We start from the raw sequence: 72089 nt of genomic DNA, 5'->3' as shown, positions 1-72089 counted from the left end.
CTCAACTCCGGTCAAGGCTGGACCCCAGCAAAAACGGATCATCCTCTTTTTTGTTTTACCCCCCTCCCCAGCAGCGATCAGTTGCCAATAGCTACTCAGGGAGTTGTGGAACTCTACTTCCTTCTTCCATATTGAAATTTTATCTGGGTTATGGCCTTCATCTGTGCCCAGAGCTACAGAGAGAGCCGGCAAACAGAAGTCAAGACGTGTGGCCTGCCCACAGAGACCTGAGCACCCAGAGGAGACACAGGAGCTCTTTCCATCTTGAACCCAGTGATGAGCCCGCATACTCTCTCCATTGACTATCTGAGGAGAGACCTCCAGGAACTCTAAAGGTGCAGGGAAAGCTGTGCAGACTGGGAACGAACTGGTCTGATCTGAATCTGTGCCCAGGACCACTGACAGAGCCAGCACACTGCCCATAGAGAGCTGAACATCCAGAGCAGATGCTGGAGCACTCTCCCTTCTGAGCCCCTGGGTGAGCCCAAACTATCTCTCCATTCACTACCTGGGGAGAGACCTTCAGGAACTCTCAGGGCACAGGAATCATGGTACCACTTGGGTCTATACACTTTAGGCCTCTGTCTGCACCTAGAGCTAGAGCTGGTACATCGCCATCAGAACTCATAGCCTGCCCATATAGAGGTGAACCCAGGAGAGGTCTCCCTTCCGAGTGCACAGCCCACAGATGCATAGCAGAGACAAGCTACATTCAGAGACAAGATAAAATAATACCAAAGATAAGAAGATGGCACAAGAATCTAAGGAACAGAAACCAAGACAATCTGGCAACATCAGAACCCAGTTCCCCCAAACACACCAAGTGGTGTATATGCTAAAACAACAGAAAAGACAAGATTTGGACTAAAATCATGCCTTATGTTGATAGACGGCTTTGAGAAGCACATGAATAACTCCTTTAAAGAAATCCTAGAGAACAGGGATGAACAAGAAAATGCCATTAGAGAAACACAGGAAAACAGAAGCAAACAACTGAAGGAATTGAACAAAACTATAAAGGATATAAAAACAGAAATGGAAACAATAAAGAAAATACAAAGAGAGACAACCCTAGACCTAATAAGACCTAGGAAAGAGGTCAGAAGTCATAGGCACAAGTATCATCAACAGAATACAAGAGATGGAAGAGAGAATCTCAGGGGCAGAAGATAACGTAAAAATCATTAACACAAGAGTCAGAGAAAATGTAAAAATTGAAAGGCTCCTCACCAAAGACATCCAGGACTAAATGAGGAGACCAAACCTAAGGATAACAGGTGCAGAAGAGAGCAAAGACTCCCAACCAAAAGGCCCACTAATTATCTTCAACAACATTATAGAAGAAAAGTTCCCTAACCTAAGGAAAGAGATAACCATGAATATACAAGAAGCCACAGAACTCCAAATACATTGGACCAGAAAAAAATTCTTCTCGACACATAATAGTCAAAGTGCAAAATATTCAAAATAAAGAAAATATACTAAAAGCAGTAAAGGAAAAAGGACAAGTAACATATAAAGGCAGATTAGTAAGTCTTCTCTTTCTCCCATTTTGTTGCATATTCTCTGTATTTACATATTAGATATTATCCCCTTTCACCCAATCCCATTCCTGCGCCCCCCTCCCATTGCCTTCATGAAGGTGCTTCTTCTCCCAACCTCCATTTCCCTCCTAAATCTCTTGGTATTTCCCTACCCTGGGAAAACGAGCCTTTGCTGGAGCAAAGTCATCTCCTCTCATTGAAGCTGGAGAATTCTATCCTCTGCTGTATACGCACCTGGAGCCATGGGTCTCTCCATGCGAACACATTGGCTTACACCAGACTTTTCAACAGAAACTGAAAGCTATAAGATCCTAGAAAGGCATCATAACAACCCTAAGAGAATACAGTGCCACACCAGGTTACTATATCCAACAAGTCTATGTTACCATAGATGAAGATACTAAGATATTCCAGAACAAGACCAAGTTTACACAATATCTGTCCACAAAACCAGCCCTGCAAAGGATAATAGATGGAAAACTTTAACACAAGAAGGGAAACTACAACCTAGGAAAAATAAGAAAACAAACAAACAAAAAAAAAACAAAAAACAAAAAAGGCACACAAACATAATTCTACCTACCTTTAACAACAAAAATAACAGGGAATGACAATCACTATTCTTTAATATCTTTTAAAAATACTGGACTCAATTCCTCAATGAAAAGACATAGGCTATCTGACTGAATAGGTAAACATGATCCAGGATTTTTCTATACAGGAAACTCAGCTCAGCAAAAATGATAGAAAGTACCTCAGAGTAAAAGGCTGGGAAAAATTTTCCAAGAAAATGGTCTCAAAAAACAACCTGGAGTAGTCATCCTAATTTCAAATACAATAGGTTTTCAACAACGAGTTATCAAAAAAGATAAAGAAAAACACTTGTTACTCATCAAAAATCTATTAAGATGGACTCCTAATTCTGAACATCTATATTTCAAATACAAGGGCACCTATATTCATAAAAGAACCTTTGCTAAAGCTGAAAGCATATATTGCACCACACACAATAATAGGGTGAGACTTCAAAACCCCACTTTCATCAATGGACAGATTTTGTAAGAAGAAACTGAAGAGACACAACAAAACTAGCAGAGATTATGAATCAAATAGATTTAACAGACAGCTGTAGAATGTTTCACCCTAAAACAAAAGAATATTTCTTCTTTTCAGCACCTCACAGTAACTTTTTCCAAAGTTACCATATACTTGGTCACAAAAGAGGCCTGAACAGATACAAGAACATCGAAATAATCCCATACTTGCTATCAGATTACCATAAACTAAGGCTGGTCTTCAATAACAAAAAAAACAACAAAAAATCCACATACACATGGAAGCTGAAAAAGTTTGGACTCAATTATAGCTTGATAAAGGGGTAAATAAAGAAAGAAATCAAAGACTTTTTAGATTTAAAAAAAAACGAAGGCACAACTTACTCAAACTTATGGGATACAATGAAAGCAGTGCTAAAAGAAAAACTCATAGCTATGAGCACCTCCAAAAGTAAACATGAGAGAGTATACACTGGAAGCTTGATGGAACACGTGAAAGCTCTAGAACAAAAAGAAGCAGATACATCCATGAGGAGTAGAAGGCAGGAAATAATAAAAATTTGAGCTGAAATCAACCAAGTATAAACAAAAAGACTTATACAAAGAATCAAGAAAAGTAGGAGCTGGTTCTTTGAGAAAATCAGCAAGAGTAATAAACTCTTAGCCAGACTAACTAGAGGGCAAAGAGAGAGTATACAAATTAACAAAATCAGAAAGGAAAGGAGGCACGTAACAACAGAAACTGAAGAAATTTAATAAGTAATCAGATCCTACTCCAAAAGCCTCTACTCAACAAAACTGGAAAAACTAGAGGAAATGGAAATTTTTTTAGACAGATAACAGGCTGATTTAACCAAAGTTAAATCAGGATCAGATAAACCATCAAAACGGCCCCATAACCCCTGAAGAAATACAGGCAGTAATCAAAAGCCTCCAATCCAAAAACAGCTAAGGAACCAGATGGGTTTAGTGCAGAATTCTATCAGACCTTCATAGAAGACCTAATACCCAGTATTCTCCAAACTATTTCACAAAATAGAAACAGAATGAACACTACCCAACTCACTGTTTGAAGCCACAGTTGCACTCATTCCTAAACCACATAGAGACCCTACAAAGAATGAGAACTTCAGATAAAATTTCCTCAAGAATTTGCTGCAAAATCTCAACAAGTTCTTGCAAACTGAATTCAAGGACACAGCAAAATGATCATTCATTATGATCTAGTAGGCTTCATTCAATGAATGCAAGGATTGTTCATTATATAGAAATCTATCAATGTAATCCACTGTATAAACAAACTCGAAGAAAAGAACCATATGATCATCTCAATAGATTCTGAGAAAGCATTTCACAAAATTTAACACCCTTCATGTTAAAAGTCTTGGAAAGATCAGGAATTCAAGGCCCATACTTAAAGATAGTAAAAGCAATATACAGCAAACCAGTAGCAAACATCAATCTAAAAATCAGTGACTAGATTAGAATACCACTCTCAGCCTACCTATTCAATATAGTACTGGCAGTAATAAGCAGAGGAATAAGACAGCAAAAAGAGGTCAAAGACTCTTTTTAATTGAAAGAAATTAATTAATTTCATTAGTTGAAAAGAAAGACTCTATTTGTAGATAATATAATAGTATATGTAAGTGACAGTAAAATTACCCAGATAAGTTCTACAGCTGATAAACTTCAGCAAATAGCTGAATATAAAATTAGCTCAAACAAATCAGTAGTCTTTCTTTACTCAAATGATAAAAACACTGAGAAAGAAATTAGAGAATCAACACCCATCACAATAGTCACAAAGATTACAAAATACATTGGGGTGATCTGAACCAAGCAAGTGAGTATATCTGTATGACAAGAACTACATGTCTTTGAAGAAGGAAGTTGAAGGAGACCACAAGAGGTGGAAAGATCTCCCATGCTCATGGATTGGAAGGAACAACATAGTAAAACTGGCCATCTTGCCTAAGGCAATCTACAGATTCAATGAAATCCCCATCAAAATTCCAACTCAGTTCTTTATAGAGTTAGAAAGAGCAATTTGCAAATTCATTTGAAATAATAAAAAAAACCCAGGATAGCAAAAATTATTCTCAACAATAAATTTTGATTCCAGGGGAATCAAAATCCCTGAACTCAAGCTGTATTACAGATCAATTGTGATATAAACTGCACTGTTTGGTACAGAGACAGGCAGGTAGATCAATGGAATTAAATTGAAGACCCAGAAATGAATCCACATAGCTACAGTTACTTGATCTCTGACAAAAAAAGCTAAATGCATTCAATGGAAAAAGAACAGCCACTTCAACAAATGGTGCTGGTTCAACTGGCAGTCAGCATGCAGAAGAATCCTAATAGATTCTTTCTTATCTCCTTGAACAAATCTCAAGTCCAAGTGGATCAAAAACCCCCACATAAAACCAGTTACACTGGAACCAATAGAACAGGACCTGGGGAAGATCTTAAAACATATAGGCACATGGTTAATTTTCTTTAACAGAATACCAATGGCTCATGCTCTAAAATAAAGATTCGACAAATGGAACCTGATGAAGTTGCAAAGCTTCTGTATGTCCAAAAGGCATGGTGAAAAGGACAAAACAGCAACCAATAGATTGAGATAACATCTTTTTCAATCCTTCATCTGATAGTGGGCTAATTTCTAATATATACTAAAAAATCAAGAAGTTAGTCTCTAGAGAATCAAACAATCCTATTAAAAATAGGGTACTGAGCTAAGCAAAGATTTCTTAACTGAGAAATATCGAATGGCTGAGAAGCACCTAAAGAAATGCTCAATGTCCCTAGTCATCAGAGAATTGCCAATCAAAGCAACCCCAATATTCCACCTCACACCAGTCAGAATGGCTAAAATCAAAAATTCAGGTGGTACTGGCAAGGACATGGAGAAAGAGGAGCACTCCTTCACTGTTGGTGGGTTTCTAAGCTGGTACAACCTCTTTGAAAATTAGTCTGGAGGTTCTTCAAAAAGTTGGACATAGTACTACCTGAGGACCCAGCTTTATCTCTTCTGGGATTATAACCCCCCCAAAGGATTCAACATGTAACAAGGACACAAGTTTCACCATGTTCGTAGCAGCCTTATTTATAATAACCAAAAGCTGGAAAGTACACAGGTGTCCATCAGCAGAGGAATGGATATATTTTGGTACATTTGTTACATTATACAATAGAATGCTACTCAGATATTAAAAACAATGATTTCATGAAATTTCTAGGCAATTGATTGGAACTTGAAGCTACCATCCAGAGTGAGGTAACATGGTCATAAAAAAACATTCATGGTATGTATTCACTGATAAGCAGATACTAGCCCTAAAAGCTCTGAACACCCGAGAAACAACTCACAGAAATTCTTAAGCTCAAAGAGGAGGAAGGCCAGAAGGTGGATTCTTCACTCTTTTTTAGAAGGGAGAATAATACATTCATGAGAGAAAATAATGGGGCAAAATTGAGGAGCAGGGATTGGAGAAAAGATCATACAGAATCTACCTCACCTGGGGATCCACCAAATATGCAGGCACTAAACACAAGCAATGTTGCTGATTTCAAGTAGTCTTTACTGGCAGGAATGTGATATGGATGCCTCCTCAGAGGCTCTGCCTGATCCTTACTGATACAGCAGATGATGCTTGCAGATATCCATTGGACTGAAGATGGGAATCACAATGAAGGAGCTAGAGAAAGGACTGAAGGAGCTGAAAGAATCTGTAACCCCAATGGGAAGAACAAAATTATCAACTAACTAAACCCATTACAGATCCCAGGGACTGAAACACCAATCAATGAGTTCTTATGGAGAGAGCCATGGCTCCGGTGCATATGCAGCAGACGATAGCTTTCTCTGGCATCAATGGGAGGAAAGGCCTTTGGTCCAGCAAAGGCTCATTTTCCCAGTGTAGGAAAATGCCAATGCATTGAGGTGGGAACAGGTTGTTGGGAGAGGGAGCACCTTTATGGAGGCAATGGGAGGGTTAAAGGAATGAGATTTGTTGCAAGGGGATAACATCTGAAATATAAATGCAGAGAATGTCCTATTTAAAAAAAAACTATACTTCAAATGGATTTGAGACGTCAAAACCAGATGTTCTAATCTGATAGAAGAGAAAACCTAGAATATACTGTAATTAATCAATATAGAAATGCTTTTGAACTGAACTTCTATAGTGCAGGTATTAAGGACAGCAATTAATAAATGGAACCTCTTGAAGCTAAAAAGAAAAAGAAATTTTATCTGGCTTGCATTTGCTCACATCCTGTGCATGTTGTCACATATGGTATGAATTAATATACACAAGTGTCCAATTGTGTCCAGAAAATGCCGTTTCCTTCCATTTCTCCATTTTTTTCTTCTACATGCTTCTGGCTTTTACAATATTACATTGCCATAATTCTGGGAAATCTCATATACTTGGTAGGAAGGGTGTGATATAGATGTCTACTTTGAGCTAAGCACTCTTCAGTGTCTTTTTCTCTCTACTTTGGCAAGTTACAGGTCTTTGTTAAAGGCAATTTACTGAAAGAAAAGGACCCTCTGATGTGGGTTGACAAATTCTAATGAATCTATCTCTAGATCAAACAATAAGTCACTTAGACTAACTACAATATGACATTCATTTAAAAAACAGTAATCTTGACTGGATGCTCTGACTTTCGACTGGAGGTGGACTCTACAGTTTTCTTACTTTACTGCAGGGCATTTCATCTAAGTCCATTTATTTGAGTCCTGAGGACTCTGGTACACTCTCGAGGGTCCCCCCACTTCCTGCCTCCCAAGGTTGCCTGTTTCCATTGATTCTCTTGGCTCTCAAGGTTTTAGTCCTATTTTTCCCCAATACCCAATCACGTTACCCTCTTCCCCTCTTTGTTCCCTTTCTTACACTGGTACCTCCCTCCAACTCCTGTGATAGCCTCCTTCTCCCTCCCAAGTAGGATTGAGGCATCTTCATTTGGGCCATTCAGCTTGATGTCTTCTTGTGTTCTGTGCATTGTGTCCTCCTTATTCTGTATTTTTTGGCTAATATCCACTTATTAGTGAGCACATACCACACACATCATTTTGAGTCTGAGTTAACCCACACAGGATGATATTTTGTAGTTCCATTCATTTGTCTGCAAAACGTAGAATGTCCTCATTTTTTAGTAGCTGAGTATTATTGAATTGTGTAAATGAACCACAATTTCTGTATTCATTCTTCTGTTGTGGAACAACTGGGTTGTTTCCAGCTTCTGGCTATCACAAACTAGGCCACTATGAATATAGTGGAACATGTGGCCCTGTGGCAAGGTGTGGCCTCTTCGGGTATATTTCCGAGAGTCATAGATCTGTTTCTTCAGGTAATCTATTTACAATCTTCTGAGGAACCACCAAATTGATGTTCAGAGTTGTACCAGTTTTCAATCTCATCAACAATGGAGGAGTGCTCCTCTATCTCCACATCCTTACTAACATGAGCTGTCATCCGAGTCTGACCCAGATTTTTTTTCTGTCTGAAAGAACTACAGGGAACAGTTGTTCCAACATCAGCTGAAAGAGTCAAAAGCTTCTCTAAAAGAATTCTATATTGGTTTTTCATAGGTTTTTGTTGCATTTATTTTTGGAGATTTTTTACAGGTCAAATAATTTATTTAATTATTTTTTAAAAGAAAAAAAATTAAACATTTTTGCATAAATGTATACAAATACATTTTTGTCAGTGCTTGGCTTTTCTTTTTTCTTTTTTGTAAGGTTTGATACTCTGCATTAAGGTATTACTAGTTACAAAGAGCAAAAAGTACATGTAAAACAGAATGTAACCCGGAATTAGTCATTGATTTTTTGGTGTGTAAGGATTGAGAATAATGATTTTTTTGTTTTCTTTTGTTTTGTTTTGTTTTTTTTTTTTCTTGAACTTCACACAGTCTGTGAGTTGTTTCTGGGGCAGTCTAAGCCTCTGGGGTTAGCATCCCACTATCAGTGACTGCATATTATGTATGTTCTTTTGTGACTGGGTTATCTCACTCAGGATGATATTCTCTAGATGCAACCATTTTCTTAAGAATTTGGTTAAATCATTGTTTCTGATAGCTGAATAGTATTCCATTGTGTAAATGTACCACAATTTTTGTATCCGTTCATCTACTGCATGCCATCTGGGTTCTTTCCAGCTTCTGGCTATTATAAATAGAGCTTCAATGAACATTGTGGTGCATGTATCTTTGTTTTATATTGGAGTGTCTGAGTCATTTTTAATGTGATTTGAATTGCAAAACATTTATTGAGTATTTTTGCTTCAATGTTCATAAGAAAGATTGGTCTGAATTTCTCTATCTTTGGTAAGTTTTTGTGTAGTGTAATTGTGGATTAATAGAACAAATTGGGTAGTGTGTCTTTCTTTTTTTAAATAATTTATAGAGTATTTGTATTAGTTTTTCTTTGAAAGTTTTATAGAATTTCTCATTAATTAAATCTTGATCTTGGCATCTTTTTTAGTTGGGAGACTTTTCATGACTGCTTCTATTTCTTTAGGGGTGTGGGACAGTTTAGATGGTTCGTCTGATCATCAGTTAACTTTGGCATCTGGTATCTGTCTAGAAAGTTGTTTATTCCATTCAAATATTCCAGGGTATTTTTTTTTTTTGAGCATCATGTTTTGTATTAAGATCTGATGATTTTCTCAATTTCCTCAGTATCATTTATGTTTCCCCTTTTCTTCCTGATTTTGTTGATTTGAGTACTGTCTCTGTGCTCCCTGGTTAGTCTGGCTAAGGGTTTATCTATCTTTTTGATTTTCTCAAAGAATCAGTTTTTGGTTTTGTTGATATTTTTGTATAGTTCTTTTTGTTTCTACTTGTTTGATTTCAGCTCTGATTTTGGTTATTTCATTCCATCTACTTCTTTTGAGTGTATCTGCTTCTTTTTGTTTTAGAGATTTTAGTTGTGCTGTCAAACTGTTGGTACATGCTCTCTCGAGATTCCTTTTGAAGACACTCAGAGCAATGAGTTTTTCCTATTAGCACTGCATTCATTGAATCACATTCGTTTGGTATGTTGTGCCTTCATTTTCATTAAATTCTCAAAGTTCTTTGATTTCTGTCTTTATTTCTTTCGAGAGAGAGGTATTGAAGTCTCTTACTATTTGAGCTTTAGTAGAGGTTTTTTATGAATTTGGGTGCTCTTGTATTTGAAGCATAAATGTTTAGAATGGAGAATACTTGATAGATTTATCCTGTGAAGAGTAAAAAGTGTCCTTAATTTTTTTGGTAACTTTTGATTGAAAATCTATTTTATTTGATATTAGAATAACTAATCCTGCTTAATTCTTTAGACAATTTGCTTAGAAAGGCTTTTTTTTTCTATCCTTTTACTCTGAGGTAATGTCTTTCTTTGTTGCTCAGATGAGTTTCCTTTATGCAGCAAAATGCTGGGCCCTCTTTACATATCTGGTCTAACTGTCTATACCTTTTAATTGTGAAATTGAGTCCATTGAAGTTAGAAATATTAAAAATATTGATTGTTGCTTCCTGTTATTTTTGTTGTTAATGGTAGAAGTATGTTTGTGTGCTTTTATTCTTTTTGTTTTGTTGCAAGAAGATTATTTTTTTGATTTTCCTTGGGTGTAGTTTCCCATTTTGTGTTTGAGATTTCTATCTGTTATCCTTTGCAGTGCTGGATTTGTGGACAGAGTGTGTAAATAGGCCTTATCATGGAATATCTTGATTTCTGAATCTATAGGAAGTGAGATATACTAATCTGTTCTGGCCTTTGGGCTCTCTTAGGTTCTGTGTGAACTCTGACAAGGATCTTCTAGCTTTCATAGATTTCATTTTTTTTTTTTTTTTTTTTTTTTTTTTTTGGGAAATTTGGTGTAATTTTCATTGGTCTGCCTTTACATGTGACTTGTTCTGTTTTCCTTACTATTTTTAGTATACTTTCTTTGTGTTGAACATTTTGTGTTTTGACTATTGTGTGTTGGGAGGAATTTCTTTTTTGGTCCAATATATTTAGAGTTCTGTAGGCTTCTTGTATGTTCATGGTCATTTCTTTCTTTAGAATAGGAAACTATTCTTTTAGAATTTTGTTGAAGATGTTTAGTTGGCCATTTAGTTGGGATTCTTTGCTTTCTTCTACCTCTATTATCCTTAGGTTTGGTCTTCTAATATATCCTGAATTTCCTGAATGTTTTTGGTTAAGAAATTTTGAGTTTTCTATTTTCTCTGACATTTGTGTCAATACTTCCTATGCTGTCTTCTGCCTCTGAGATTCTCTCTTTCTCTTGTATTCTGTTGGTGATGCCTGTAGCTATGACTCCTGAACTCTTTTCTAGGGTTTCTATCTCACACATTGTCCCCCTTTGTGCTTTTCTTATTGTTTCTATTTTTGTTTTTAGATCCTGCATGGTTTTGTTCAATATCTTCACCTGTTTGCTTGTATTTTCCCTGTTCCTCTATGGCTTTTTCTTGTTTACCTGTGTTCTGTATTTCTTTAAGGAAGTTATTTATGCACTTCTAGAGTCCCTCTATTATCAACATGAAGTATGATTTTAAGTCTAATTCTTGTTTTTCTGGAGTGTTGGGATATCTACTATTTGCTATGGCAGGAAAGTTGAGTTGTTATGTTGCCAGATTGTCTTAGTTTCTGTTTCTTAAGTTCTTGTGCTTGCCTCTTGCCATGTTGTTATCTGTGATGCTAATCAATCTTGTTGTCTCTGATTGGAGCTTGTCTCTTGTGGGCCTGTGTGTCCACGGGCTCAGGAGGAAGATTGCTTCTGGTTGTTCAGCTCTCTGCAGGTAGGCTGTGAGTTCCAGTGTTGTGGGTCAGCTCTTGCTATCGGCACAAATGGAGGATGAAACAGCACATTCTCAGGCTGCATGGTGACACCTTCATCCTGAGAGATTCAGTTTTTCTCTCCCCAGATAGTAAGTGGAGAGAAAGTGAGGGCTCACCTGAGTTGTCTCATGAATGAGAGCATTCTGGAGTCTCTTCTGGTTACCAATGTTTTCATCGTGTCCCATAAGTTTGAGTATGTTGTAACTTCATTTTCATTAAAATTTAAAAAGTCTTTAATTTCTTCATTTTTTCTTTACCAAGTTATCATTGAGTAGAGCATTGTTCAGCTTTCATGTGTATGTGGCTTTCCTGTATTTTTTTTTTTTTCTTAAGACTTGCCTTAGTCCATGGTGATAGGATAGGATGCATGGAATTATTTCAATCTTCTCATATCTGTTGAGGCCTGTTTTGTGACCAATTATATGGTTAATTTTGGATTAAGTACCATGGGGTGATGATAAGAAGATATATTCTTTTGTTTTAGGATGAAATGTCCTATAGATATGTATCAAATTAATTTGGTTCATAACTTCTGTTAGTTCCAATGTGTTTCTTTTCAGGTCCTGCTTATATGATCTGTCCACTGAAAAGAGAGGGGCAATAAAGTTTCCCACTAATATTGTTTGTGGTACATTGTATATTTTGAGCTTTAGTAAAGTTTCTTTTCTGTATGCGGGTACCTCTGAATTGGAACATAAATGTTAAGAAATGAGAGTTAATCCTGATATATTATTTTTTTTAGTGAATATGAAGTGTTTGATAACTTTTGTTTGAAGGCCAATTTTATTAGATATTAGAATGGCCACCCCATCTTTTTTCTTGTGTCTATTCTCTTAGAAAATTGCTTTATAGCCTCTTACTCTGAGATGGTGTCTGTCTTTTTCACTGAGGTGCATTTCCTGTATGGAACAAAATGCTGGGTCCTATTTATGTATCCAGTCTGTTAGTCTATGTCTTTTTTATTGGGGAACTGAGTCTATTGATGTTCACAGATATTAAGGAAAAGTGATAGTTGTTTCCTGCTATTTTTGTTGTTAGAGGTGAAATTATATTTGTGTGTATATGTTATTTTGGGTTTGTTGCAAGAAAATTATGTTTTTTGTTTTTCCTAGGGTGTAATTTTTCACCTTGTGTTAGAGATTTCATCTATTACCTATATAGGGCAGGAAAGATATTGTGTGAATTTTTTTTCATGGAATATTTTGTTTTCTCCATCTATGGAAATTGAGAATTTTGCTGGTTATTGTAGTCTTGCTGGCATTTCTGTTCTCTTAGCGTCTGTAGGACATCTGTCTAGGATCTTCTAGCTTTTATGGTCACTTTTAAAAAGTCTGGTGTATTTCTAACAGGTCTGCCATTATGTTACTTGACCCTTAATGCTTCTAAAATTCTTTGTTTTCTGCATTTGGTGTTTTGACTATTATGTGAAGGGAAGAATTTCCTTTCTGGTCCAGTCTATTAGGAGTTCTGTAGGCTTCTTGTATATCCATGGTAATCTCTTTCTTTAGATTAAAAAAGTTTTCTTCTATAATTTGATTGAAGGTATTTACTGGTCTTTTAAATTGAAAATCTTTGCTCTTTTCTATGCCTACTAGTATCAGGTATGGTCATCTCATTGTATCCTGAATTTTCAGGATATTTTGGTTTAGGAGCTTTTTGCATTCCCTTTTACTGTTGCATAAATGATTTATATGTTATCTTCTGCCCCTGAGATTCTTTCGTCTATCTCTTGTATTATGTTTGTGATGCTTTCATCTATGATTCATGAACTCTTTCTTAGGTTTTCTATTTCTAGAGCTGTCTACCTTTTGTGATTTCATTATTATTTTTATATTCTGGATGTTTTTGTTCAATTTCTTCTTCTCATTAGGTTGTGTTGTCATATATTTATTTAAAGATGTTATGGATGTCCTTTCTCAAGTCCTCTGTCATCATCATGAGATATAATTTCAAATCTGAATCTTGCTTTTCAGGTGATGGGATATCCAGGACTAGTTGTAGTGGGAGAACTCGGTTCTGGTGATGTCAAGTAACCTTGGTTTCTGTTGCTAATGTTCTTGCCCTTACCTCTCGCCATCTGGTTGTCTATAGTACTATTTGCCCTAACTGTGTTTGACTGGATTCAGTTCTTCTTTAGATCCTGATTGTGTCAGAATGCCTTAGAGTCTATGTGTTCCTGTGATTCTCTTATTCTGTGATCCTGTGATGCTGAGATCCTGAGTGTATCATTAATCCTGGGTGTCCAGCTACCTCTGAGATATTAGAGTCTCAGTTTAATTATGTTACTGATGTCATTGAGTGTGTGAGAGCTCCAGTGTTCCTGAGTGTGTCTGATCTTCTGCGAGTCTAGCTTCTTCTATGAACCTGTGGCTGTTAGTATATTTGTGTTCTGGTTATCCTGTGTGCTTATGATCCTGTGATCCTGTGGTCTTGGGCATTCTAGAGAATCTGTGGTCCTGAATGTGATCTAGCATGCTAGTGCACCTGGATGAAGAGCTTCCTCTGCATGTTGTGGAATTGGGTGCAGCACCAGGGCCCAAGGTCTATTCAGGCTCAGGTTCAGACCAAAAGGGACTAGGGCTGCTGGTGGTGCATTGTTTATGTTTCCTTGTACCACAGGGGATCAAGTTACTCTGGGTATGGTGACATATGTTGTGTCCTCAGTTGTTTCTTTCTTCTTTTTGATTTTGATTCAATATATGATGTCTTGGCTTCCTACACATTCTGAAATGCCTGCTACTTGCTTCCACATCTTCCAAATATGATGGACTCTCCTCCTTCATAAACCATGAATCAAAACAAACTTGTTCTTCTATAAATTGTTTTTGGTAATGATGTTTTATCACAGCAACAGAGAAGTAACTCATCCACATACAAAAAATAACATGTACAAGAAACACATGAAACACCTAATAGACAAGATCATGAAAGAAAATAGTTATGACACCTTTTAGTTAAGCACTAAATATGCAGAAAAAGAGTATATTCAAAGATGAGAAAAAATTGCAAGTAACTTCTACAGGAAAATCAATCAGAATAGCACAGCTGATCCTTCTGAATGTGGCAGCTAAGAACAAGAAGGTCCTGGGGCATTGTACTTCAAATTCTAACAGATTATTAGGTATTTATCTAGACTACTGTGCCCAGAAAAGTTATCTGCAATAGTTGAAAGAGAAAGAATGAATTTCCACAACATAAAGAGTCTTAAAGTATTATAATACACAAAATCTGCTCTTAAGTGAATACTGAAAACCATTTTTTAGACTCAAAAGAGAAATATTATGCCCATAAGACTGTAGGAAGATAACAAAAGAAGCCAAAATTACTAAAAACAAAACAAACAAAACAAAACAAAAATGACTAAAAACATAAACAGTCAAAATAGTGCAATGACATCTATCAACATATACCATTCAATAATAGATTTGTTTATAACTAATAGACTAATGGACTTAACTTTCCAATTAAAAAAGTCAGACAAACTAAGGAACAAAATTGGCTTTTCTGTTGTCTATAAGTGGAGTGAGTGATATAAATGATGCAAACACAGTACTCATGCTTGAAATTCCAAATGCAACACCAGCAAAACCTAGTTATAAATCTAAATCACGCTGAAATCCTGCTTTAGAATTCTGGAATACACCTTAATGTAAGTAAAATATCTAACATCTGCACACTCACCTAGGAAATATTATACTTATTGATAAATACAAACCAAAGACTTTAGACTGATACGTTTGCTAAGTTTTTGTAGCACTAAGTGAGCGAGTGCATCTGTCATTGTTCTAGTTATTGTGATATGTTGCCCACTTCATTCTGTGGTTCCTACAGATTATTTTCATTGGTTGCTAAGAAATATTGACATGTGACTACTTTTATAATAATAATAGAAAAATAATAATAATTACCACTTAGCATAAAGATGACAACCTTAGATCTCTCTTCATTAGTGTTCAATCCAAAGTTTTAATAATACTGTAATATTAATATTTTGATATTTTGTTAGTTTATTGATATTTTATTATATTTATTTACACTTTAAATGTTATTCTCCTCCCAGTTTCCTCTCTACAAGCCCCCATCACCTCTTTCCCCATGCCTCTATGAGGATGCTCTCCCACCTGCTCACCCACGCCTGCTTTAGCAGCCTAGTGCTCCTCTATCCTGAGTCCATCAAGTCTTCACAGGGCCAAGGGGCTTCCTTACCCATATTTTCAATCTGCATCTTTGTATGCCCATGTGTCATTCAAGTTCATAATCACTTTAACTAGTTTCTTTGACAGATACTTCTAAAGAAGAACCAACATAAGAAAAGCTTTATTGAGTGAAGCCCAATTTCTTTTGCAGGTAGCAGAGTCGGAGATTTGGAGCACCTGCTTGGCTGGAGCTGAGTTGTCTGTGACAGTAAATAACCCAGCACAGCAGTGACTAGATAGTACTATCTGGTTCTGCCCTGTCTATTGTGAGGGCTAGGATCTTTCATTTGGTACTTCATTTGCACCTGCTGAGTGATACCACACAAAGGCAGTGCTTTCACCTCCTCTCACGTAGGAAGCAGCATGGATGTGTAGCAATGGCACCCACAGCATTCATTAAGGCCTCTGGCTCATGCCTGGTTTGCAGAGTTTAACTATTTTCTTTTTGTAGCTTTGCATAGTGAAAGAAGAAAATTATGCTGTGACACGATTAACAAAAGAAAAAAAAGTAATCTGAGATTTCATCTTTAAAAAAATTATATCTGATCACTAAAGCTGTTTGTCACCAAATTCTTTTTAAAAATATGTCTTCTAGATATAAAAAAATAATTAACAGGCACTCATGTAGTGAGGGATATGAGTTACATTTTTTTTAAATCAGAGGAATACATGTGTTTGACTTTTATGGTAAATATTTTGATTCTAAGTATTCATCAAACATGTTACCATGGTTTGAAAACAAGTGCACATTACTATTCAGGCAGCCTCTCACTTAGTGTTCTCTGGCATTTACTTGAGTAAAAGAGTGGCTGGAATGCCAAATACAGATGCACATATCTGTTTGGTGGAAAATATGTGTTAAACTTAAATTAAGTAACATTTTATGGAAAACAGATGATAAAGATATATCGGGACTCTGCCCTTTAAGACAGAAAAAAAATCGTACTAAGTTCAGGAATGAAGTCAATTAAAAAATATTGGGGGGAATATATATATATATATATATATATATATATATATATATATATATATACCCTATAATATATTAAATATTTAATATATTTATTTTTATATATAATATATGCAGTAGTTACAATTTTTAATCTAACATTATATAACACAATATTTATATATCTTTCGTGTTTTATTTATACAGTATAAATATAAATATAATATTATAAATACATACAGGTGAAAAAAAAGAAAACAAAACCAAAAAGAGACAGGATAATAAAAAGACTTAAAGTGGTAAGGATTCACATAATACATAAGTAGCCTCTTTAAAGAGTAACATTTATTTACAGAATGAAGTCATAATTGTTAGCTCAATTAAGATCAATCCATCAAATAATTCATAATCTAAAGAACTTGTTTCTATTGGAGAAGAGCTCACTGATAATTGGGTACCAGTCCAAAAATCTCGGAATACTCAAGGAAACATTCACAGACCGTATGAATATCAAAAAGAAGGAAGGCTAGAATATAAATACCTCGGTCCTTAGAAGGGAGAACAAAATACTCATGGGAGCAAAAAGGAGCCTTAAACATTCAATGGAAAAAGGACAGCCTATTCAACAAATGGTGCTGGTCCAACTAGCTTTCAGCATGCAAAAGAATGAAAATAGACCCTTTCTTATCTCCTTGTACAAAGCTCAAGTGTAAGTGGATCAAAGATCTCCACATTAAACAAGGTACACTGAAACTATTAGATGAGAAAGTAGGGAAAACCTTAGAACACATAGGCACAGGAGAAAATTTTCTGAACAAAACAACAATGGCTCAAGCTCTAAGGTCAAAGATTAACAAATGGGACTTAATGAGATTGCAAAGTTTCTGTAAGGCTAAGGACATTGTCAAGAAAACAAAACGGCAGCCAACAGAATGGGAAAAGATCTTTAACAACTCCACATCAGATAGAGGCCTAATATCCAAGGTATACAAGGAACTCAAATAGCTAGACACCAGAGAATAAAACAAACCCTATTAAAAATAGGGTATAGAGCTAAACAAAACGTTCTCAATTGAGGAATATCAAATGCCTGAGAAACATCTGAGGAAGTGCTAGACATCCTTAGCCATCAGGGAAATGCAAATCAAAACAACCCTGAGATTCCACCTCACACCAGTCAGATTGGCCAAGATCCAAAACTCAGATGACAGCAGATGCTGGCGAGGCTGCGGAGAAAGAGGAACACTTCTCCACTGTTGGTGAGGTTGTAAACTGATACAACCACTCTGGAAATCATTCTGGCAATACCTCAGAATATTGGACAGAGTACTACCTGAAGACCCAGCTATACCACTTCTGGGCATATACCCCAGAGACACTTTAATACACAACAAAGATACATGCACCACAATGTTCATAGCAGCTCTATTTATAATAGCCAGAAGCTGGAAAGAACCCAGATGTCCTTTAGTAGATGAATGGATACAAAAATTGTGGTACATTTACACAGTGGAATACTACTCAGCTATCAGAAACAATGACTTAACCAAATTCTTAAGAAAACGGCTGCATCTAGATAATATCATCCTGAGTGAGATAACCCAGTCACTAAAGAACAGACATAATATGCAGTCACTGATATTGGGATGCTAACCCCAGAGGCTCGCACTGCCCCAGAAACAACTCACAGACTGTGTAAAGTCCAAGAAAAAAAGAAAACAACAACAAAAAAGTCATGGTCAATCCTTACCCACCAAGAACACATTGACAAATTCCAGGTTACACTCTGTATTACATGTACTGTCTGCTCATTGTAAAAAAAAAAAAAAAAATCTTTACACACCAAGAAAACTTTGACTATTTCCAGGATACATCTTGTTTTACATGTACTTTATGCTCATTGTAACTAGTAAAATCTTAATCACACTATCAAACCTTTAAAAGAAAAACAAAGTACTGACAAAAATGTATTATATACTTTTATGCAAAAAATGCTTAAAATCTGTACATTTATCTTTGTTTTTTAAAATAAAGTTGAAAAAAAAAAAAGGAACAGGGATTGCAGAAAAGATCATCCAAAACTGCTTCATCTGGGGATCCATTCCATGTGCAGCCACCAAACCCATGCATTATTGCTGATGCCAAGTAGTGCTTACTGACAGGTATCTGATATGGATGCTTCATCAAAGGCTCTACCAGAGCCATACTGATACAGAGGAGGATGCTTGCAGTTAACCGTTAGACTGAACATGGATACCCCAAATGAATGAACTATAGAAAGGACTGAAGGAACAGAAAGGGGTTGCTCCAAGGGACTAAAACACCAAACAATGAGTACACATGGAGAGACCAACAGCTCTAGTTGTATATGTAGCAGAGGATAACCTTGTCTGGCATCAACAAGAGGAGAGGCCTTTGGTCCAGTGAAGGCACATTTTCCCCATGTAGGGGAATGCCAAGGTGCTTAGGTGGGAGTATGTGTTTGAGAGTGGGATCATCTTCATGGAAGCAATGGAAGCAGAAAGGAGATGGTAGTGGGGTAAAGAGGATAACATTGGAGATGTAAATAGAGATACTATCCAAGAAAAATAATAAAAAATGCACTGTAGAATACAACAACAGCAAAAAGAACTTGTTTCTGCAGAATACATGGAATAAATTTTTATGTAACAGATGATGCTGTGGTTATACAGGAGGACATCATTCCATGATCAAAATATCTATTGTGACCAGGGTACCACATGTAGCAAATGAGCCCAGATGCTCTAGAAAGAGACTAGAAAATTAGTTAACATAGTGGCAGTTACCTTGTGTGATGATGGACTTTCTTTAGGACAACTTGGAAAATTGTTAACTTATTCTTCTGATATTTAGTGATTATGCAGGAGCCAATTAATTGTGTATTATAACAAAAGGATTAACTTTAAAAATGCAAAATGATTGCCATAAATGCACATCTCCCTTCACTTCTAACCTTCAATATTTTCATAACTACTAAAAAATAAATTTCAAGCATTTAATGGGAATTCAGACCTCATTGCAAGGATATAATTAAGCTTACCTAAATATTAACTGTCTAGTCTGGAAAATATCATAATACTCAAGTAAATATTAGTCATGAATCATTAATAATGCCAATGATTATTAAAGATATTAATAACTTCTAATATAAAATTTGAAAGAAGTAAACAGTTATTGTTTAATTTATGTCATAGTCCAAACTGTTTTTGATTATTGCCTATTCCTTAAAAATGCTTAGGAAACTTTGTACTTTATACCAGTGTGTTATGTTCACAATTTTTCTATGATGCTGTTGAATTTATTTTTGTTATTTGTGCATGTGTCTTCATGAAATGTCAGTAAATCATTCACCCTCCTCAAGAGTAATCATATCAAGATACAACCATAACAACTTTTGAGAAACACCCATTTGTATTTTCACACCAACTCGATTAGGGATTTTGCCAAATATAATTAGACATCCCAGGTATAGTTACAGTGTGTTAATTTATTATAATATAAAATTGGATTTGATACTCTGATGTGTTTCCCTCCATGCTTTTGGATGAGGTCATTCTTTTTGCTTAGGGATTTGTGTCAGTCTAAAGGAAGAAACTTCTTAGAGTAAACACTTCTCAGTGCTTCCCAAAATAGCCTGAACCTTTCAAAGAGATTATCACAAGAGTTCTATAAAGGGAGGGACTAACATTCTTTTCAACTAAGCAAGAGGTAGGGGAAAGATAATCATGAAATTGGGATGTGGGAAGAAAGGTATCAGCACCTATCACATCTGTGAGCTATGGGGATATAAAACGCTTGGGTACTAAAGGTTGTATTCAAGTCTCTGCAAAGGCTGTGTTCCACAAGAGTTAAACTATTGCTGCTAAATCTGAGGGGGCCGCCATGTGGGTTGCCACAGGGGGAAATGCAGAAGTGACTAGTGGAAAAGTATGTCTAGAGGAAGGAGGACCAGGATTTTTATTCCCCAAAGACAAGAACTCACAAAGCTTTCTATAAGTCGGAGTCTTCTCAAGAAGATTTGTGTTAGAAATTTTTATTTAAACTTTATTTTAAAAAAACAAAGATAAAAGAAAAACATTTTAAACATTTTGCATAAATATATACAAACATAATTGTGTCAGTGCTTGGCTTTTTTTCTTTTTTTAAAGGTTTGATACTCTGCATTAAGGTCTTACTAGTTACAATGAGCAAAAGGTACATGTAAAACAGGATGTAACCCGGAATTAGTCAACGTTTTCTTGGTGTGTAAGGATTGAGCATGCCTTTTGTTTTGTTATATAATGTTTTGTTTTGTTTTTTTTTCTTTTTTTAACACCTTTATTTTACAAAACAAAGATAAATGTACAGATTTCAAGCATTTTTGAGTAAAATTATACAATACTTTTTGTCAGTACTTTTTTCATATTTTAAAATAATTTTTCCATAAATCTATATGAATAGTCAGTACTTGATCTTTTTAAAGGTTTGACAGTATGCATCGAAAACTCAATAGTTACAATGAGCACAAAGTACATGCAAAACAAGATGTAACATGAAAATAGTCAAAGTTTTCAGGTTTCTTGTTGTGTAAAGATTTTTTTGTTTTGTTTTCTTTATTTCTTGGACTTCACACAGTCTGTGAGTTGTTGCTGGGGCAGTCAGAGCCTCTGGATTTAGCATCTCACTATCAGTGACTGCATATCATGTCTGTTTTTTGTGACTGGGTTACCTCACTCAGGATGATATTCTCTAGATGCAGCCATTTTCTTAAGAATTTGGTCAAGTCATTGTTTCTGATGGCTGAGTAGTAATCCATTGTGTAAATGTACCTCAATTTTTGTATCCGTTCATCTTCTGAAGGACATCTGGGTTCTTTCCAGCTTCTGGCTATTATAAATAGTGCTGCTATCAACATTGTGGTGAATGTATCTTTATTGTATATTAGAGTGTCTCTAGGGGATATGTCCAGAAGTGGAATAGCTGGATCTTCAGGTAGTACTATATCCAATTTTCTGAGGTATCGCCAGACTGATTTCCAGAGTGGTTGTATCAGTTTACAACCCCACCAACTATGGAGAAGTGTTCCTCTTTCTCCACAACCTCACCAGCATCTGCTGTCATCTGAGTTTTGGATCTTGGCCAATCTGACTGGTGTGAGGTGGTATCTCAGGGTTGTTTTGATTTGCATTTCCCTGATGGCTAAGGATGTCTAGCACTTTCTTAGATGTTTCTCAGGCATTTAATATTCCTCAATTGAGAACATTTTAATTAGCTCTGTACCCCAATTTTTAATAAGGCTGTTTGATTCTGTGGTTTCTAGCTTTTTGAGTTCTTTGTATACCTTGGATATTAGGCCTCTATATTATGTGGAGTATTAAAGATCTTTTCACATTCTCTTGGCTGCCGTTTTGTTTTCTTGACAATGTCCTTAGCCTTACAGAAACTTTGCAATCTCATTAAGTCCCATTTGTTAATCTTTGACCTTAGAGCTTGAGCCATTGGTGTTTTGTTCAGAAAATTTTCTCCTGTGCCTATATGTTTTAAGGTTTTCCCTACTTTCTCATTTAATAGTTTCAGTGTATCTGGTTTAATGTGGAGATCTTTGATCCGCTTATACTTGAGCTTTGTACAGGGAGATAAGAAAAGGTCTATTTTCATTATTTTGCATGCTGAGTGCCAGTTGGACCAGTACCATTTGTTGAATAGGCTGTCCTTTTTCCATTGAATGTTTACAGCTCCTTTATCAAAATTCAGGTGACCATATACATGAGGGCTCATTTCTGGATCTTCTATTCTATTCCATTTATCCACATGCTTATTTCTGTACCAGTACCATGCAGTTTTCAGCCCAATTGCTTTGTAATATAGCTTGAGGTCAGGGATAGTGATTCCTGCAGATGTTTCCTTTTTGTTGAGGATGATTTTGCTATACTAGGTCTTTTGTTATTCCATATGAACTTTTAAGGATGCAATAAGACACCCCTTCCTACTTGGATATATAGGCTGAGATTTATTGGTTTTAGAGAGTCATAACTCATTCCTTACAGTTCATATATATATATATATATATATATATATATATATATATATATATATATATATATATTATAGAATACTTTGTCTTTGTTTACTTTTAGGAAGAAATTTATGGAAATGTCTCAAAACTTAAAACAGTATTTTGGTGTTTTGACAAACTACCCTTATAACTCTTGGTAAGTCACTGAAGTCGGGGTGAGTTGGAAAAGCTCTCTTTTGAAATATTTATATTTTAGTCATTAATTATTCTTTTATTGTATATTTGTTTTCTTATAATAATAATTATTATTATTTTCATTATTATTGCATATATCCTTAATACAGCTTTATTTTTCTCATTCTCTTTTGATTGGTACTACTAATAACTTCATTGCCCACAATATTTTTCTTTTCACAAAGTTAGAAATCCTGTAGTGACTTATAACTCTGTGTTTTTGAATAGAATGCCACAATAGACAGCAATTCTTAAAAAAGTGTATGATTTAGTCATTATCCACATGTATATATAAGATAATGCTTCATCAGTAGAGTCTAATCAAACACAAAACACATCAACACACGCTTGTAATAAATTTAGTTTTTATACTTTCAGGGACTTGAAAAATGCTTATATAGAAAACCAAACTCAAGGTACAAAAAATATCTAAAATAATTGGCATCAAACCTTCCTTTAATGTTTTTGAATCTAAATAAAAATAGTGTATAATAAAAGCCATTTTTAAGCCTTTGATATAAGAGAAATATTATACATTAGCAGAAGTTGGCTAAATTTTTCTTAAGAAAATGAAAGCATTTGCTGAGAAAATTGTAGCTTCAGGAGTAGAACTAATCTTGTAAAGGTGTCTGGCAGAATTACAATAAGTTCTCTCCCTATTAAAATAATAAAATACTCATGTTTTTGATGCATGGCTTCTTAAAAGCCCATGAAATAAATTTTAAATTTTCGATTAGAAGAACTGCTGAGGAAAAAACATAATAGATCTGGAAATATAGAGAAGCTATATTTGTAAATTATAGCACAGTTATTTTTGCCACTTGTGTGAATTCCTTCATATAGTATGTAAAGAGTTAATGCTAATGCATTCTCAATGCATGCATCCTGAGCATTTCAGGCGGCCTCTTAGTGGCTGCTGACAGAGAACCACGAAAGAGAGGGAGAGAGAGAGAGAGGGAGAGAGAGAGAGAGGGAGGGAGGGAGGGAGAGAGAGAGAGAGAGAGAGAGAGAGAGAGAGAGAGAGAGAGAGAGAGAGAGAGAGAATATTAATATATCCATGATAGTATTTGTGTTACTTTTATTATAATAGATTTTTTCATACAATAAAGTCTGATTATTTTTACCCTTCTTTCTGTGCCTGCTAGCACATTTCAACATTTCCTCTAATCTACTACTGCCTTTGTGTTTCTCAATACAAATGAAATCTAAAGAATCACAATACAATAAAATGGAATATAATAAAATAAAAATAACAAGTGGATTAGAATAGGGCAAAATAAACAAAATGAAATTTAAAGATCACAAGAGAAGGCACAAGTGATGCAGGGATCCACTCAGTCATACACACAGGAATGCCACAAAAACAATAAACCATACGTCAAAATATATACATAAACATGTACAACCATAATAAACATAGTTAAAAGTAGAGCTCTTATATGACATTATGAAATGAGGAATACCCAAGATACTGTTTTGTTTATTTTCTGTTGACCATTTACTTCCTGACATGTGGCCTATCCTTAAAGAGTGTTTCTTTCCCTAGGTAAACCCCCTGGGAAAAAAGTAATTTTTATTTGCAAGTGGTTATCAATTGGAGATAGCTTTTGAATTTGGAATGGGGCATGTGTCCATTTCTCCATGTCTAGAACTGTACCTAACAAAGGCATCCACAGGCCTTGTGTATCTTGGCACATCTCTGTGAGTTTGTATGTACAGCATTTCTGTAGTTTTTAGAATGCCTTGTGTTCTTGGTTACCTCCTTTCATTATGTCTCTTACACTTCTTTGGCCTTCTCTTCACCAGGGTTCCCTGATCTATGAGGTATGTGTATAGGGGTGGTTGAGTGTTCTGAGGTCTTGCACTCTTTGTATATTTCTAGCGGTGAATTTTTGTATTTGTTTCCATCTGCTGTAGGAGAAACCTCTCTGATAATGGCTGAGCAAGGCACTGATCTGTGAGCAGAACAGAATGCCATTAGAAATAATTTTATTGGTACATTCCTTTTACAGGACAATGTTTGGGCTTTGTTTTACTCCCTGAGCCATCTAGTCTCAGGATCTTGGTCATCAAAGTAATATCAAGCATGTGTTCCAACTCATGTAGTGGTTCTTAAATAAAATCAGTTACTGGTTAGTCACTACCACAAGTTTTGTGCCAGCATTGCTCTAGAATATCTTGCTGGTATGTCACTGTCCTAGACCAAAGAGTCTGTAGTTGGATTAGTGTTTTTTTTTTTTTTTTTTTTTGTTTTGTTTTGTCTTTTTGGTAATCTGTGTAAAGTACTTTCCAATACAGTGATGATATACATATACATATATATATATATATATATATATATATATATATATATATATATATATATATATATATATATATAAAACATTTAGGAAACTTTTAAACAGAGGAATAATATCCCATTCTGTAAATATACCCCATTTTCTTTATGCATTCATCCATGATGGATATTTATGTTGTTTCCAGTTTCTATTATGAATAGAGCCTAGTGACCATGGATGAGCAAATGTCTCTGAGTTTGATAATGTTTCTTTTGTTTCTGCATTGTGAAATTATTTGAAGAGTATTGGTATTACCTCTTCTTTGACTGTCTGGTTGAATTCTACACTAAAAGCATATGGCTCTGTGATTTGCTTTGTTTGGGGGAGTTAATGACTGCTAACAGGTTATAGGCCTATTTAAATTGCTTATCTGATCTTGATTTAAATTTTGTACCAAAAAAAAAAAAGAAAATTATCCATTTTATTCACATTCTCCTATTTATTGTAATATGAGTTTTAAACTATAGGGAGTTATTTCAAGTATCTAGCATTTGTTGTGACTTTGTTGTTGTTGTTAGAGTATGTGGTCAAATTTTGAGTAAATTTCACAAGGTTCACAGAAGATTGTATATTTTTTAGTGCTTAGGTGAAGTGTTCTGTGATTATCTGTTGGCTGTAGTTGCTTTGTAATTTCTGCTAGCTTGAAATTTTCTCTATTTAGTTTTTACTGTATTACCTTTTATTGGCTAGAAGGGTTATTGAAGTTTCCTAATATCTCTTTCCCACAACTCCTTCACTTTCCCCCAGCAAAGGGCAAACCTCCCATGGATATCGACTAAACATGACATAAAAAGTTTCAAACGTATAGGCACCAGTCCTTGTATTAAGGCTAAACAAGGCAACTCACTATGAGGAAATAGTCACAGTGGAAGTAAAGACTCAATTACTCCCAGTCTCACTGTTATGTGTTCTGCAGGAGGATTAAGCTTTACTAACATACCTTATATGCAAAGAAGCTAGATCAGATTCATTAATGCTTTCTGATTGGAGGTTGAGTCTCTGTGAGCTCTTATGAGCTTAGTTTAATTGGTTCTGTGAATTTTCTTTAGAATATTTTAACCCTTTGGTTGCTACAATCCTTCCTCCCCATTTTCTACATGTGGCCTAATGATTTGCTTAATATATGGCTATGAGTCTCTACATCTATTTCCATCAGTTGATATATGAAACCTTACCTTCCTAATGACTATTATGCCAGGGTCCTGAATAGCAGAATATAGTTAGGGATTTTTTTCCTGTTATGTTTGTCTTTATCTTCAGACTCAGGGCTATATAGTTTCTGGATCTCTAGGTATTATGAGTGGCAGGCTACCTCTAGTATCATGGGTTACTGACTTAGCTGGACCAGTCATTGATTCACTACTCACATTAATTCCTGTGCCACCTTTACCAGAGCACATTTCTTTTGTCTTTTTTTTAAAAATTAGATACTGTGTATTTTTATTTGAGATGTTATCCCTTTACCCTGCCATGCTCCTATCCTCCATCCCCTTACATTTACCTTCTTAAAGGTACACTCCCTCCTGATGACCCTCTCCACCACCTTGGAATTCCCCGACATTTGGAAAACATGTCCTACCGGGAACAAAAGCCTCTTCTTACATTGATGCCAGACACCACCGCTGTCTTCAGCTACATATGCAACTGGATAAAAAGGTCTCTCAAAATGTGCACAAAGGTTTGTGTTTTACTCCATGGGAGTTTGGGAGGGTTTGGTTGGTTGATAATGTTGTTCTTCCCATGAGGGTGCAACCCCTTTTAGCTCCTTACGTCCTTTATTTAGCAATCTCATTGGGGTCCCCGAGTTCAGACAATGGTTAGCTGCGAGCATGCTCAGCTGTATCTATATGACTCTAGAATAGTCCCTGAGGGTACACCTCTGTCTGGTTCTTTTTGGAATAAGTACTTTTTGGAATCATCCTTAGTCCTTGGATTTGGAGATTGCATATGTGGTGGACCCAAGGTAAGGCAGTTTCTGAGTGACTTTTTCTTTTTTTGACATCCAGAAAGTCTTTATTTGAAAATTATACTCCCTGAAAATGCTCAAGATAAGTCCTTAGAGGTGAAGATACAGCTCAATGGTTAAGACCATGCACTCTTCTTTCAGAGGACTCTAATTCAATACCCAGTTGTTAAACACCTCACAAACACCTGTAACTTCAGATCCAGGGGTTCCATTGTCTTTGACTTTCATGACATTAGCAAGCATATGCACATAGCTACATGCATATACATACAGTTAAAAAGAATAAAAGCAATCTTTTAAAAATGATGTTCAATATGAGAGAACTAGATATCTGGTGAAGGTGTTCTACTTGAGATGTAAACAACTTTTGTTTCCTTTTATGAATGAAGGATTAAAAAGATGCCACCCCACCCTCATGGCTCTTTCATGAAATTGTGAAAGTAATCTCTTCAAAACTGTGGAGCTTTCTTGATTCAATCAAAACCCTGAACTTTTTGTCCTATTGCATTGAAGTTCAGCCTCCACCATGCAAACTTTAGAGGAGCCCAATCAGTCAGATGGTGAAAACTTGGCTTCTTATCAAGGTCCAGACCATTTTTTTGTAGGACAACCTTGGTTCTTCATAGATTTGGAAAGTTCACCCCATGTCATGGACATTGAATGAAGTTGTAGTTATCTATGGAAACTTTAGAGTTTTTTTTTTTAAATTTCAGTGTTTAATATTGAGAAAGATAACATGAACCTTTTATATACTGAAATTCTCAATTGAATTTGGGAATTGAAGGTAATGCTTATATACCACCACTCTAATTCCATTGCATGATTTACAATTGTTAAATTTAAAGCACAGAATATTATGTGAATGGTTTTATAATGTTATCTTTACCAAAGATAAGGGTAATTCCTTAAAATATTGAGTATAATGGGTTACATTTGGAAGTAGATGTATATATATATATATATATATATATATATATATATATATATATATTAACCCACACACATACACATACACACATATTAACACATACACATGTTTTTGTTGAAAGTTTTTCGGGAAGATTACAAGTACAGATTTTGGCAGGAAAAATATAGAATCTACACCACCAAAAGAAGGTTTCCCAAGATCTCATTCTACATTGTGCATAGATACTGTAGTTGAGTTCTATAGATTTATATTAAGCCAATACATGATTGGACAGGGAGAAGAGTAGGGAAATAGGAGAGGAAATGGAATAAGAGGAGTCAGTGAGTAAAAGGGAAGAGGAAGATTCAGAGGAGAAGCAGGAGAGGAAGTACAGGAAAAGAAAGATGGCTAACGGCAAGAAATAAGGGATCTCCTAGGAGGGGAAAAGAGATATAGTAGTAAATCTGCCCAAAATAGACTTGCAGCTTCTTTTTCTAATTATGGAGTTGTGTTTTTATTGAATGGGTTTACTTGAGTTGAAGAGAATATTGCAACAAATTGGTGATTTGGGTTGAAAAGGATACTGCAACAGTTATCTGTTACCTTTAAGTCTTGTCTTGAATACAGTATCTACGGGGTCATTTTTTTCTCTTACAACTTTATTTAAAAAAAGAGGGATGCATGTATAAATTTTTAAAGGCATTTTGGCATAGCACTATATGAATATATTTTTGTCAGTACTTAATTCTTTTAGAGATTTGATAGCATGCATTGAAATCCCACTAGTTACCATAAACATAAAGTACATGCAGGACAAAATGTAACATGGAAACAGGCAGTTTTCTTGGTGTGTATAGATTAAAAATAATGATCTTTGAATACCAAAAATAGCCACAAGACTATATTTTTAGCTCTTGGATTATTAATGATTTAAGGTCCAGGTGTACCATACTATGAGAGCGTGCTATACATTTATTTATTTTTCCTAAGAAGGACTGAGGCATTTGCTTTTTGGCATTTGATTTTCTTGAGCTTCATATGGTCTGTGAGTTGTTTCTGGGGTGTTCAGAGCTTTCTGGGGTTAGTATCCAATTATCAGTGATTGCATATTATGTCTGTTCTTTTGTAACTGTGTTACCTCACTCAGGATGATAATCTCTAGATGCATCCATTTTCTTAGTAATTTCATAAAGTCATTGTTTCTTTTTTTTTAATTTTTTTAAGTTTATTTTAAAAAACAAAGAAAAAAATTTAAACATTTTTGCATAAATGTATACAAATACAATTGTGTCAGTGCTTGTTTTCTTTTCTTTCTTTTTTTTTTTTTTTTTACAATGAGCAAAAAGTACATGTAAAACAGGGTGTAACCCGGAATTTGTCAATGTGCTCTTGGTGTGTAAGGATTGAACATAACTTTTTATTTTGTTTTTGTTTTTTTTGGTTTTTTTTTGTTTTGTTTTGTTTTCTTTTTTCTTCATCTTCATACAGTCTGTGAGTTGTTTCTGGGGCAGTCCGAGCCTCTGGGGTTAGCATCCCACTATCAGTGATTTCATATTATGTTTCTTCTTTTGTGACTGGGTTACCTCACTCAGGATGATATTCTCAAGATGCAGCCATTTTCTTAAGAATTTGATTAAGTCATTGTTTCTGGTGGCTGAGTAGTATTCCATTGTGTAAATGTACCACAATTTTTGTATCCATTCATCTACTGAAGGACATCTGGGTTCTTTCCAGCTTCTGGCTATTATAAATAGAGCTGCTATGAACATTGTGGTGCATGTATCTTTGTTGTATATTAAAGTGTGTCTGGGGTATATGCCCAGAAGTGGAACAGCTGGGTTTTCAGGTAGTACTATGTCCAATTTTCTGAGGAATCACCAGACTGATTTTCAGAGTGGTTGTATCAGCTTATAACCCCACCACGGTGGAGCAGTGTTTTTCTCTCTCCACATTGTCATTAGCATCTGCTGTCACTTGAAATTTTATTTTAGTCATTATAACTGGTCTGATGTGAATTCTCAGCATTGTTTTGATTTATATTTCCCTGATGATTAGGGATGTTGAGCATTTCTTTAGATGCTTCTCAGCCATTCAATAATCCTCAGCTGAGAATTATGTGTTTAGTTCTGTACCCCAATTTTAACGGTTTTATTTGATTCTCTGTAATCTAGCTATCCTGAATTCTTTGTATATATTTCATATTAGCCCTATATCAGATGTAGAATAGGTTAAGATTCTTTCCCAATATGTTGGCTTCCTCTTTGTCTTCTTAACAGTGTCCTTAGCCTTACTGAAGTGTTGCCATGTCATGAGGTCTCATTTGTTGATTCTTGATCTTAGAGCATAAGCCATTGCTGTTGTGTTCAGGAAAATTACCCCTGTGACTGTGTGTTTTAAGCTCACCCACAACTTCTTTTCTGATAGTTTCGGTGTACCTGGTTTTATGGGGACATCTTTGATCCACTTGGAATTGAGTGTTGTACAAGGAGATAGAAAAGGATCGATTTCCATTCTTCTGCATGCTGACTGCCAATTGGCCAACACCATTTGTTGAAGAGCATATCCTTTTTTCATTGAATGTTTTCAGCTCCTTTGTCAAAGATCAAGTGACCATATGTGTGAAAGTTTATTTCTGCATCTTCTATTTTGTTCCATTTATTTACCTGCCTATCTATGTACCAGGACTATATGGTTTTTATAAAAATTGTTTTTTTAAATGACATTATTTTACAAAACAAAGATAAATGTACAGATTTTAAACATTTTTTGCTTAAAATGATACATTTTTGTCAGTACTGTTTTTTCAGATATTAAAATAATTTTTACATAAAACTATGTGAATATATTTTTTAGTCAGTACTTGATATTTTCGAGGGCTTGACAGTATGTATTAAAAACCTAATAGTTACTATGAGCGTAAAGTACATGCAAAACAAAACGCAATATGGAAATAGTCAAAGTCTTCTTGTTTTGTAAATATATTTTTTTGTTTTCTTTATTTCTTGGACTTCATACAGTCTGTGAGTTGTTTCTGGGGGAGTGCAAGCCTCTGGGGTTAGCATCCCAATATCAGTGACTGCATATTATATCTGTTCTTTTGTGACTGGGTTATCTCACTCAGGATGATATTCTCTAGATGCAGCCATTTTCTTAAGAATTTGGTTAAGTCATTGTTTCTGGTGGCAGAGAAGTATTCCATTGTGTAAATGTGCCACAATTTTTGTATCCATTCTTCTTCTGAAGGAGATCTGGGTTCTTTCCAGCTTCTGGCTATTATAAATAGAGCTGCTATGAACATTGTGGTGCATATATCTTTGTTGTGTATTAAAGTGTCTGTGCGGTATATGCCCAGAAGTGGAATAGCTGGGTCTTCAGGTAGTACTATATCCAATTTTTTGAGGTATCGCCAGACAGATTTCCAGAGTGGTTGTATTAGTTTGCAACCCCACCAACAGTGGAGAAGTGTTCCTCTTTCTCCGCAGCCTCTCCAGCATCTGCTGTCATCTGATTTTTGGATCTTGGACAATCTGACTGGTGTGAGGTGGAATCTCAGGTTTGTTTTGATTTGCATTTCCCTGATGGCTAAAGATGTGGAGCACTTCCTCAGATGTTTCTCGGCCATTCGGTATTCCTCAACTGAGAAAGTTTTGTTTAGCTCTGTACCCCATTTTTTAATAGGGCTATTTGATTCTCTGGCAAAATTGTTTTTAATATAGCTTGAGTTTAGGAATGGTGATTACAGCAGAAGATTTCTTGTTGTTGAGGATAGATTTCACTATTCTAGGTTTTTTGTTATTTCAGATGAATTTGCAAATTGCTCTTTCCAACTCTATGAATAATTGCGTTGGAATTTTGATGGGATTGCATTGCACTGGTGGATTATTTAGGTAAGATGGCCATTCTTACAATATGAATCTTTCCAATTCATGAGCATGGGAGAACTTTCCATCTTCTGAGATCTTCTTTAATTTCCTTCTTCAGAGATTTGAAGTTCTTGTCATCCAGGTCCTTCACTTGCTTAGTTATGGTCACATCAAGGCATTTCATATTGTTTGTGACCATTGTGAAGGGTATCTTTTCCCTAATTTCTTTCTCAGCATGTTTTTCCTCTGAGTAGAGGAAGGATACTGATTTGTTTGAGTTAATTTTATATCTAGCTAAATTTCTGAAGTTGTTTATCACCTGTAAAAGTTCTCTCATTGGAGTTTTGGGGTCACTTAAGTATACTATCATGTCCTGGGCAAATAGTGGTATTTTGACTTCTTCCCTTTCAATTTGTATCCCTTTTGTTTTCTTTTGCTGTCTAATTGCTCTGGCCAGGACTTCCAGCGCAATATTGAATAGGTAGGAGGAGAGTGTGCAGCCTTGTCTATTCCCTGATTTTATTGGGTTTGCTTCAATTTTCTCAACGTTTAGTTTGATGTTGGCTATTGGTTTGCTATACATTGCTTTTACAATACATTTAGATATGTGCCTTGGACTCCTACACATTTTATGACTTTTAATATGAAGGGTTCTTGAATTTTGTCAAATGCTTTTTCGGCACGTAGCCATATGATCATGTGTTTTGTTTTGTTTTGTTTTGTTTTTTTTTTTTTTTCCTTTTCTTTGAGCTTGTTTCTATGGTGGATTATGTTGATGGATTTCTGGATATTGATCCATCCCTACATCCCAGGCATGGAGCATAATTGATCACTGTGAATGATCATTGTAATATGTTCTTTGATTTGGCTTGCAAGAATTTTATTGAGTATTTTTGCATCAATGTTCCTAAGGAAGATTGGTCTGAAGTCTTTTTTTTTTTTTCTCTTAGGTTCTTTGTGTGGTTAGAAATGAGAGTCACTGTGGTTTTAAAGAATGAGTCTGGTAGTGTTCAACCTGACTTTATTTTGTGGAATAGTTTGGAGAGTATTGGAATTAGGTTGTCAATGAATGTCTGATATAATTCCTCACTGAACCCATTTGGTACTGGGCTTTTTTTTTTTTTGGGAGGCTTTTGATGACAGCTTCTATTTTTTTAGGTATTATCAATTGTTTATATGGTTTATCTGGAGCTTGTTTAAATTTGGAATCTGGTATCTGTGTAGAAATTTATCCATTTCCTCCAGATTTTTCAGTTTTGTTGAGTATAGGCTTTATAGCAGGTTCTGATGATTTCTTGAACTTCCTCAGTTTCTCTCGTTATGTCTCCATTTTCATTTCTGATTTTGTTAATTTGGATACTTTCTCTGTTCACTCTAGTTAGTCTGGCTAAGGGTTTATCGATCTTGTTGATTTTATCAAAGAACCAGCTCCTGGTTATGTTGATTCTTTGTATGTTTTTTTTTTTTTTTTTTATTTCTATTTGGTCAATTTCTTCTCTGAGCTTGATTATTTCTTGCCGATTGCTCCTTTTTGGTGTATCTGTTTTTTGTATGTTTTATAGCTTTCTGCTGTTCTTTCAAGCTGCTAGTGTATGCTCTCTCCAGTTTCTTTTTGGGGGCATTCAGAGTTAAAATTTTCCTTTTAGTACTGTTTTCATTGCATCCCAGGGGTTTAGATATGTTGTGATTTCATTTTCATTAAATTGAATAGAGAATTGTTCAGCTTCCATGTATATGTAGGCTTTTGTTGTCTTTGTTGTTATTAAAGACCAGCATTAGTCCATGGTGATCTGATAAGATGTATGGGAGTATTTCAATCTTCTTATATCTTGTTTTGTGAGCGATTACTTGGTCAATTTTTAGGATGTGTTGAGAAGAAGGAGCATTCTTTTTTTTTTTAAATTGAAGAACGTCATTTTAAAAAACAAAGATAAATGTACAATTTTTAAGCATTTTTGCATACAAGTAAGTATACAAATACATTTTTGTCATTGCTTGGCTTTTTTTTAAGGTTTGATAGTGTGCATTAAGATCTTACTAGTTATAATGAGCATAAAGTACTGATAAAACAGGATGTAACCTGAAATTAGTCAGTTTTCTTGGTGTGTAAGAAGTAAACATAATGGTTTTTTTTCTTTTTTTCTTTTTTTTTCCTTGAGTTTCACATAGTCTGTGAGTTGTTTCTGGGGTGTTCAGAGCTTTCTGGAGTTAGTATCCAATTATCAGTGACTGCATATTATTTCTGTTCTTTTGTGATTGGGATATCTCACTCAGGATGATATTCTCTAGATGCATCCCTTTTCTTAAGAATTTCATAAAGTCATTGTTTCTGATAGCTGAGTAGTACTCCATTGTGTAAATGTACCACAATTTTTGTATCCATTCATCTACTGAAAGACATCTTGGTTCTTTCTAGCTTCTGGCTATTATAAATAGAGATGCTATGAACATTGTGGTGTATGTGTCTTTGTTGTATGTTGGAGCATCTCTGGGGAAACTGCCCAGAAGTGGAATAACTGTTTCTTCAGGTAGTATTATATCCAATTTTCCAAGGAACCGTCAGACTGATTGTCAGAGTGGTTGTACCAGTTTTGAGCTTTACTGGGGTTTCTTTTATGAATATCATTGTTCTTGTATTTGGAGCGTAGAAGTTTAGGAGTAAAAATTCATCTTCATAGATTTTTCTTGTAATGAGTAAAAAGTGTCTTTCCTTAGTGTTTTTGATATTTTTTGGTTGAAACTCTATTTTATTAGTATTAGAATGGCTACTTCTGTTCATTTGCTAGGAAAATCAGTTTTTTTTTTTTTTTCTGTCCTAGCCTTTTACTCTGAGGAAGTGTCTGTCTTTGTCTCTGAAATGAGTTTTTTTTATGCAGCAAAATGCTAGATCCTGTTTACATATCCAGTCTGATAGTCTATGTCTCTTTATTGAGGAATTGAGTTCATTCATGTTAACAGATATTAAGGAATAGTGATTGTTGTTTCCTGTTATTTTTGTTGTTAGGGATAGAATTATGTTTGTGTGTCTTTTATCTTTTGCTCTTCTTGCTTAGTTATTTTCTTGATTTTTCTAGGAAAACTGCTACAGAAGATTAAGTCATAGTCAAAATAAAAATAACAAATAATAAAAAAGAAGAAAAAGAAGTACTTACAAGAAACTAATGAGCCACAATGAGGGCTACATAGAAATTCAGTTAAATAACTGACTCAATCTATATTGCCAACACATCACTGTCCCAAACTGAGACTCATCACATGGGCAAGAACCAGTCTCTATCACTACTATGATACTGTGTTATGCTTGCAGACAGGAGCCTGGCGATACTCTCCTCTGAGAGGCTCCACCAAGGAGCTAATGAAAACAGTTGAAGAGACTCATAGGAAAACATTAGATGGAGTCTTGTGGAGGAATTGGGCAAGAAATGAGAGACCTGAAGAGGATAGGAACTCCACAGAAAGTCCAGCAAATTTTTCTTCTTTTATTCTTTTTTATTGGATATTATTTGTATTTACATTTAAAATGATATTGCCCTTTCCCCCCACGCCCATCCCCCTCCCTCTCAACTCACTTTTGTGAAGGTTCTCTCGCTCCCATCCACCCTCTCTATGTCAGAGCTTTGGTATTCCCCTACACTGGGAAAACATGTCTTCATGTTTCAGGAAAACAAAGGCCTGTTCTCAGGTTGATGACAGACAATGCTATCCTCTGCTACATATGCAACTGGAGTCTTGGGTCTAGCTATGTGTGCTCACTGGTTGATGTTTTAGTCCCTGGGAGTTCTGGAGGGTTTGGTTGGTTGATAATGTTGCTCTTCCCATGGTGTTACAAACACTTTCAGGTCCTTCAGTCCTTCCTCTAGTTCATTTATTGGGGGTCCAAGTGTTCAGTTGGATGATTGGCTGCAAGCATCCTCAACTATATCTGTATGACTCTGGCAGAGCCTCTGAGGAGGCATCCATATCTGGCTCCTGCCAGTAAGCACAGATTTTCAAAACAGGATGAAGACCAACGACTCATTGCCATGAACATTTGCAAGTAAAAATGTGTGGGCAAAAGTATATTTATACTGTGTGACACACTGTGACACATTACAGCTTCCAAAATAAGATAATTATTTATTTACTTATTCTATCTATCTTAGCATATTTCCTTTTGTTGGGGGAGGTTGTAATGTTTGAGGGCAGATACAAAGGGACAGGGAGATGAATGGGATTCAGAAAGCCTACAAGATGGAGACTGTGGCATACCTGAATGTACTTGGAAACGAGATATAGAGGAGCAGGTGGCTTGTAGAGCTCAAATTAATAGATAGGCCTATTTAGAGGCACTGCAATGGGAGATATAGAAGAGTTGCTATTCTAATTGAATTTGGAGGTGCAGTGTCAGGAGGCTTGTGTGGTGATTCAAAGCAATACCTATCTTCTCATTTCTTAGGGAAGCAGATAGTGGAGATTGATGACCTATGGAGTGGAAAGTTGTAGAGACTCCTTTATAGGAAGGTGAGGAAAATCTTGAAGATGGAGGAGGACAATGAAGTTTTTAGCCTTATAGGGAGAGGTAGTCCTGGAGGAGAGACCTAGTGTATGGGAAGAAAAAGATCTGACCAAGCTGATGGTGCATGGGGCATGGGGTGTTGAGACATTGATGATGTTACTGAGCGTTTGGGATTACTTGGAAGGGACCTAACTGTTGATGCTGTGGATAAAAATCTTGATAAAACAAGGGGTGGGAGCTTATAAACTGTAAAAATTTTAAAAATTAAGCCTTCTAACATTATAAGTTAGAAGACAATAATTTGATAGACATGTCTTAATAAAAATGACATTTTGATTAAAGATTTTCCTGCGTATTTCTAGAGACGTTTCATCTGTACAACATTCCTTATTCTTGGACACATTGCTTTTTTCCTTCTAAGTGTGATTTTAGTAGATTATACTGACGCTCACTCAGAGGGTCAAATTAGTTTCCCATGAATATATTTTTATGAGAATTTTTTTATTTTTACAGGATTTAATTTATTTTCATCTGTATTCTCCCTCCTCCCTCCCCCCCTCTCTCTCTGCCTCTCTCTCTCTCTCTCTGCCTCTCTCTCTCTCTGCCTCTCTCTCTCTTTCTCTCTCTCTCTCTCTCTGCCTCTCTCTCTCTTTCTCTCTCTCTCTCTGCCTCTCTCTCTCTTTCTCTCTCTCTCTCTCTGCCTCTCTCTCTCTCTGCCTCTCTCTCTCTCTGCCTCTCTCTCTCTTTCTCTCTCTCTCTCTCTGCCTCTCTCTCTCTTTCTCTCTCTCTCTCTCTGCCTCTCTCTCTCTGCCTCTCTCTCTAGTTATCAACCATGTATGCAACATAGTAAGCATCATATACAACATATATCATAAAAATTCTAATGTTCAGTAGGAGATGGGGATTAATCAAGTAATCACAGAAAACTCTTCTGTGATAAAAGCACGAATCCAAGTGCTAGGAAGCATATAAAAGAGCAATTTGACCGAGTCACAGGGTCAGCTGAAAGCTCTAAGAAGAAATAATGACTGAGCTAAATTGAAAAGGAATTCCAGAGCTGAAGCAGGCAGGTGAGTGAACTCTTAGAGCAAGTACAGCGTCTCCATAGAAACCCATTCTGCCTCTCCCCTTGGGTGCTTCTCTTGGTCATTCTCTTCAGACTTTTACTTCTGGTAGAATTTGAAATTAGTTACATCTTTTTCTCTCCATTGCATTTGTCCACAAAATGGAGATAAAAATTTCCTCAGAATGCTGCTTTTTAACAATTTGAATAATTCCATGAAGGATGGAACCCCATTTGTGAAAATTGTTCCCGTTCATTTGGAATAAGTCAGGGGCAGTTTCTTTAACTAGCTCTATAAATCATTCTGAAGACATGACCTTAGATTTCAATCAGCCAATATTTATGATTTGGAAATACTTCCTTGTGAGGCCAGTAGGTTCAGAGTCACTGAGCATGGATTTATGGCTGCAGTTATGGTGACAGGCTTGGACTCTGAATGATAGCAAAGTAAATCTGCAGCAAGATTGGCTTTGCTTGTCGAGATATAAAATTTTATAGTTTTCTTTACGTCTATGGAGCTTTTCTTTTGTGAAACAATTTGAAAACAACTTATGCATGTGTTATTCATAATATATATTTTAAATTACCCATTTTGATATTTAGTTCTTAATATATGGATGAAACAAGATTTATTTACTAATTTCCTATTATAAAGAATAAACCCACAGACAGTTTTCAGCTTACACTGTTTTTAGAATCATAGTCTGAGGCAAGGAATATGAGATAAGCAAGGCTTTCTGTAGCTGCTATACTAGACATGAAGAGTAGAATTCTCCTGTAAGGAAAAATATATTAGAGGCACTCAGCGAGCAAACCATAGCAGGGCTCCTAGCCTGGAGCTGTGCCAGCAATACAATACAAATACCACAAATGTTACAATGTTTCAGTAATAGTTTTCCTAAGAATATATTCATATTTTTCTGTAGAATGATAAAATTATGGCATTTTGATATTTCTAAAGGAGGTATATAGCCTAAAATATGTTGGAAGTTTGGGCTGCTGAAGGGGATCACCATTCATTCATACATGGAAGAGGTTTAGAACTTTCCGAATCTTTTTTTATTTAGCAGTGTGAGTCTTGAACTTAGATCCATGCACATGCTAAACATGCCCTGCACCAACTATCTGGCTCTAGCACACATTTTCCTTCTATTTCCTTTGTTCCCTGATGACCTAGTCTCCAAAGCAAGTGCTAGGAAGTGCAGTTAAAAGCAACATCTAAATGGCTGGAGAGATTTACTGTAAGTGCAGTGACCCAGAAATGTAATTTTCCTCAGATCATTGCCTTAATGTGTTACCTGCTCCGAGTCTGATGCGACTGTTCAGAAAGCTCCCTCCCACTGGTTATTACTAGTCTTTGCTGCTCAGGACAACACTGGAAAGTATCTCAGCCTTTTAATTCCTTTTGAGTTGCTGGATACTTGGCTGTCATAACCGTGTGTTACCAGGAGATGGCACTCAAATGTTGTGACAAAAACAAGTGAGTTGCTTATTCAAGGGTCTGTGTTTCTCAGCATTCATTTTAAGAGAAGAAAAGCAGTTTTTAGAGAAAAATCTTTGTTAGTAGAAAGCTTCTGCATTTGTAAGAGTCAAAAATGTGTATTTAGTTTATTTAAGTATAAATTATTAATCTCTGAAAATTTCAAATTAATACACAGGTACATTATAAAAATCCTCTTAAATTTATCGATTAAGTTGGCAGTCTCATTTACATTGTTGTGGGAACACAGAGGAGGCAGTAGAGGTTTTCATGCATTTTGAAGAGATAATAAAATGGCTGATTCTTGGCTCTGCTTGTTCACAGATTTTGTAAGCTGAGGAAATGGATACCATGGCTGTTTGCAAAATCAGATTCAAACAAAGGGAGAGAGCAAGGATGCTTTCCTGAACCATGGACACTTGCACTGCACTGGAGAAAAAGCTTGCAGAAGAAGGCTGAAGCTTAGCATTTCAATTCTAAAATGAATGGTCCCATTTAATTTCCCACACACAATATCTTTTCTTCCTGAAGAATAGATTAATATTACTAATCTCACTTATAGCAGCCTTCAAAAGCCAAAGCAACAAGAATATTTCTAAAGCAGATTGTAGCCATTTCTGCTGGTATGGAAAATTCTCTACATACACGGAAGGTAATTGTGTTGGTAATCTCCTGCTATTGCTTTAGTTGGGGTCTACATTCATTTTTTTGCTCCACATGAGCTACAGAGAGCATAATGGATGGAGGGATGAGAAGGCACAATGATGAATTAATATCCCAGAGGTCCTGAAAGTAATAACCAAAGCAAGCTTTTCTGGGGCCACTCAGTTCTCATAGGTGTGTTATAAAATGTGACTCTGGTTCTGTGTGCAGCCTGGTACTTCTACAAATATGCAGGGTGTAGAGACCCTGCAATTGCACATAGAAAAAAAAGAGCAAGCAAGAGGTAGAGATGCATTCATTCTGTATCATAGGCCAATAAAATCATGATCAAAATTCATAGCAGTTTCTCTGCTCATAACTTTGCTTCGTTTTAAGTACTGAAGTACATAAATATCTGAGCAGTTATCAACTTCACTATTCAGTTTGACCTGTTAATGGGACAGGGTCTATAGTAGTTGTGCATTAAGCCACTTCTTTCATGTAGATTAAGTATCCATGTTGGTCTGAAGAGACATGTATTGTGGAATCAGAATCATAGGGGCATGGTGAGTTAATGTCAATTTTATTTATATCTTATTCCACTTGTTTGTATCAATTCTGCAGCAATTCTTGAGGTTTAGTTACAATACCTGCAAGCAAGGACCACAAACATGCAGCCTCGACTCTTCCTAGAAACAGGACATTATTCCATGAGCTGCTTAGTTCCTAGACAATGGTTCTTAGTACAGTTATAAAGCAAGAGCACTTGAGTTTAAGATAAACATCTTGCAAAATGTGTACAAGATTTTCATCTTCAGGGGTAGTATAAGACAGGGAAGTGCAAACTTGAAAACATGAGTGCCTTCCTTCCTTTCTGATCATTGATTCCTTTCAGGTCAGTGCGGGATAGATGGGGCAGCGGAGAGAAGCTAGATGAAGGCAAAAGCAGAGAAATTGAAAATTTCAGCCATTTTCTTATTGTATATTAACAGAAAGTGTTAAAAGGTTTTTGAGTAGTTGAGTAGTTGTAGTTTTCCAGAATAAAAAACACATTTATTGACAATTATCATTTAAACATTTTCATTTATCAACAAGTACTTAAAGAAAATAATCCAACCTTCCTTAGCTTAGACAACCAATATACTTTGTTTTTGTTTGTTTTATATACCTACACAGGTATTCTCACATTCTACAACAGATTTTTACTGCTCATAACATGCTATAGATATCAGAAGCATATTAAAATGAAAATTTGAGTGGTAAATATAAGGTGTGTGTGTGTGTGTATGTGTGTGTGTGTGTGTGTGTGTGTGTGTGTGTGTGTGTGTGTGCACATATATATCTACATAAATGGTTTGTGGCCCATGGATTGGCTCAAAAATTACTCCATGTCTTTTTATTTATGTATGCATTTGTGCATAACCCTTTCAGTAAGTCTTAATTGTAAAGCAGTTGGAGGTCAAGTTGAAAGTGCAATGGACAGTGAGTGCAGAATTCAGAGGCTTACAGAACAGACATATATATATATATATATATATATATATAATCTTCACTGTTGTAAATAACAGGATCATTTTTACATAAAGAAATGGGTATTTCTGTTTGCCAGCATATAAATAGATATTTTATCAATGAATCCTAGATCAGTAGTAACACTTGTTTCAAAAAAAGCATATACAATGTTTAGGATTTGAATGTACTTATAGCTTCCTATTTTTTCATGGCTAGAAAAAGAAAGCAGTAAATTGTGAATAATCATTACATGTGACATCTATGTTTATTGCAACTTAAGTAGAGGCAATGAACCCTTGCAGGTGTGTGAAAGGTGGAACATTTGTGGGTAACAAAGGGATATTTCCTGAGATAGCTTCATGAATGGCAGAAATTTCTATTAACTATTTTAAAAATTAAAAATAAATAGAATAGATACTCTGAAATGATAATAAGTTCATCAGTTGATGAAATGGGCTGTTGTTATTGGGGGATATTGTTTCATCTGCTCTCTAAATGAATGGGCACATTTAAGGGAAGAGTGCAAATAAATTTCACTTTTCTCAATATTAGCTTGACTTTTCTAATCAGAAGTACTTTGTACAGTGGAGAGAAGACACTGAAGCAAGAAGACGAATAGCTTACAGATGGCTAACAAGCTGGAAACAAAATTCAGGTGACTCTAAGGTGAGAGCCAGTAACAGGCTCTGGGGCAACACTTGCTCTTTTTAAATGAAAGTCTTTGAGTGGACTCAGGGTGACGAAGGGTCATTCAGTGGGATGTCAGTTTCCTGAGTAGTACTTGGGAGGCTGGAAGGATTGTGTTGCAGGATGGCACAGACAGTGCATTGGACATCATGGTAGAACTCCACTCCCTGGTTGGTCTTTGCCTGCAGCAGCTCAGAAACTGCATAGACTACTGGAAATCAGACAATATACTTATTTTGTGGGTTCAATGATATAATAACAATTTGTGTTTTAAAAACATTTGTCACTTTAATTCATTGAAAATCTTAAAATGTATTATATATATTTAAATCTGTATATGTTTCATATAAAAATTCACATACAATCTACCTGGGATAGTGCAATAATACAAACTGATATTTTCAAATGTAGTGCTTTCTTATGCAAAGGAATATTTGGAGAAAATAAAAGCTATTAAGACTGTGTATGAAAGATACATTACAGTTACATTTGTATCATTGATTACACTATTTCTCAATTATGCAGTTTGGGGAAAAACACAAGCAATTAATCATGGTAGATTACACTCATTTTGTATTTGGCCAGCAGTGGTAAGGAGTTATTAAGAAGTCTTCATTCCCATTGTTCCTCTAAATAACTCTTTGTAATATCTCTTGCTTTTGTGATTTCTATAACATGCTTTAGTAAATGTAATTGTTTATGCATAAAAAAATTTCGAAGAGCTCTCATTTCTTTTTTATAACTATCCATTTAAATAGATGTTTTGAAACATTTATATTATTGATATGCAGCCACTTCCAACCCTGCTATTTGTATTGCTCAGTCTGAATATGAATAATTACTAACTACATTAATTATAACCACTATACCTACATTATCAACTGGGTAAAGTTAACTAGTAGAAAAAATTCTAGACATTAAATGAAATATTTCCTCTTAGTTTGTGTAAAATAAGAGCTATAATTTATTATAACTTGTATTTCATAGAAAGGTGTTAGCTCTTAGATAATAGAACTTAACACTGGAAATGAACACAGATTGTCAGTACCATTATTCTTTGAAAAAATATTCAGTAATTGGAAATGCTAAAACTATCTTAGGGGCTGGAGAGGTGGCTCAGATGTTTAGAGCACGGATTCTCTTACAGAAGATCTGGGTTAGTTCCTTAGACTAGGTGGATTAAAGCCCTCTGCAACTTCAGTCTGAAGGGATCCAAACCCCTCTTCTGGTCTCTCAGGACAGTGCCTGATTGCATACACAGGGAAAACAAAAAACAAAAAACAAAACTCATAAAATAATAATTAGGAAAAATAAACCGATACATTAGAAAAACATATAGCTTGGGTATTTTTTTTTTTTTACTGAAATGATTTACAGCAAAAGAAAGCATTTTTTGACTAGGAGCAGTGGAAATCCAGTGTTTAGTGTTGCCAAACACTCCAGCAAAAGGAGACACAGACCTAAAATCATGCCACAGTATGATGATGGAGATCTTTAAACAAGAACAGCAGGAAAAGCATAAAGAAAAAGACATTTTTAAAGAGGAAACATAAAAAAAAAACACTCAAAGAAATCAAAGAAATAGAGGAAAACAGAACCAAAGAGATGAAGGAATGGAAGAAGGAATTTAAAGTGGAAATGGAAACTATAAAGAAAACACTAAAAGAGACAATGATAGAGGTAGAAAACCTATAAAAGAAATCAGGAGTCACAGATGCATCTCCAACAGACTACAAGCAACAGAAGAATCTCAGGGGCTGAAGACAACATTGTAAACATAGACAAAACAGTCAGAGAAGATGTAAAAGCCAAAAAGCTCATAACCCAAAAGTCCAGGAGGTCCAGGACACAATGAGAAGACCAAACGTAAGGATAATAGGAATAGAAAAGAGCGAAGAAAATCAAGTAAGAGGCATAGTAAATATCTTCATAAAAGTCATAAAAGAAAATGTTCCTACCCTTAAGTATTAGATGATCATGAGCATAAAAGAAGCCTACAGAACTTCAAATACAGTGGACCAGAAAAAAAATTCCTCCTGACACATAATAGTGAAAATGCCAAATGTCCAAAGCAAAAATAGAATACTAAAAGCAGTAAGGGAAAAGGTCATGTAATGTATAAATGCAGACCACTCAGAATCACACCTGACTACTCAACAGAGACTCTGAAAGCTAGAAGATCTCCACATTAAACCAGGTACACTGAAACTATTAGAAGAGAAGGTCGAGAAAACCTTAGAACACATAGTCACAGGAGAAAATTTCCTGAACAGAACAACAATGGCTCCTGCTCTGACGTCAAATATAGACAAATGGGACTTAATGTGATTGCAATGTTTCTGTAAGGCTAAGGACAGTGTCAAGAAAACAAAAAGGCAACCAACACAGTGGGGAAAGATCTTTACCAACCCCACATCTTATAGAGGCCTAATATCCAAGGTTTACAAAGAACACACGAATTTAGACACCTGAGAATCAAACAAACCTATTAAAACATAGGATACAAAGCTAAACAAAAAGTTCTCAACTGAGGAATATTGAATGGCTGAGAAGCATCTGAGGAAGTTCTCAGCATCATTAGCCATCAGGAAAATACAAATCAAAGCACCCCTAAATTTTCACCTCACACCAACCAGAATGACTCAGACCAAAAATTCAGATTATAGGAGATGCTGGTGAGGATGCGGAGGAAGAGGAACACTTTTCCACTGTTTGTGGGCTTGTAAACTGTTACATCTACTCTGTAAATCATTCTTGCTCTTCCTCAGAAAATTGGACATAGTACCACCTGAATACCCAGTAATTCCACTTCTGGGCCCATACCTCAGACATGCTACAACATACATCATAGACACATGCACCACAATGTTCATAGCAGCTCTATTTATAACAGCCAGAAGCTGGAAAGAATCCAGATGTCCTTCAGTAGATGAATGGATACAAAAATTGTGGTACATTTACACAATGGATTAATACTCAGCTATCAGAAAGAATGACCGTATAAAATTCATAAGAAAATGGATGCATCTAGAGAATATCATCCTGAGTGAGGTAACCTAGTCACAAAAGAATAGATATAATATGCAGTCACTGATAATTGGATACTAACCTCAGAAAGTTCTGAACACCCCTGAAACAACTCACAGACTAAATGAAGTTTAAGAAAAACAAAGGCCAAAAAAAAAAAAAAAAACATCATTATGCTTAATCTTCACACCCCAAGAAAACTTTGACTATTTCTAGGTTACATCTTGTTTTACATGTACTTTATGCTCATTGTAACTAGTAGGATTTTAATGTATACTATCAAACCTTTAAAAAATGAATTACTGACAAAAATGTATTCATATAATTTTATGCAAAAATACTTTTAAAATTTGTACATTTTTCTCTGTTTTTTAAAATAAAGTTGTTCAATTAAAAAAATCTTTTTAAAAAAAATAATGCATTTTGTTTTGTTTCATAACCATACAAGGATTTGGTCAGATGACATAAAAACAGATGTGGTTGTGTCTGGGTATCAGAGCTGATAGTAGGAGGAGGTTATAGATTTGTTAATGGAAGATGCAGGAAGATAATCTGAAAATACAATGCAGATTTTCACCGAAAATATCTTTATGGTGTCCTGCATAATAAAATAGAAAATAAATTCTCCATGTAATTACCATTACTATCCTGTTATAATGTAGAGGAATGCAAGAAACTAAGAAATAATTAGTACATGCTCTTTTAGAATAGTGTGACTTGGAACAAGCAATTCTTTCTTCAGAACTGCAAAACATGAATTGTATGGTTTTAGACAATTGCATTTATAATGAAATGTTTCCATTTGTGTTTAGTCACATTTATCCATACAGCCAGGCACTGGTCATGAACTTCATTAAAGTGCAGTCTTTCAGATGGTGTCTCAATTTGTCCAGCCTCTTTTGTTGCTCCAGGGTTTTCATGAAACTGATTGAGTTTATGCTCTCTAAATCACCGAAAATTTCAGCACTTACCTTATTAAATGTATCTCTTATATGGTTAATTGATTAGTAAATGCAATTAGGTGTGACAGAGGACTTCTGTAGTTCAGATTTGAAGTGACATCCTGTGAGTTCTACACTTCCACCTTCTACAGGAGTGAAATGTCATTTGTACAAAGATTATCTCCCAAATAATGAACTAGAATTCAGGATCAGGCAGTAGATTGCACTTATCCAGGTGACTTAATATATCTGTGACTTAATACAGCACTTGGCTCAGTAGTGACAATGAGTACACAGCATTCAACTGATTGCATTTAAGATTATTAAACAAATGCCTTTCAAATATGAATAGTCAAAGAACAGATTGCATATGAAGGCAAATGAGAATGAGGAGCAGGGAGGAAGAAAAAGTAGCAGGAATAAAGGAAAGGAGCCAAAGAAAGGAGTAAGACTAGACATTTCAAGAAGTTTTTCACATCTTTCTGACATAGGTGAAAATTCAGTATTTTTGACTTCTGGACAAAGATTAGTGAGAGCAAAATCAGTAAGCTGGAGAATTTGATAGTTTTAAATAATTTAAGGTATATTTAGAGGGTGCCATTTGTGGTAGAATCTTCTTTTATATAAGTAAAATATTGAATTTTTGCTTATTTTTGTATAGCCTGTGATAACTCATCACCACATGTAACGTTTCTAACTTATATCAATCTACATTTTGCATCATTATGGAAAATAAACATACATTTTCTTCCAGTTTAAACATTCTGACCCTCTTTGTCAGTATTATATAAAATGAAGAAGCAAGTGACTAAACAAACAAAAGATAATCTGGGGTGTGGCTGTGCACGTTTGTAATCCCAGCAGTCACACTCAGAAGGTGAAATCAGGAGCTCTTTGTGCTCATATTGGGCTGTATAAACAAAAGCTGATTCTTAAAAAAATGAATCAAGTGAACAACCAATCAAAGCAATACCACCCAAGTCACATCTCCAAATTTCACAAAACCTAAGAATAACCCACTGAAAATATTAGATATTCTTGAGGAGAAAAATGGTAATTTTGTGCAGTGATGTTTTCCAATTTTTCCTCTTTCATTTCAAGTTAAAGAAGGATGGAATAAAGAAACTTAGTAAGATGACAGTGTAAGATTCCTTCCCATTGCATTTGATTTATTGTTTCTGCTGTATTAAGTATTAATCTTTGTTTCCTTGCCCAGGTAATCCTGCTTTCATCTTATTTCCACTCTCCTTGTACACCAACTACCATCTCCATGTAGCTGATTCAAGAGTGCTTGTCAATTCCATTCTTTATACACCATAAAATATTTGTAAAAGTATTTGCTCTGAATTTCCAAATTAATATATATATATATAGATATAAAATTGAACATTTTATGTTCCTTTTGATCCATTTATGTAAGCATCCTATATAGGCTGGTAATTAATTTTATAACCAAAATTTTGCATTTTAGCGTTTTTAATTAATATTAAACCTCTGAGTTATATTTGAGTGAATTCTTTTAATATTTACTGTGTATATTGATTTTATAGTCATATTCATCACTTTGAATGTTTTAAAGCAATATTAACTTGTATTCAATATGCCCAAGTACTATTCTTTTTGTCTCATTATTACTGTATGTTTATGTATAAGTCGGGGGTTCTTTTTTTTAAACTTTATTTTAAAAAATAAAGATAAAAATAAAGAAAAAATTTTAAACATTTTTGAATGAATGTATAAAAATACATTTTTGTCAGCGCTTAGCTTTTTTTTTCTTTTTTTTTAAGGTTTGATACTCTGCATTAAGGTCTTACTAGATACAATGAGCAAAAAGTATATGTAAAACAGGATGTAACCCTGAATTAGTCAATGTTTTCTAGGTGTGTAAGGGTTTTGGTTAGTTTTGTTATGTTTTCTTTTTTTCTTGAACTTCAAACAGTCTGTGAGTTGTTTCTGGGGCAGTCCAAGCCTCTGGGACTAGCCTCCCACTATCAGTGACTGCATATTATGTCTGTTCTTTTGTGACTGGGTTATCTCAGGATGATATTCTCTAGATGCAACCATTTTCTTAAGAATTTGGTTAAGTCATTTTTTCTGATAGCTGAGTAGTACTCCATTGTGTAACTGTACCACAATTTTTGTATTCATTCATCTACTGAAGGACATCTGGGTTCTTTCCAGCTTCTGGCTATTATAAATAGAACTGCTATCAACATTGTGGTGGATGTATCTTTGTTGTATATTGGAGTGTCTCTAGGGTATATGCCCAGAAGTGGAATAGCTGGATCTTCAGGTAGTACTATGTCCAATTTTCTGAGGAATCGCCAGACTGATTTCCGGAGTTGTTGTATCAGTTTTCAACCCCACCAACAGTGGAGAAGTGTTCTTCTTTCTCCGCAGCCTCACCAACATCTGCTGTCATCTGAGTTTTGGATCTTGGCCAATCTGACTGGTATGAGGTGGATTCTCAGTGTTTTGATTTGCATTTCCCTAATGGCTAATGATGTCAAGCACTTCCTTAGATGGTTCTCAGCCATTCCACATTCTTCAATTGAGAGCATTTTGTTTTGTTCTGTACCCCATATTTAATAGTATTGTTTGATTCTCTGGTTTCTAGCTTTTTGAGTTCTTTGTATACCTTGGATATTAGGCCTCTATCTGATGTGGAGTTGTTAAAGATCTTTTCCCATTCTGTTGGCTGCCGTTTTGTTTTCTTGACAATGTACTTAGCCTTACAGAAACTTTGCAATCTCATTAAGTCCCATTTGTTAACCTTTGACCTTAGAGCTTGAGCCATTGCTGCTTTGTTCTAGTGAAATGACCATGCGATTTTGTTCTTTGAGTTTGTTGACATGGTGGAATACATTGATGGATTTCCTTATATTAAACCATTTCTGCATCCCAGGGATGAAGCCTACTTGATCATGGTGAATGATCGTTTTGATGTTTTCCTGGATTCGGTTTGCGAGGATTCTGTTGAGTATTTTTGCATCAATAATCATAAGTGAGATTGGTCTGTAGTTCTCTTTCCTTGTAAGGTCTTTGTGTGGTTTAGGAATGAGGGTTATTGTAGCCTCAAAAAATGAGTTAGGTAGTATTCCATCTGATTCTATCCTGTGAAATAGTTTGAAGAATTTTGCTGTTATGTCTGCAATAAAAGTCTGATAAATTTCTGCACAGAACCCCGTCTCGACCTGGGCTTTTTTTGATTGTAAGGCTTTTGATGACTGCTTCTATTTCTTTTGTTGTTATGGGATTATTTTGATGGTTTACCTGGTCCTGGTTTAACTTTAGGATCTTGTATCTGTCTAGTAATTCATCCATTTCCTTCTGATTTTCCAACTTTGTGGAGTATATGCTTTTGTAGTAGTATCTTATGATTTCTTGAATTTTCTCAGTTTCAGTTGTTATGTCTCCACTTTCCTTTCTAATTTTGTTAATTTGTATACTTTCTCTTTACCCTCTAGTTATTCTGGCTAGGGGTTTATCAATCTTGTTGATTTTCTCAAAGAACCAGCCTTTGTTTTTGTTGATTCTTTTGATGGTTCTTTTTGTCTCTATTTGGTCTATTTCTGCCCAAATTTTGATTATTTCTTGCCGACATTAAGTTATAGGACATCAGAAATATCTTAATCCTTTTAAGGTCACAAAAATTTTAGTTTAATTTCTGATATGTAAACAAAGTCTATTGAATAAGTTAAGCTTCCTAATAAAACTTTCAATATTATGCCTAGAAAGTGTTGTTTTCTCCCATTTGAAGTATGATATATTTTGAAAATGATTGACTCGTTCAGCTAATGTAACATATATTCCATTAAGGTCAGTTTTATTGTTCAAAGATTAGTTTCTTAACAAACTGAAGGATTATAAGAACATGAGATATAATATAAGCTTAACTTAATGTATATATTAAGTAGCAATTCTGATATTCTTGCTTATTTAAAAGTAACTGGTAACTTTTAAAAGATATTCATAGTGTCATTCATTTCATATGGTATATATTTCTACTATGTTTTAATTTTTGTGTATTTATGATACAAAATATTAGTATGTCCAAAATTTGAAAGACTTTGAAACATTTATCTATTCATATTTTTTAGAAAGTCAACTCATGGGAATTATTATGGTACATTGAAAACTTGGTAACATACCCACCACGACATTATTAAAAAATAAAGCAAAACTAGATAAGTTTCAAACAGAATAGGTATATTATTAGTTACTGTAGAGTGAACCTCTGGTTTCAGAAATTATTTTTAACTCATAAAGTGAAATAAAAAAACTAACAGACCCATTTATTTTGGTAAAATAACTTTAAAGATAATTTTAACCAATAAGAAAAATTGTTTATAGATTCTTGTTACAAAGTAATGCTGGTTTAATAAATTAGTGGTGGTAGAGTTTTCTCCAATTATCATGACTTCAGCAACACTGAGTAGTTAGCTAGGTTACGAGTACCAGGCATGAATTCTTTCTTGTTGATCAAGTCTTAAATTTAATTAGAGAGCTGGTTGTTATTGCCAGTGTATTCATGCACCACCTTTGAGGCGTATCTTGTCTAGCTGGTAGTCGATGTGGTTCATGTGTAACATTGCTGTGTGGGACAGTTGGTTGTCTTTCTCCTCTTTGGAAGACTGAATGACACTTTAGGTAATGTGAAATCTAGTTCTTCTGGAGAGACCATTCAGGTAATTTTTATCTTAGGAGTCTCTGGGACTTGATTTTGAAGTACATGGTATTTTTAGTTATAAGAAGTTTATATTTACCCTGGAGGCTAACTGAGACCAATAGTAAGAGGCTGCATTGTTGGAACTGAAAAAGGGTATGGGAGAATGCTAAAAACTTAAGTTTTAAAATTCATAATTTTTCAAAATATAAGAATGAAATATTAATTATAAGAGTCTTTACAAATATAAAGGGATATAAGCCAATGTGCTCTAGAAGAAGAGACTTGTAAGAAAGATGGAAAAGAGAGAGAAAAAGAGATTTAGAGACTGAGTATCTCAGGAAATCACACCCAGCTAAGTCTATCATTTACAAACACAAAGACTGGTCTTGGGCCTCTTTTGGTTGGGAGACTTTTTAAAAAAAAACTTTTACAAATTAGATATTCTCTGTATTTACATTTCAAATGTTATCCACTCCCTCCCAACCCCCTGACTTCCAGTCTCCCTCTAAATCTCCTTGCTTCCTTGAAAGTATGCTCTCTCCCAACTACCCTTTCCAACTCAGGGTCTTGGCATTCCACTACACTGTGAAAAACGTGCTTTCACTGGACCAAAGTCCCTTTCTTTCATTGATGCAAAGCAATGCTATCCTCTGCTACATATGGAACTGGAGCTACACGTCTTTCCATTTTTACTCACTGGTTCTCGTTTCAATTCCTGGTGGTTCTGGAGGGCTTGTTTGGTTGATAATGTTCTTCCTATGGGATGCAATACCTTTCAGCTCATTCAATCCTTTCTCTAAATATTTCATTGGTATCCCTGTGTTCAGTACAATAGTTACTTGCAAGAATCCACAACTGTATCTGTATGACTCTGGGAAAGCAGCTGTGGGGACATCCATATCAGGATCCTGACAGTAAACACTTCTTGGCATCAGCATTAATGCTTGGATTTAGTGGCTGCATATGGGGTGGATCTTCAGGTGAGGCAGTCTTTGAATAATTTTTTCTTCAATCCATGCTCCTCTATTTGTCCTTGTATTTTTCCCCCATGAGTGTTTTGTTCTCCCTTCTAAGAAGGACTGAGGCATCCACATTCTGGCCTTCCTTTTTTTTTTTTTTTTTTTTTTTTTTTTTTTTTTTTTGAGCTTCATAAGTTCTGTGAACTGTTTCTTGAGTATCCTGAGCTTTTTGGGATAGTATCCACTTACCAGTGAGTACATACCATGAGTGTTCTTTTGTAATTGGTTTACTTTACTCAGGATGATAGCTTCTAGTACCATCTATTAGCCTAGGCATTTTATCTATTTTTGTTTCTAATAGCTGAGTAGTACTCCATTGTATAAGTGTACCACAATTTCTATATCCATTCCTCTGTTGAAGGATGTCTGAGTTCTTTCTAGCTTCTGGATATTATATGTAAGGCTGCTATGAACATGGTGGAACATGTGTCCTTGTTATATGTTGGGGTGTATTTTGGGGATATACTTGGGTCCTCAGGTAGTACTATGTCCAAGTTTCTGAGAAACCACCAGGTAGATTTCCAGGTTGGGAGAGTTTTGAGGAATCCTTCTATTTCTTTAAGGGTTATGGGATGGTTTAGATGACCTCTTTTATTTTGATTTAACTTTGGTGCCTATTATCTATCTAGAAAATTGTCCATTTTCTTCATGTTTTCCAGTTTATTTGAGAATAGGCTTTTGTAGTAGAGTTGGATGACTTTTCGATTTTTCTGTTTCTGTTGTTAAGTCTCCCTTTTCATTTCTGATTTTGGTAATTTGGATACTATCTCAGAGCCCTGTGGTTAGTCTAGCTAAGGCTTTATCTTGTTAACTTTTTTAAAGAACCAGCTCTTGAACTTTGTGTGGATTCTTTGTATAGTTCTTTTTGTTTCTATTTGTTTGATTTTCAGCTCTGAGTTTTATTATTTCCTTCCATCTACTTGTCTTGTGTTTGCTTCTTTTAGTTTTAGATTTTTCAGGTATACTGTCAACCTACCTTTGTTCTCTCCTGATTCTTTTAGGAGGCACTCAGAGCTAGGAGTTTTTTCTCTTAGCACTGCTTTTTTTGTATTCCATAAATTTGGGTATGTTGTGACTTCATTTTCATTAAATGCTAAAAAGTCTTATATTTCTTTATTTTTTTTCTTGACCAAGTTATCATTGAGTAGAACATTTTCTAATCCTCATGTGCATGTGGGCTTTCTGTCTTTTTTCTTATTATTGAATACTATCTTTAGTCCATGGGTACCTGATAGGCTGCATGGGAATATTTCAACCACCTTGTATCCTTTTTTATGACTGATTATATGGGAAATGTGTGAGAAGGTTTCATGAGGTGCTGAGGAGAAGGTATGTTCTTTTGTTTTTGATGAAATGTTCTATAAACCTGTTAAATCCATTTGAATCATAACTTGTTAGTTTCACCTTTTCTCTGTTCAGTTTCTGAAACCATGATCCATCCATTGATGAGAATGGGTTGTTGATGTCTCCCAATATTATAGTGTATGGTGAAATGAAGGCTTTGAGCTTTAGTAAAGCTTCTTTGATGAATGTGGGTACCCTTGCTTTTGGAGCATAGATGTTCAGAATTAAGAGTTAATCTTGGTAGATTTTTTTTAATGAGTATGAAGTGTCCTTTCTTATCTTTTTATGATAATATTTGGTTGAAAGTCTATTTTATTTGATATTAGAACGACTACTCCAGCTTGTTTCTTAGGACCATTTATTTGAACAATTTTTCTCCAGCTTTTTACTCTGGTCAAGTCTATTTGGATTTCTGTAGGCTTCTTGTATACCAATGGGCATCTCTTTCTTTAGTTTAGTGAAGTTTTCTTCTATAATTTTATTGAAAATATTTATTGACCTTTTATATTGGGAGTTTTTGCTCTCTTCTATACCTATTATTCTTAGGTTTGGTCTTCTCGTTGTGTCTTGGATTTCCTAAATGTTTTGGGTTAGGATATTTTGTTTCATTTTCTTTGACTAGTATGGCGATGTTTTCTATGGCACCTTCTGCACCTGAGATTCTCTCTTCTATCCCTTGTGTTCTCTTGGTGATACTATAATTTCTGATCTCTTTCCTAGGTTTCCTATATACAGGGTTGTCTACCTTTTTTATTTTTTTAATGGATTTATTTCAATTTTTAGATCTTGAATGTTTTGTTCAATTCTTTTTCCCGTTTTCTTTTGTTCTCCTATATTTCTTTAAGGGAGTTATTCATGTACTTCCTAAAGTCCTCTATCATCATCATGAGATATGATTTTACATTTGAATATTTCTGGATATGTGATGGGGAATATAGGACCTGGTATAGTGCTAGTGTAGGTTCTGATGATGCCAAGTTGCTTGGTTTCTGTGGCTTATGTTCTTGCACTTGCCACTTCCAATCTGGTTATCTCTTGTGCTACCTCTCCCAGCTGTCACTGAATGAAACCTGTCCTTTTTTTAATCCTAGTTATGTCAGAACTCGTCAAGTCCAGTGGTGATCCTGTAATTCTGTGATTCTGGGATCCTGGGATCCTGTGAGTATCAGAGCTCCCGGGAGTCAAGCTTTCTCTTGGTGTTGTAGGAGTTGGTAGGGAGTGGTCAGAGCCCTGACAACAGATAGAACCTAGAAGGAACCTGTGGCTGGGCGGGGGGCGGGGGGGGCAGCGGGTGTTATGTTTCTCTGGTTCCTTTTGGGGTCCCAATTATGTATGTGTTGGGAAAGCTGTTGTTGCCCGTGTTCCTGGGTAAGTTTCATCTCTTGGGAGTTGAAATTTCTCGATGATTCTGTGTTCCTGGGTGTGTCAGATCACCTGTGACCCTGGGGATGTCTGAGCACCTGAGTGATTGGCTTCCTCTGGGTATTGTGGCAATGGGTGCAGAAACAACACCCAAGGTTTTCATAGAGCACATATTCAGACTACAAATGGCAAGCACTACCTTCTTGGGGGTTCCTGTGTCCCTAGATTCCGGGGACCCAGTTACTCTGGGTTTGGGCCAGATATTGTGTTCTCCTCAGCTTTGATCCTGGGCATATTAGAATACCTGGATAATGGGTTTCCTCTGGGTCATGTGGGAATTGGTATAGAACCAGCACATTTGGTATGCTCAGGGCACACGTTCAGACAGGAAGGGACCCATACCTTTTTTAATATATTCTTCTTATCACCTGTGCTTATATCACAGGTAAGTGTTGTCTTCATGCTTCATAATTTTTTTTCCTAATAAGGCCTCAACCCTATACAATGAACTATAGGTAAGTTAAGGAAGTTGGGAACAGAAGAGGTAGTCTTGTTTAGAGAAGGACAAACCAATCTGTTTTCCACTTCCAAATGGTCAACCCTGAAAAGAAACATACAGGTAACATTCTACAGATTGGAGAATTCATATTTAGGGAGATACATACATTTGTATATTCTCTCTCTCTCTCTCTCTCCCTCTCTCTCTCTCTCTCTCTCTCTCTCTCTTTCTCTCTCTCTCTCCCCCTCTCAGTCTCTCTCTCATCCCCCCACACATACGCATGTGCACACAAGAACATTTAGTAATTAAAGAGGCCAGTAATTTAAAGAAAAATGGCAGGGAGTATATCTGAAAGTTTGGAGGGAGTAAAGAGAAGAAATAATGTCATAATATAAACTCAAAAATTAAAAAAAATATTTTAATTGATAAAACACAAGTATGCATATTTTCTTAAGTAATGACTTCTTTCAAAAATTTATTGTATTGTTTTGTATTTTATAATTGTTTATTTGTGCAACATGTGCATGCCTCATGCCCATGGAAGCCAAAATAACTCCTGAGCCTAGAAATATAGGTGTCTATGTGCTATCATATGGGTGCTGGTAATTAATCCCTGGTTCTCTGAAGAGCATTGGCAAGGGTCCTTAATCACTGAGCAATATGTTTTCTCTTGAGTATTAATTTTTAAAAAAATATTTTAAGTCATTTAAGGAAGTTATGTATTTAGTGCATACTTAAACAAGCAAAATGTGCAGCATGAATAACATCAGTTTTGAACTATAGCTTTTTCATGTACTTTAAAGTAACATTTCTTAAGGTGGTCCACACTAAGAAGGATGTAACGGTCTGTGTGGTATTGGGTTAGGGTTGGACATAAGTAAATGTCATAGTTTGTTTTCTATTGCTGTGATAAAACATCATGATGTAAAGTAACTTGGAGAAACAAAAGGGTTTATTTTGTTTATATGTCCTAATGACAGTTGGTCACTGAGTGAATTCAGGGTAAAAATTCAAGGCAGGAACTGAAATAGAGGCTACATTGGTACAGGCTTGAATTTCATAGCTTGCTCAGTTTGCTTATTGAACAACCCAGAACAACATACTATAGAGAGACACTCTCTGTGCTGAATCCCCTCTCCTCTTCCAAATTTTTAGTAATCAAGAAAATGTCCCAAAGATATGTTTTCAAGTCATTTTGATGGAGACAATTCCCCAATTGAGATTCTGTCTTCTGAAATGTCACTAATTTGTATGAACTTGAAAATAAAAGCAAACAAAATTTACATAACATCACAGTGTGAGTTATATTAGGTATACATGTAGATATTGTATGCACAGAAATCTCTCTCCCCCTCTGTTCTCTCTCTCTCTCAATATATATACATACATACATATATATATGTATATATACCTACATAATTTGTTAGCATTAATTGGAATGCTCTTTATTGGCTGAGAAGATGAAGAGGCAGACTTATCCAGAAGCAATATATAATTACATTTGAGTTCACGTTTTACTTATGTTATTATCACTCAACACAGGTCTTCAAGTAGTTACAGTAATATGATGGCAAATGTCAAACATGTTTTTATTTTATTATTTTATGTAACAAGAAATTGAGGAGGTTCTCAGAGCTGTACACACACACATACACACACACATACACACACACACACATATACATAAACACATGGGTACTCACACAGTACTATCTTCTAATAGTACTAATGGCCAACGCTGAACCCTGTTTATAAACAGAATAAACAATGGAATATAGGAGAGTGTTACAGAATGATTAATAAACTATTGAATACATATTCGTTTGTCTCTTAAATAATGGAGGTACAATTTTATATTTTTCATGCATAGAGAATGCTGAATACAGTAGGCGATTGGAGGGAAAAAGATTAACAGACACTACCTCTGCTTGGCTGCCAAGATTGATCCTGCCAAGAGCACAACATCAACAGCACTAAGTCACAATCATTGTTTGTCTACCAAATAGTGTCTGACACTTTACCCATGTAGTTTTTCTCTCCAAAATCCTAAGTCTAATAATGAGAAAAAAATGTCAGACAATTTCTTTCTAGGAACATTCTATAAAATGAAAACAGGATTCTCTAAAACATGAACAGCATTTCTTAAAATTGCCAAAGTCTAGGTCAATGAAATTAAAAGAAACCCTTCCCATGACTGCAGTGTAGTGTCCCAGTAAAACTCTACCATAGCAGTGTGCTGTCCTACCAAGTCTCTGGGGTGACTGCGATCATATTCTGATAAGGTCCTAGAATTTAAATAGTACCACTGTAAAAAGCAAAGAACATGCAATAGTATTTCCTTTGGCCAAATATAATGCATTAATTGTAAAATATTTTTGAGATTATAATTATGTCCACCTTCCATTTCTACTCTCTAAACCCTCACCGTTAGTTTTCCTTATTATTTGAAAATCATTAACCCATTTTTCTTTAATTCTTGATGGACACACATTCCTAAATAAGTAAATAATCTTAGTCCATATCATGTTGCTTGTATGTATGTTTTCAGGGCTGGCCATTTGGTATTGAATAACGAATTAATATAATTTTCCTGGTCAAGACTATTTCTCCCACTCTCAGCATTTTTTTTTTAGTTGCCTGTAGTTTTTGCCAAGAATTGGAGACTTCATGAAATTATTTCTGTGTACACAAACATGTCTGTTAGTTTCATCCTCGGTGAATGGTACATATTAATGCAAAATATAATTAACCATGGAAACTGAGGAAAGTGTATTAGGGAGTTCTCAGAAGTATATTTGCAACATTTCTATAAATCTAAGGTTATACTAATATAAGGAGATCATTTCAAAACAATTCATGAATTTTCACTGTAATTTCTATTTCAGGATACTTATATAGACTTATGAGGATGGTTTTAATATTTAGATTATTACATTTGTAATCATTTTTTGATATATTCTTTTATTTTATTGTTTTATTGTGTGTGTAAATGATAGACCAGAATGTAAAATTTTATTATAAGGTATATTGATATTCATGTTTCAATCCATGTATATATTATATAATATTTGTCACCAAAACTTTTATTTATAATTTATTTTATTATAGTCTTCATGACAGGAAATATTGGATATTCAGCACCCTTGTAACAGACTCTTAAATAGTGCAACTATGATCTCATCTATTTGTACTGATACATCAAAATGTAAGAGACTTTGTCACTTATAAAGCATTCATATCTGTCTATGGAGAATGAAATAAAACCAGAAATATTAATATATATTACACTTTTACATATAAATAAAGATGACACTTTAACATTTTAATTCTATGTTTTTTTAAAGGACAAATGCTGTATGGTTATGTCATTGAAGGGATGGAAGGAGTGAATGAAGTCTTCATGTAGGCTTCATGAAGTTTGAACTCAAGGATGTGAATGGAGCTCTCATGACCACCAGTTTCATTGTCTAGATACTTTTTCTGACCAGATGTAAACTTATATGGTTCCCTAGTTTCATAATCTATCTCCATGTGTCCTACATATCTCAGAATGCAAAGAATGTGTTACAGAAATTATCACCTTGAACTAACTGGGCTTTTGGACAGAAGATTTGTGTGTGTGTGTGTAGTAGTAGTAGTAGTAGTAGTAGTAGTAGTAGTGGTGGTGGTGGTGGTGGTGGTGGTGGTGGTGGTGGCGGTGGTAGAGGTAGTGGTAGTAGTAGTAGTAGTAGTAGTAGTAGTAGTAGTAGTAGAAGCAGTAGGCCTTTGTTTTCTGTTTTAAGGTTGTATCCTTGAACATGAGTGGGATGGCTTTTTATTTTTGTCTATATTATAGTAACTTTCTAGTAAATAAAATAAGATAATAGTAACAAACAATATATATTGCTCTTTTTAGTATGAAACCATTTGTAGTCTAACCTTAGGCAGGTCTCAGTACACCACTTTAGCAGTGTACTTTTTCATTTTTTTACTTTTAATAAGCAGTTGGTTAAGAAGATGAGTAAGTTATGCTGTGTACTGATAGACAGATGCTGATATGAGTTGGATGATTATGGTAATAGATTTTTATTGGAGTATAGATGCTCTCTTTAAAATTACTACCAAATAGTTCATGGAGGAAATAAAAATCAAAATTCATTTCCTGCATCTGTGCCAAGTACTGTAAAATACTGTAAAAATAGCACAGCCTTTAAGTGCTAGCCTATACAGCTCATGTTTGTGAGTTGACCCCAACTTCACCTTAGTACATACCCTGCTTGGCATCTCTCCCAGGTCTATTTTCCTTGTGCCAGATTTGGTGCTATAGATCTTAACTTTCATAATCCAATCCCAGAACTATTCCATCAATCTTTGAAAGTTGCTTAGTCTGCACTTTCCTGAAGCCTGTATTATTGCATATTCCCACTAGCCTGTGCTTTCAGTCTATCTAATGGGAAGAAATTTACTGAATTACATAGGACATGCCATTTACAAAGATTTGCCTCCCTAAGGTGAACTTAGGTTCACTTCTCTATGCTCTCTAGCTATTATCTGAAAATTAGTGAAAGATCAGAGATGTGTAAAAATACAGTGAAAATCTTTCTTAATATAAAGAGTTATTTGAACAATGAACTGCTATGATGTTCTACTAATTTATTTGTCTGTTATTTTTTTATTATGACATTAAAACCTTAAAATGATTTATTTGGGGGAATTTATTTTTGTATGTTTTAGGAACATCTCAGCTTTCATTACATCCTGCCAATGTAACTATTTCTCCAATTAATGCTTCAAAATCTGAGAAATAAAATTATTTCAACCTACAAAAATTTATACTATTACCTGCCCCCAAAAGAACAATGAACTCCACACCCAAAGACTTGAGAGTTAGTGTTTGTTATGAAAGGTAAGGCCACAGAGGAATCATTCCTAGGATCTTTATGTATGTTGAGAAAGCTAAAGGGTTTAAAAACCCAGCTGTCTGTGTGGGGATTGTAATGTCATGAAAAGAGAATAAATGTGAACAGAGTTGGTAGTGATGAATAGACCTCCTGGAACCTAAAGGACATGATGGTGATGCAGAAATTGAAGAATTTTGGCTGAGGAAATTCTGTTTTGTGGTTACAAATATTCTATCCTAATACATCCCTCTTGTTGGGTAATTAGGTCTGCCATTGAAGCTTCAGGAAAGATATACTAAACACTGTGTTTCTCTTCATGTGAGAGACATGCTGGAGATTTTTGAAATATGACTTTTATAATTAAACTCACAACATTTTTCATAAGTACTTCAGAGTCTTTAATCAATAATTTGAATAATAAGTTATTTCATAAACCTGGATATAATTATTAATAAATATGTAATATTTTATTATTACTTTATCTGGCAGGTGATAATTCTAAAAATACTTCAGTGGCCAAAAGTGAAATTATGACCTTATCCTTGAATAATAAACAAAGGAGAAAAAAAACCCACATTCCTTGTATGATTATTGCAAATAATAACTTGTATAGTCACATTTTCAGGAAGCAGTGTTTCATTTATCTCCATCCAAATGAGTTAGAATTTAACATTTACCTACAAAACATGGACCATAACTACCATTTCAAGAAAATAGTATAAATTCTAACAATACCCACAAACTTTGTCTTTATACCCAACAAATAAGGGTGGTCCTCACGCTTTACCAAGAAAACTTTCTTCGAAGTAGATAGAGATTACTAGAGAAGACTACCACTAATCAAAATTCATGGTTGTAAGCAAAGCACTTGGGTACAAGACATGTCAAAGCTGTTAAGCTCTACTGGAAGCAAGTACAGTTTCTCTGAGTTCTGACATTACTGAGAAGGGACTGTTTACATACAATGATCAGAGCTGACTTTCCACTACTGTGCTATAAAGATACCTCTCATCAGAGTAACTGTGAACCTTTTCTTATCCAAAACTAGCTAGTTTTGAAAGTCGAAATATTTATAATGAGGAATGTATAGCTTTCAAATTATTTTTCTAGTGTGTGGCTTTTTGTTGCCATGGTAGCACCCTAAACCATGTACTTGAAATACCCAGAGTGCTGTCTCTGGCACACTCATGGTAGGTTTCATTCGTCTGAGTTTTGTGCACTAGGCATGAGCCCTTTCTTTGTCTCCATTCTCCTTGCTGTCCCTCCACAAGCTGCTCCTGATTCCTGTCCTCTGACATCAGTGAGTCCCCTCAACCCTCTTCCCTTTTTTTTATTAGATACTCTGTATTTATATTTGAGATGTTATTCTTTTCCCCTGCCCTGCTCCTCTCCCCCCTCCTTCTCCATTTGCCTTTACAAAGGCACACTCATCCTAATCACTCTCTTTACCCCATTGCCTTGGCATTCCCTTATATTGGAAAACCATGCCCTCTCTGGACCAAAAGCCTCTTCTCATACTGATGCCATACACTGGAATCTTCAGCTACATATGTAACTGGGTCAATGATCTCTCAATCTGTGCAAAAATGTTGGTGTTTTAGTCCATGGGAGATTTGGAGGGTTTGTTTGGTTGATAATGTTATTCTTCCCCTGAGGTTGCAACCCCTTTCAGCTCCTCAGGTCCATTCTTTAGCACCCTCATTGGGGCCCCCGAGTTCAGACCAATGGTTATCTGCAAGCATGCTCACCTGTTTCTATAAGACTCTAACATAGTTCTTGAGGAAGTATCTCTATCTGGTTCCTGCCAATAAGTACTTGTAAGCTGACACAACCACTCTGAAAATCAGTTTGGTAGTTACTCAGAAAATTGGACACAATACTACCAGAAAACCTAGCTATTCCATTCCTGGGCATATACCCCCAAATGGTGGCACATATAACAAGAATACATACTCCACTATGTTTATAAAAGCCTTATTTATAATAGCCAGAAGTTGGAAAGAACCCAGATGTCCTTCAATGAAGGAATGGATACACAAATTGTGGTACATTTACACAACGAAGTACTACTCAGCAATTAAAAACAATGACTTCATGAAATTCATAGGCAAATGGATGGAACTAGAGACTATCATCCTGAGTGAGGAAATCCAGTCACAAAAGAACACACATGGTATGCACTCACTGATAAACTGATACTAGCCCCAGAAATCTCTGAATATCCAAGAAACAATTTAGAGATATTATGAAGCTCATTAAGATGAAAGGTCAAAATGGGGATGGCTCAGTCCTTCTTAGAAGGGAGAACAAAACACTCATGGAAGGAAATGCAATGTCAGACAGAGGAACAGGGATTGAAGAAAAGATCACCCAAAAGCCGTCTTACCTAGTGATCCACAACAAATGCAGCCCCCAAATTCAACACTCTTCCTATGCTTCCTTTGAGCTGAGTTAAGGCCTCCCTTCTTCCAATATTCTCAGATGGGCTCAAATCTCTCAGCTTTCTGATTTCTGCTTAATCAGATTTCGGTTCTTTTTTAAGCCGAGGCAGCAATTTATTTCAGGTCGATTATTCATAGTACATTGGCCTGAAATGCACCATACAAGAGGGTAGTTTTGTGGTGGCTACACTGCTTTAATTAAAAGCTTATACAATAAATGTACTAGGCAAATTTACAATATAAACAGTGAAATTTTCTCTCAAAAAATTTGGAGTTGTTATCCTACCCACAACGAATATTTACATTTACAAAATGCTCCTGCACCTAAGTCTCAAGAAATAAGCCATAAGATCAAGAGTTTGCCTTAATATTGTATCTCATAATAATGCTGAATACTCATCAATACAACTACCAAAACTCCAGGTAAACAAGGACAACACCAAATGACATGCCAAAGTAGATGGGAGCAAGCCCATGGGGCCTCAACTTTACACTAAGAACTACTGGCAACTGAGAAAAGCTGGGAGCAGGAGAGGTGGTATTCTCGTGGACTGAACAAGTTATATTTAAAAATAAGTCAACAGAGGACAGCATTGTTTGGCATCAATAGGATAAGAGGCCTTTGGTCCAATGAAGGTGCATTTCCCCAGTGTAGGGGAATAACTAGGCACTGAGGTAGAATACATGGTTAGGAGAGAGAACAACTTCATGGAAACAAGTGGAGGGAGGTGGGGAATGGGAATAGGAATAGGGGAAAAAGGGATAACATTTGAAATGTAAATACAGAGAATATCCAATAAGAGCAAAAAAGAAAAAAAAATAACTTTTATTGATAAAGGAGGCCACTAATTTGAAAGAGAGCAAGGAAGAAGATGTAGAAAACTTTAGGGGCTGAAAAGGGATGAAGAGACAATGTCATTATAATCTGAAAAATATTTATTTATTTTATGTATATGAGTACACTGTGGCTGCCTTCAGACACATGAGAAGAGGGCACTGGATCCCATTATAGATGATTGTAAGCCAGCATGTGGTTGCTGGAACTGAACTCAAGATCTCTGGAAGTGCAGGCAGTGCTCTTTGCTCTTGTTAACATAGGCCCAATTCCTTAGTTTTTTCCCTAGAACTGCAAGATCTCACCATCTACAGCCTTTCTTCTCAGTTCATGTATCCCATGAATCACAGGGACCATCCCTGCCTGCCTAACTTTTCTCCCTAGCAGGTCAATGCATCTCAGCCTCTAACACCAGGGAGCATTTCCTGTGAACATACCAGATGTGAAGGGCATAAAAGTAGGCACTAGATGGCTACCCCTCCTTCTGAAAATTCAGAGAGGAAACAAAAATTAAGGAACAAACATGTATCCCATACAATCAAGACAGCAAAACCCAGATGTCTAAATGCCTGCTTAAGAACATAACCAATAACAGATAGGAAAATATGTCTACACTAGAGCACAGCTGAGGTATCGCAGGATGCCATGAATAGAATGACATAGCTATAGCACAAGAATCACAATCCTTAAAACCAACTACATGTATATGATAGAGGTCCTTAAAGAGGGAATAAATACATTCATTAAGGAAATCCAGGAAAACATAAACAATAGAGGAAATGAATACATTTCTTACAGAAAATGAGAAAAATACAACCAGACATGTGAGAAAAACACAAAACTCAATGTTCCTTGAAAACAGAAATGGAAGCAATGCAAAAAATCTGAAAAATAAAAGTAATATCGCCAGAAAAAATCAAATAGTAATAAAAATATAGAGTGTTGCAGAAATGTCTATACAGAATAGAGGACTGTTAGAGAATATCTTAACCCATTTCTTTGTTAAGCATGCTTATTATAATGCATGTTGACAAATAAGGCTGTTATGAACATAGTAGAAAATGTGTTTATGTTATTTGTTGGAGCTTCTTTGGGGTATATTCCCAGTAGTGGTACAGCTGGGTCTTCAGATAGTACTGTCTAATTTACTGAGGAGCTGCCAGACTCATTTGCAGAGTGGTTGTACCAGCTTGCAATCCCACTAACAATGAAGAAGTGTTCCCTTTTCTCCACATCATTGCCATCATCTAGTGTCACCTGAGTTTTTGATTTTAAGCATTTTGACTAATATGAGGTGGAATTTCAGGGTTGTTTTGATTTGCATTTTCCTGATGACTAAGGATGTTGAACATTTTTAGGTGCTTCTTGGCCATTTGATATTCTGTAGTTGAGAATTCTTTATCTATGTATCCTATTTTTTATTGGGTATTTTATATATTTTCATTTCGAATGCTATTCCATTCTCTGTCTCCCATACCCTCTCACCCTGCTTCTGTGAAGATGCTCTCAGTTCCACCCACCTAATTCCACTTCATTGCCCTGGAATTCCCCTAAACTGGGGAAACAGACCTTTACATCACCAAAGGCATCTCCTCTTATTGATGCCAGAGAATGCCATCCTTTGCTGTGGGTTATATGTCTCTTCAGAGTCTAACATCTTGAGTTCTTTGCACATATTAGATATTAGCCTTCTATTGGATATAGAAGTGGTGAAGATCTTTTTCCAATCCATTGGGTGCCTTTGACAGTGACCTTTGCCCTAGAGAAGTTTTGCAATTTTAGAAATCCATTTTTCAATTCCTGATCTTAGAGCATAAGCCAGTGGTGTTCTATTCAGGAAAATTTCCCTCTGCCTATGTTTTTGAGTAAGCCTTATTTATAATAGCCAGAAGCTGGAAAGAACCCAGATGTCCTTCAACAGAGGAATGGATACAATACATATGGTACACTTACATAATCGAGTACTACTCAGCTATTAAAAAATGACTTCATGAACTTTTTAGGCAAATGGAAGGAACTAGAAAATATCATCCTGAATGAGGTAACACAATAAAAAAATAACACACATGCTATGCACTGACTGGTAAGTAGATTTTAGCCCCAAATTTAGATACACCCAAGATAAAATTCACAGACAATAAGAAACTCAAAAAGAAGGAATATCAATATATAAATGCTTCAATCCTTAATTGAAGGAGGAACAAAATATTCATGGGAGGAAATAAAGAGTAGAACAAGGACTGAAGGAAAGGCCACCTAGAGACTGTCCCACTGGGAGATGCATCCTATATGCTACCACCAAACCCAGTCTCTATTGCTGATGTCAAGAAGTACTGGTTGACAGGAGCCTGATATGGATGTTTCCTGAGAGGCTTTGTCAGACCCTTACTGATACAGACAGGTCAAGATGCTTTCAGGTAACCATCAGACTGAGTATGGGAACCCCAATGGAGCAGTTAGAGAAAGGACTGAAGGAGCAGAAGGCATTTGCAACCACACAGGAATAAAAACAATATCAACCAACCAGAGCACCCAGAGCTCCCAGACAGTAAACCACCAACTAAATGTTACACATGTAGAGACCCATGGCTCCATTCGTATATGTATGTAACAGAGGATGTGATTGTCTGGCATCAATAGGAGGAAAACGCTTTGGTCCTGTGTAGGCTTATTTCTCCACTGTAGGGGAATGCCAATATGTTGAGTTGGGAGTGGGTTGGTAAGAGAGGGGACATTCTTATAGAAGTAGGGGGAGTGGTTTGGGAGAAGCGGAACCTGGAAAGTGGATAACATTTGAAATGTAGGTGCATAAGCCATCACTAAAAAGAAATCTAAATACATAAACTGCCCAATAAAAATAAGCATGCGGATACCCTGTATCTTAGACAGCGTTTCTATCACTGCACAAACATTATGACCAAGAAGCAAGTTGGGGATTAAAGGGTTTATTCATCTTACATTTCCATATCTCTGTTCATCACCACAAGAAGTCAGGACTGAAACTCAAGTAGGTCAGGAAGCAGGAGCTGATGCGGAGGCCAGGGAGGAATGTCACTTGCTGGCTTGCTTCTCCTGGCTTGCTCAGCTTTCTTTCTTATAGAAATCAGGTTTACCAGCACAGGGATGGCACAACTCTCAATGGTCTAGGCACTGCCCCTAGATCACTAGTTGAGAAAATGCCTTACAGCTGGATCTTGTGGAGGTATTTCCTCAACTGAGGCTCCTTTCTATGTGATAACTCCAGCTTTGTCATGTTGACAGAAAACCAGCCAGTACACCCCGAATCCATTCACTTATGGTACATGAAAAGAGAGGTACCTCACCTAGGTGAGATTCTTCCACAAAACCATTAATCTCTGTCTAATCAGTGTAGTTGAAATTATAAGACAATCTCAACCTGATTGTCACATTCCACTAAATATTCTTTTTTAATCTTTTTCATTCATTTAAAAAATATATTACTTGCCTACATAATATTTTGATTGTCTATAAATTATTTGTTTCTATCCAGCTTGCCACAACAATCCCTATAGCAGTATTTTTCACAACCTCATGTCCCTTTTTTATTTGTTTATGCTACCAACAGAATCCTTTTTAAAACCATTTTATTTAAAAAAAACAAAGATAAATGTACAAAGTTTAAGCATTTTTGCATAAAAGTATACCAATACATTTTTGTCTGTGCTTGGTTTTTTTCTTTTAAAGGTTTGATAGTGTGCATTAAGATCTTACTAGTTACAATGAGCATAAAGAACATGAGAAACAGGATGTATCCTGGAATTAGTCAAAGTTTTCTTGGTGTGTAAGGATTAAGCATAATGGTTTTTTTCTGTTTTTTCATTTCTTGAACTTCATACAGTCTGTGAGTTGTTTCTGTGGTGTTCAGAGGTTTCTGGGGTTAGTATCCAATTAGCAGTGACTGCATATTATGTCTGTACTTTTGTGACTGGGTTATCTAATTCAGGATGATATTCTCTAGATTCATCCTTTTTATTAAGAATTTCATAAAGTCGTTGTTTATGGTAGCTGAGTAGTAATCCATTGTGTAAATGTACCGCAATTTTTGTATCCATACATCTACTGAAGGATATCTGGGTTCTTTCCATATTCTGGCTATTATAAATAGTGTTGCTATGAATATTGTGGTGCATGTGTCTTTGTTGTATTTTGGGGCTTGTCTGGGTAAAATGCCTAGAAGTGAAATAACTGGGTTGTCAGGAAGTATTATGTCCAGTTTTCTGAGGAACAGTCAGACTGATTTCCAGAGTGGTTGTACCAGTTTATAACCCCACCAACAGTGATGAATTGTTCCTCTTTCTCCACATCCTTGCCAGCATCTGCTGTCATCTGAATTGTTGATCTTAGCCAATCTGACTGGTGTGAGGTAGAATCTCAGTGTTGTTTTGATTTGCATTTCTCTGATGGCTAATGCTGTCGAGCACTTCCTTAGGTGCTTCTCAGCCATTCGATATTCCTCAATTGAGAACTTTTTGTTTAGCTCTGAACCCCCTTTTTAATAGGGTTGTTTGGTTCTCTGGGGTCTAGCTTCTTGAGTTCTTTGTATACCTTGGATATTAGGCCTCTATCTGTTGTGGGGTTGGTAAAGATCTTTTCCCACTATGTTGGCTGCTGTTTTGTTTTCTTGACAGTACCCTTAGCCTTAAAGAAACTTTGCAATCTCATTAAGTCCCATTTGTCAATCTTTGACCCTAGATCATGAGCCATTGGTGTTCTGTTCAGAAAAATTTCTCCTGTGCCTATGTGTTCGAAGGTTTTTCCTACTTACCCATCTAATAGTTTCAGTGTACCTGGTTTAATGTGGAGATTTTTCATCTACTTGCACTTGAGCTTTGTACAAGGAGATAAGAAAGGGTCTATTTTTATTCTTCTGCATGCTGAGTGCCAGTTGGATCAACACCATTTGTTGAATAGTCTGTCCTTTTTCCATTGAATGTTTACAGCTCTTTTGTTAAAAATCAGGTGACCATATATATGTGAGGGCTCATTTCTACATCTTCTATTCAATTCCATTGATCCACGTGCCTATCTCTGTACAAGTACCATGCAGTTTTTAGCACAATTGCCTTGTAAGATAGCTTGAGGTCACAGATAGTGTTTCTGGCAGATATTTTCTTGTTGTTGAGGATGGATTCTAGGTCTTTCATTATTCCAGATGAAATTGCACATTTCTCTTTCCAACTCTATGATGAACTGGTTTGGAATTTTGATGGGGATTGCACTGATTCTGTAGATTGCTTTTGGCTACCTACTAAATCTAATTAGTAGTAGTCACTTGCTTCTGCGAGTAGATATTTAAAAAGCAGTGTAATGATGGGACCTTTTAGAAAATCAACAAGTGTGTCATCTCTGTGTCATATGACTTTGCACATTTATGGTATCACTTTCATTGCCATCCAGAAAAACTGTTTCTTCACCTGACAAACCAGTCTTGCCAGTTACTATACCAGCGGGCAGGTCTTCTTAGCCAGAGTACCCAGTTCTCACAGAGACTAGACCACCAACCAAGGAGTGTACCTGGAGGGATACATGGCTTCAGATACATATGTAGCAGAGGATTGTCTTGCTTGACAGCAATGGGAAGGAAGGCTCTGGTTCCTGTGGAGATTTGATGTCCCAGTGTGAGTGATGCTGAAGTAATTGAGAGGGAGAGGGTGGTGGGTGGGGAAGCATACTCATGGAGGCAAAGGAGAGGGGGAAGAGGGTGGGGGTGGAGTTTGGGCATTATGGAGGGGTAATATAAATGTATGGCATGATTAATAAAAAACAAAGGAAAACTATCAAGGTTAGGAAAATAAAGTAAAGGTTGAGCAGATGTTTGAGACTATATGCTGTGTGATGACATGATGATGGCTAGTATTCTGAATGAGGTCTCTGGGCACACAAAGGTCATTAGTGCAGAAGCCTGCTAGTGAATCAACTCTATAACCACTGGCACTGATCTATAATAAGAGGGACGGCACAGATATGGAAAATATCATCACTATGAATGCACATGTAAGACTTTACACATGAAATCTGAAATTACTCATAATTAAACATTCACTAAAAGTATTATAAGAGTATTTTACCAAACATCATTTATAGCTTCTTACGATAATGTAATAATTCCTGCTAAATTTAGACACCGAACTAAGTCAGCAAAATCTTTTTTTTGGTTTTGATTTTTAAAATGCATTTTGAAAGTCAATCCTGGTACATGATATTAATTATGAAATATAAAATTTGACAATCATTTTATATATTCAGAAATGATCAAAAATAACCTTTTCTTATGTCCTTTTCTGTTTGTGCTTTAGTAAATTTGTAGTTTATGAAATGCAGTTTATTCTAGCTTACTTTAATAAAATAATTTAAGATTGCACTGTGCAACTAAAACATAATTTTAGATAAAAATACACTCGACAAATTCTACTACCCTATCAACAATATTGTATGATTTTCACCTTTAGGATCATTGGCAAGGCATTTAAAAAAGTGTATTTTGCATATGAATGAGAAGTTATCTCCCAACCAAGGTTTCATGAAACAATGCAGTATAATTGTGAGATTATTATTAAACTATATTTTATCTCAGTAAAATGTAGTGATGAGATATGAATTAACTGAAAGTTAGTTTCAAATATAGACAGTTATATAGAAATATCATTGCTTATTATTAACTCAATAAAAATTTAATTAGCAAAATGCATAGAAATTGTTTTTTATGTTATTGTGAGTGAACACAATCTCCAGTTACAAAATGTGTTGGAAAAGCAGATCCTGTATTTTAGTTTAAATATAATACATCAAAATAACAGAAGCTATGACAGAAAAAAAGCAATCTTGTTCAACTCCTGTCAGCATCAGTTCATTCTTTCATTTATTGGAAAGCTTGAGAAATGTTTACTGAAATGCTGACAAGTGGACTTCACAGAAATCTAATTAGCTCTTATTTTTTTCTTCCTGGGTAAGTGGAAACAGAAAGGTAATTATAGATCCTCAACATGTAGCCCTCAAATGAAAGCCCAACTTAAATATACTTAAAATCTAGCCCTTTAAGTTCACCTCTCTTACTGCTTTTTGATTTTGTGGTGGTTCATCCATATTAATGTACCTAATGACAGACACCCTGAAAAGGTGAGAATGAATCCTTTTCCTTTGACATATCAGTAGAGGACAGCGGTACAAAGCCTGTCTTTCAGTGCATATCTGCATGGACTCCAGGTCTGAGAGAATGATATATATTTCTACTTTATGCCTGCAAGATTCAAAAGGCCTTTTCAAATATTCATGTCTTTTTTCTTTTATTCTCTCCTGGTATGTGTTATGTGCTGAGAAGAATGTCAGAGTCTCAGGAGTTTTATTTTAAGTTTTATTCTTGCCTGAGGGGAGAAATATATTGAAAATTTGCTGGTCAAAGCTGTTCACATTTTCTCATAACATGTCTAATAATTGCAAAGCAGTTTGTTCTAATGCTTTAGGCAGGCTGCACATAGTTATCTTGATAGACTGAGGAGAGTTATTGGGCAATGCCTAGCAATGAGTTGGGGCCACCTAGCTATAAGCATCCCTTATGCAGCATTCTACAGCCATCGTGAAGTTAAAGGACACATCAAGATGAGAGACTGATTTTAATTATTTTTCCCTGGTTTGACCTCAGTTGAGGTAATAACTTTCTCATGTATGTTACATCAAGCAAACAGGATTCATATTGCCAGGACACTACTTCCATTCTGCATACTACAACAGGCAAGTGCAGGGACTGACCCAAAGGTCCAAAGCATCACAACTCTGCCCAAAACACTGGAGTGGAAGGTAACTGTCCTTGTAGTATTTGCCCTCTTTCTAGTTTTTATTATGTGTATGCTTTTGAGAATTTAAAAAATGTTTATGGTGTATGATACTCATATATCCTCGTAGTATATCTTTTAGAACCCATTTAAAAATAGTGTGTTTTTAAATTTTAACAGCTTCTGAGACTCATGTTTCTCTCTATCACCCACAAGAAAAAAAGTAGAGGAAAATCACTAGGTGGTGGGAAAGTCATTTAGAGAATGTTAGCCAATTAACCTTTACATAATAATTATGAATTAATAACTTTTTTCTCCTCAATAAAATCTACGTATTTAGATAGCTTCAGGGAATATGAAAGAGCAAAGAGAAAAAAAAGTTGTAATATAGTGATTCATCACATTATAATAAAGCAGAATTGTGGCTTCAAGGACTTACAGTTTTTATCAATTACTGGACATAAAAGGCCAAAGAAAATTAAAATTATAATTTATCGAGTATTCTTGAAAATTTCTTAAATATAAGCTTCATTCTTAATGAAAAAAATACCATGATAATCCTTCCTTTTCACAATGAGACCAATCAACCCAGAGTATAACATGCATTTAAAAAAAGTGATTAAAACCTATTCAAGCCAGTACTGTGAACACTTAAGCAAGTTATTTCTGTTGACACAGGAAAGTATTCATTGGAAATAACAGTATTATCCACTTATGTACAAACATCTTTCAACATGTGAAGGAAGCATAACCTCTGGATATACAATCTCTCCTTCCGATTTTCAGGGGGAATATTGCCAAAGTGATTATGGCAGGATTTGGTCCAACAAATAAGCTAGAAATTGTGTAGCAAGTAGCAGAGTAATACATATTAATTCTGAACAGATTGACACTGTAATTTGGGATAAAAACAATAATGATTACAGAACACAGAGTGAGTCAGGTCTGATAGACTGGAACAGATGTGTCCACCTGTCTCCAGCCAGCTATGCATCATTTGGGATGCATATGTGACTGAGGGCCATCACATTCACTATCTGGAAAGGTATACAGCTTATGAAAAAAGCGAGGTCTGTATTCAATATCATTCTTTGTTCTTTTCTGTAACTATGAAGGGCAAAAGATACAACTGAGCAAACTAATTCTAAATAGAAAGCAAATTCCTGACTATGCCCGGAATGAGAGATTAAAACCTATTCAAGCCAGTACTGTGAACACTTAAGCAAGTTATTTCTGTTGACACTTCCTGGGGAAGCATATAATATAACTCTAGGTCAGAAATGTGCACTTCCTCCTGAAACTTTCCATTTTCTTAAAATCACCAGATTCTGTGTAAGTCAGCTCAATGTGAGATGCTTAGTTAATGCTAAAATGAATATAGGAAAAAGAAAAGAGACTCTCATATCTAATATCAAATGTGTGTGTTGAAAAGGCACTCCATGTGGCCAAATCTAAATGAAATGCAGTCTTGTGAGTATTTTTGAATTGAAAT

The sequence above is a fragment of the Micromys minutus genome (genome assembly GCF_963924665.1).
Source record: "Micromys minutus genome assembly, chromosome: 1".
NCBI lineage: Eukaryota > Metazoa > Chordata > Mammalia > Rodentia > Muridae > Micromys > Micromys minutus.
Note: the sequence above shows the minus strand (reverse complement) of the source record.